At 44.3% G+C, this 69,748-nt stretch overlaps 3 protein-coding genes across 13 annotated transcripts; 2 read left to right on the top strand and 1 right to left on the bottom strand.

Moving 5' to 3' along the window:
* The first annotated feature begins 19,673 nt into the window (after nt 1-19,673).
* On the top strand, nt 19,674-40,610 carry tp53bp1 (tumor protein p53 binding protein, 1). Of its 8 annotated transcripts, XM_031755951.2 has the most exons (29): nt 19,674-19,753; nt 21,728-21,944; nt 22,599-22,677; nt 22,763-22,847; nt 22,928-22,995; nt 23,093-23,197; nt 24,385-24,439; nt 24,523-24,710; nt 25,796-25,922; nt 26,015-26,109; nt 26,192-26,379; nt 27,720-28,815; nt 29,020-29,136; nt 29,216-29,407; nt 29,483-29,549; nt 30,064-30,156; nt 31,071-31,329; nt 31,430-31,498; nt 31,592-31,744; nt 32,196-32,416; nt 32,709-32,879; nt 34,113-34,510; nt 34,693-34,884; nt 36,202-36,381; nt 37,121-37,309; nt 38,561-38,655; nt 38,823-39,019; nt 40,056-40,192; nt 40,286-40,610. In XM_031755951.2, the coding sequence occupies exons 2-29, from the start codon at nt 21,765-21,767 to the stop codon at nt 40,474-40,476; spliced, it is 5,187 nt and encodes a 1,728-aa protein (XP_031611811.1). In that variant the 5' UTR covers nt 19,674-19,753; nt 21,728-21,764; the 3' UTR covers nt 40,477-40,610. The 8 variants fall into 8 exon arrangements, 7 of the variants coding, with proteins under 7 accessions (XP_031611811.1, XP_031611814.1, XP_031611812.1 ...); XM_031755954.1 differs by lacking the exon at nt 19,674-19,753 and having other exon boundaries at nt 21,434-21,944; nt 24,388-24,439; nt 24,541-24,710; XM_031755952.1 differs by lacking the exon at nt 19,674-19,753 and having other exon boundaries at nt 21,434-21,944; nt 24,388-24,439.
* tubgcp4 (tubulin, gamma complex associated protein 4) lies at nt 40,600-52,029 on the bottom strand. Of its 2 annotated transcripts, XM_031755956.2 has the most exons (18): nt 51,893-52,029; nt 47,129-47,257; nt 46,911-47,033; nt 46,778-46,831; nt 46,642-46,698; nt 46,274-46,353; nt 45,062-45,263; nt 44,807-44,972; nt 44,590-44,714; nt 44,438-44,488; nt 44,249-44,354; nt 43,826-43,933; nt 42,779-42,923; nt 42,508-42,685; nt 42,067-42,201; nt 41,861-41,977; nt 41,638-41,777; nt 40,600-41,521 (listed from the first exon to the last, which is right to left on the bottom strand). In XM_031755956.2, the coding sequence occupies exons 1-18, from the start codon at nt 51,968-51,970 to the stop codon at nt 41,515-41,517; spliced, it is 2,001 nt and encodes a 666-aa protein (XP_031611816.1). In that variant the 5' UTR covers nt 51,971-52,029; the 3' UTR covers nt 40,600-41,514. The 2 variants fall into 2 exon arrangements, with proteins under 2 accessions (XP_031611816.1, XP_039473205.1); XM_039617271.1 differs by lacking the exon at nt 51,893-52,029 and having other exon boundaries at nt 46,911-47,054; nt 47,129-47,260.
* Nucleotides 51,936-56,581, top strand: LOC116332879 (CDKN2A interacting protein). 3 transcript variants are annotated; one of them, XR_004200415.2, is made up of 5 exons: nt 51,936-52,128; nt 52,770-53,019; nt 53,106-53,230; nt 54,296-54,983; nt 55,747-56,581. XR_004200415.2 is itself a non-coding variant. In XM_031755958.2 (4 exons), exons 1-4 carry the CDS (start codon nt 51,969-51,971, stop codon nt 54,883-54,885), a joined length of 1,125 nt encoding a protein of 374 aa, XP_031611818.1. In that variant the 5' UTR covers nt 51,936-51,968; the 3' UTR covers nt 54,886-56,581. The 3 variants fall into 3 exon arrangements, 2 of the variants coding, with proteins under 2 accessions (XP_031611818.1, XP_031611820.1); XM_031755958.2 differs by having other exon boundaries at nt 54,296-56,581; XM_031755960.2 differs by lacking the exon at nt 51,936-52,128 and adding an exon at nt 52,139-52,357 and having other exon boundaries at nt 54,296-56,581.
* The last annotated feature ends 13,167 nt before the right edge of the window (nt 56,582-69,748 follow it).

The following is a 69,748-nucleotide window of genomic DNA, read 5'->3' as shown; positions in this document are numbered from 1 at the left end:
CTGCTCCGCTTCAACACCTACACCGTGCTCACCGCCGCGCTGCTGCGTTCAGGAGCCCGTCGTACACAAGCGATTCAAGATGAGTGACCCAGCATGGATTGATAATGTAAATGTCATTATACAGCTGGCCTGGATCGATTAGGAGAAATAGCACGAACTGTGATACCTGTGCATCCCCACTGTGGGGTTCTTCCCACACCTTTATAATAAAGTATGCTCCGGCTTCTTCATTGGCACCGAGCGCTCAGGGTAAAAATACAAACGTGTCACCAACACGACCCATCATCCAAGTCTAATCTGTAAAACAATGCAACATGTTTGTGTTGTAGTAGTTGTTTAGTGTTGAGCATCTACAGAGACCGCTTCCTGTTAAAAGCACGTTTTTCCTTCCCGCTGTTGCCAAGTGCTTGCTCATAGGGCGTGGTCTGACAGTTTTACCTTACTCTATAAAATGCCTGGAGCAGACTGTTAATGTGACAAAATAAATCTGAATTGAACTGAACTGAATGGAAAATGTTACTTTGATTGCTAAACATCACTAAGCTTTGACTCGACAGAACAACAACAACAATATTCTCCAATTATCTCGAGACTCTAAATAACAGCACAAATTCCAAAGCATGTAAAACACAAGAGCTATGTCGAATGTACAGTTTCACTTGATTTATATGTTGTTTATTTATACCTCGAGCACCTCTTTCTTTTTTTAATCGTTTATATTGTTTGTTTATTTTCTCAAAAACAGTATGCCTTTTATTGTTTTCCTGCCTGTATTTGTTTACATCACTTGTAAAAGATACTGCAAGCTGTGAAATTTTTCATACCCTTTCTACAACTGTCTTTTAATGTATATTTGTTGTTCAATTGTTCAAAACAACAACAACAACAACAACAAAATAATCAGATTAGTAGCAATAATGAGTCATTATATGTCACTACTCAGTCTTAGCTTGAGACAAGACCCAGACCCCAGCATCCCGAACACTGAATTTCACTGCTCTACATTCCCAAATGCCAAGTTTGGTGAGGAGGTGGCTGATCTATATATGTCGTTTAGTAGAATAAATATAGTCCTCAATAAACATTATCATTTAATGCAGAGCAAGTGGATTGTCTGTTCTGGGAAGGGGATCTTTCAAACAGCTGTGACTCAAACAGCAGCCGGTGGGAAGGACAGAGACAAACTAAAATAGACTGTGAGCTGTGCCAGCTCGAGCCACAGTAAACCATGATTCACAACACTTTACTAAGACTGATGCTAATTCAGGGGTGTGCTTCAGTGACCCTTAGAACAGTGTAGACATTTCACTGTCCCTTTGTTTAAAAGAACAAACAAACCAAAAACCGACTGCAGCTTTTTTTTTTAGATCAAACATTAAATGATTTTCTTTGATAAAAAAAAAACTGATGAGGAAAAACTAGATGACACTTGAACAGGATGACACTGTTGTTCATCGTCTTTGGACTGCTATGACTAAAGAAGTACTCGACCCTGCAGGTGCTACAATGAGTATTTGAAGCACTTTGTCAGAGAACGTACTGCCATAAGATTTAGTGCAACTCAAATGTAAATAAAAGCCACATGAACAAAGTAGTTTAGAGTTTCCACAAAGAAAGAAGAGCTTTCTGTGGACCTTGTGCAGCCATGGCACCTACATGGCCTAACCTATATGAGCCCCAAACATGGGTAACTCATTCATACGATCAATCAAGTGTTTTTGCTTAACAGACGACCTGCTCTACATCCCGCTGCCAAACCAAAGCAAAGAACTGAACAAAGGGAGGTTTGGGGTGGAGGCGGGTCTTAGCTTGACTTTGAACTTTGCTTATGCTCCATTAGTTACAGATTGATGAGCTCATAATAGTGTTATAGGTTACACTGAAAAAGCTGCATCCATTCTCTAAGCTGAATGTGTTTAGTGCTGAAATTTTTAATGATATAGCAACAGTAACTAAGAAGTGGGCTTAATGAATTCATTTGTGACATTTTTCAATATATAATGGCGCCCTGTGAATGTAAACAGCCACTTATTATTTCACAATGTTTAAAATGTTGATTGCCACACCTTGAAAAGAGCAACGTCTTCATATGTTTATGTAGGTCGGGCCTGCTGGTCTCTGCTTACTCTGAGTGCTCTTCTAAGAAGGTGTTGCCTAAGCTCGCATTTGTGTTTCTAATGTCTGCGCAAAAAGCCTGTTAGAGCAACTCAAGTGCATCGCAGCCACTCTGTTGAAGCAGCACTGATGCAGCATCATCTCAGATGACCGGCAGTCTCCTTTAAATGTCAGACAGCTGTTAGCCGCACGGCTCGGATACCCGGCCTGCCGCGCCCTTCTCTCCAGACGAGCCGCCTTTCTCTGCCCTGAAATGTCTTAGCTATTCCAGCTCACTTCTCCCTCCCTCCCTCCCTCTGACATCATCTCAGTTCTCTCACAAATGGAAGGACACACACACACACACACACACACACACACACACACACACACACACACACACACACACACACACACAGGGCAGCTGGCCAAGGTTACATGGGTTTTCAGTGTGGAGGTCTATGTGTTTCTGAGAAAGTTGAGTATTGCAGCCATGGCTGCTTTTACCTCTATTCTGGGTGAAAGAGTTTATTTAATATTCTGAGTGAGAACACAGTTACTAAACCTGAGCTTTCTAACATGTGTGCATGAGCATGTGGAAGTGTCACAGCCCAGGATAAGACGAAACATGTCAAATTGAGCTGTAATAACCTGGTGATAGCCAATGTCTGTATAGTTAATGTAGCAGCACCAAAGCCCACCTATGGTGCTGCTGAATAGCTGTGATCTCTCAGCCTTTTTTCCTTTAAAGGAAACCTGTTACGCTGTTCATGACTTCTCTGTCAGATATACACTGCTGCAGTGGCGCATGCCCACAGGAAAGACAGCCAAAGTTTCAACTAACGACGTCGGCACATATACAAGTGAAGGTAATAAGGAGAGGTACAAGGTAAGGATTATTTTGAACTGTGAAACAGGCAAAACTACTCTAGTGGGATCTAAGAATAAAAATAAAACAAGCACAAGGCTTTCTTTAAATGTGCCGTGCTAAGTTTTTACATAATAAATTATTTTTAGAGCGTCCTGGAGAACGAAGAAGCATGCTGATAGTGTTAAACACCAAACAGATTTCAGTTCAATTCAATTTTATTTATGTCACGCCAAATCACAACAAAAGTCGCCTCCAGGTGAGACCATGCTTTGTTTGTATTTACATGTTTTTTCTTCCTTGATTCTGATTAATCGTCCAAAATATAACTACCTGTAATGTTGTTCTATTGTGTCAATAGAAAAACAATTCAATAAAATGTAACAAACAACCTACGTGTATGGTTAACAGCTGAAAATTGCAGTATTTGGTTTAAATCAAATCTGCTGTGAAACTTTGACACCGACAGCATCACCCAGTTATACACTGTTGCAGTCCAAGCAGGATAACGCAGATCGCCCCTGACCCCAAAACCATCCAAGAGAAGCTTGAGGAACACACCACGGAACCCAGTATTTTTACCTGGCCTCCAAACAATCCAGATCCCCGTCCAACCAAGTACCTGCGGACGCCTGGGAACAGTGTCCTGGTGCCACACACCAACGGACACAGCCAGCGGAGCTGTGGTTAACAGACAGAAATGTTTTGATGAATGGTTTTGGATCAAATTTCAGTGGCTCGCTCGTCATTTTGAAATAATCTGACAAATTATAGTAACTGAAAATACTAGAATTTCTGGCAACAAACCGCTGACTCAGGGCCTATTAACACAAGTGACAATGCTATTGTTGCCTTAAACGCTACTGTTTAAAATAAGATGTCATCCCTCTGTTGATGCCATGTTGGATTTATTGTCAAGCTAAAGATCCTTCATGCTGTCATTTCCAACTACAGCATTATGAAAGTCTCTCAGACGTCTTTACATGGTAAAATGGGCTACACTGATGTACAGAGATGCTTTGTTATCTAGTTAAAATCTACTAGACTAAATGTTATTATTCACTCTTGACATTAAAAATTAGGACCACAGTAATATTATTCCAGTACTAAGAAGATGAAGGCTTGACAGATTTATTATTTCCTGTGCTGACTATGCTCCTGTCTGACAGCAGAATTACACAAAAACTAGGACGCTGAAATCCATGAAACCTGGTGGAACACGAGGAAAGGAAGAAGCCATTAAACTTTGGTTCTGTTCCAGATAACTTTGGTTAAAATGATGAGCCAGGGCACTGGCCATGGTCCAGAGCTGCACTCTCTAAGTGCCCTCCTCTGTATCCCTGCTGCATATAAAAGAAAAGATTTTCCTCAAAACAAACAACATTAAAAGCTTCTGAAAGTCTGATTGCACACAGCGGGGCGGCTGGACTGGATTCCAGTACACTACATGGAGTGTTTGCACCTTATTAACTTGTAGCCCAGAGTATATTCATCCTCCACCCCAACAACATTACCAGAATATCAATAGACTCTCTTCTTTCATCGTGCAGCTCACATCAACAGTCATTTAATAAAAGACAAACCTTCATAGTTGCCTAATTTCTAATATTCCTAAAACATAAAGCTGTTTGCAAAAGCTTTTCAGGAAAAACAGCTTAACTGACATCCTCCAAGCTTGTGTGTCAGTATGTGGGTGTGTGCTGTCAGGTCCAGATGAATGGACCGGGGCAGGAGGCCCTCTGTCCTGCCTTCAGAGAAGCAGAGGAACAGATCAATAACGGTGGCTGAATTATTAATCTGATTGCATTCTCCTAGACCGCCCCTGCGAGCAGGCCTGTCTATCGTGCAGAGAGATTTTTAAGTTGGGTCATAAAAATGTTAAAGTGATGCAGTTTAAACATCACAGAATCAGCTTCCTGCTCATTGGTGGAGCCTACACGCACTGCTTTTCAAAGCACGTCTGTCTGTGATTTGTTGTGTAGAAGCTATAGCATAAGTATGAATCCATGGTTGTAAAACACAGTGTGTGTGTTGATGTTTGTGTGTATAGGCCCATAGATTAAGTTCACTAAATGTTACTGCATTTCCCCTGAGAGTCACCGCCAACAGTCAGAAGCACAGCTTCACCCAATCTTTATTAATTGCACCATGTGGGCGACAGCTGCATTCATGAACACCATTACTGGCACTTCCTTCATCATCTTCCTCCTCTCTTGAGATGAAATGCGATCGTTCACGTTGCCAGACTGTCCGTGTGCCTCACGGGTCAATCAGTAATCACCACGGTGTGAGCAGGGCAGATGCTGGGGAACGAGACAGTAATGCATACACACTGATGGATGTTCTGCGTCATATCCATTACATCATGATGGAAGAGCCTCAGCAGTGTGGCAATACTGCAGAGGCAACTGGGAATCTTCAGAATCCACAAGGATTTTAAACTTGACAAAAAAGAAGGGGTCGATTTTTAGGTAACGCTCTTCTGTAAAGAGGAGAGTTAATTACCTCTGTCAGCATGTTTAAATTCAATTTGATGTTATTTTGACACTATTAGACGATAGAATGGTTTAAGTAACAGCCATTCATACATTAGATAGTTTGTAGTAGTTCTCACTGTTAATAGTTTGCAGAGGGATGTTACTCCGGAATAACAGCTGTTACATTTACACAGTGTTAGAGCAACCTACCTAAATGCCTGTAAACACATCAGTCCAGATGTTACCACACTGACACTTGAAAGACCTGAGACAATAGTACTGCTCTCTGCTAAGACTACAGATCACACTACTGATTTAAATTCATTTATTTTACAATACCATGGTGCCGCTTCAAAATTTGTCTTTATTTGTCACATGTAATGTTACACATATATGTTACCTGCAGTGAAAATATGAGTAATTTAATTTATATATGAATATATGTCAAATATATATGAGAGAGAGCGCTACTCCTTATACTTTGTAAATTTGTAATTAATTGTACTATTTAATTTAGTTCAGTGTGTTACTGTTATTATTGTCTTTGCAACTGTAACCACATAATTTCCTTAGGGATTAATAATTCTGATGAACAGCTAATGATCATAAATAAATCTCTGATTTTTGAATGCATTTACTCTTTTCTCTTTTTTGAATTGTACTTTTAAAAAAGATTTAATTTTTTCTTAAAATTTGGAATTCAAAAGTGTTTTTTTGAAATTAGGTTTTTATTGAGAGTTTAGTATTTTTTTGTAAAATCCATTTGAAGGATTTACTAATGGATTAATAATTCATTCTGAAATATCGATTAAAACTATACACTATAAATAGTGTTTTTAATTTAAGCTAAGTTATGAAATTGCTTTAGTCATATTTCAATAAATAAAATAATGTAAAACATCTGTAAATAAATGTATAAATGCATATTTTATTGCACATTTCATTATTTAAGCACAGAATGCTTTATTTGGATGCACGTGACTCTTCTTCTCCATACTACAGTGCCAGAGGAGGAACTTTAAGACTAACACTGGCTGTCCTTTAGCACCTATCAGGTAGGTCAGTGCCATTTTAAATGGCTGAGCTTTCCCACACTGAGGCACCTTGGGTCTTGGCTTGAGGGACGGCTAACATGGAATGGGCTCATTTCCCTGGAGCATGCATTTTTAATCTACTGGGTTACTCCTTACTGAGCTCATCTGAGCAGTCTAATATTAGAAAAAATGCTGGTTTCAAAGATTTTTCAGTCAAATTTCAACACAGTGGCAAAGATGTCAGAGAATCATAGACCTCATCTTGTTAGAACTATCTGTATGAAGTTTGTGGTGATCCATCAAAAAACTGATTGATGAGACATTTAGGTCTGGATCAAAGTTTTGGTGATGCTAAATTGGCTGTATGTGTGAATGTGAGCATGAATGGTTGTCTGCCTCTCTGTGTTAGCTGACCTGTCCAGGTCCTCTCACCCAGTGACCCTGAACTGGATAAGTGCTTAAGAAAATGGATGGATGGACAAAGCTGTAGACGACAGGTTAATAATGCCATGAAGCCATGCTGCTATACAACTAAATATGAATCCAAGAAATGATAGACATGAACCTCTGAAATCATGTCTCAAAACATTCATATAAACTAATAAATCAGAGCAGTCCAGCCTCTTTCTCTTATAGATTTTCCTTTGTGTTCTCAGTGTGTGAGCCTATCAGCCATGATGACTGTGCACTCCTCCTCCACCAGCTGCACATTAGTATTCAAGGCACAGATGAGGAGGAGCTGGAGTATGATGGGTTGGAAAGCCAATCCTGCAAACACCTTGTGGGTGGTGTGAGCGATTTTCCTGAAAGGTAAATACAAATCAGAGAGATAATCAGGGAATTTGGGGAAAAGCCACTGGAGGACAGCTCGGAAAGACAGACCTTCGATTTCTAGCCTCGACCTTTTGAAAACACACACTTTTTTTCTCGGGTCTGATCGATTTCCCAATGTGACCTTTGCATACCAGCAAGCAGCCCAGTTCAGCCTCAAGCAGCTGAACCGTGAACTGAGCTTTCCCAGAGGTTTGTCAAGATGAAGCATCCGATGAGTACACGCCACAGAAACAAAAACATAAAACAACACAGCATTTCCTCTCAGAGCTGGAGGGGAAAAGGAACAACAAGCATCTGTTTAATGGCCACCATAACCACACAGTATCTCACAGTGCAACACAGTTTGCTCTCCACATCCAGTGTACCTTCTCCCTCCTCTCGATGCAAAGATTGATTAGTGCCTCGGCTGACTTATTTTGAAGTAAACAGCTGATGTCAGTGTACCCAGTGTAGCTGAACAAATCAAAAAAGCACCTTTTCCTTAAATGTCAAATTTTGAAAAATATAAAAAATAAATAAAAAACATACATTAGCTATAAATACTAATTAGAGTGTAACATGTGTATCAACAAATCAATTCCCAATCCATCAGAGTAACCTCCATAACAGATCCGAGCTGTCTTAAGAAGCTATATATTACTCTTTCAGACAATCCTAACCTGAGGGGTTATTTCATGTCCCTGGCTTGTGAATTTGAATCTGCTGATTGGTTGGTTGGTTTGTTCTCTCTGTGTCTCTGTGGATTTTCTGTGGGTGCTAAGATGTGCAGGTAAGCGTACAGGCTGGTTCTAAAAATGCCCACAGGTGAGAGTCTTTCTCTGGATATCTGTCAACGCCAAATCCATTCCAGGTAAAATCTGTAAAGGTTTCCAGTCAGCTCGAGAACGTGTATATTATACCTGAAATTATATAGAAATCTATTTGGATTTACTAATAAATATCAACACTAAATAATACCAAGGAGTGTGTCCTAATATGTTGCTAATGCTCTCAGTGGTTCAGTGAATGCTGCTATACAGGCTAAACGTCTCTCTAGCTCACATAAAGGTCTTTTTTCTCATTTTGTTTTCCCGCGTGTCTCTTTCATGTCCTCACATTGGCCCAATAACAAAAAGCTCTGGATTTAAAAATCTCTCTGTGTTCTTGAGAAAACACAAGATGACCGACATCTCTTAAACTGAAGCATGTTCCCATCATTTGAGCTGCAGCTCAGTGTCGGGTACAGAGGGTAAGCCTACCCACAGAACGCACAAGCAGAAGTGGAATAATCAGAACACCACCTGTGATACAATAACTGAAAGTGGAAGCGAGTGGATTCTGTAATGTGCTTTAATGCAGTTTTGTGAAGGACTACAATGCATGGATAAGCTGTTAGACCATATTCAGTTACCTTATGGGCAACATCTGACAGGCACATATTCTTTTACAGGCTGTAGACAAATTCAGCAAATTACTGAAACACAATCCTGTGTGTGTGTGTGTGTGTGTGTGTGTGTACGTAGGGACATAAAAAATGCCTAAAAAATTATTAGTGCGTCTTTCCTTCTTCGTTACACTTCCTCTTTATTAGCTGTTTAGCTCTCTGTGTTATCCTAATGTGCCCTCTGACCCTGGTGTTATAAATACTGTGCTGATGTTTTCCTTATTGTCCTCTTTGCCTGTGTAAAAGGATATGAACAGTTTCCTTCTGAGGACATATTTGAAGAGGTAACACATACTTTATACTTTATACCAGGTAACAAGTCAAATACACATATTGCTGTTGGCTAAATGCTAACATGCTAACATGGCCATGATTCTGATGCTAATGTTTAGCAGGTTTACCAAGTTTATGCTTTTCTCCATTTTAATGTGTTGGCATTTGCACAATACGCAGCGTGCAGCTGAGCGGGGTGGGAATGTGATTCGGTTTGCAGAAAAATGAACCAGAATCTGCTTCTCACTGTGGCACGAGAGGAAGAATCAAAAGATCATCAAAGTCAGAACCATGAATGTCTGAAATTTTAGGTCAGCCTGACAACTAAACTGAGCTGAGTTCTTTTATCTGCTTGAGGTTACCTGACATGTTGGTTGTTGCTGCATGACAAGTGATGGCGTCATCAAAGACGTTCAGATTCCTCCTGTGGGAGGCATGAGTGAAAGTGACATGGCAGTCTAGCTCAAATTGTTGACTTTTCAGGCTAAAATAACAGAAATAAAGCTCAAAGATGTGTAGAAAATGTGGCACTTTAGTAGATACAGATTTAATAATTTAATATAGCTGAAATTAAACTGCTCCCAGGAGTGGCAAGGTTATCGCTCCTCGCCAGCAGCAGAAAAATTCTCCTCCTCAGGTCAGATGGCAGACAAAGCTCTGCTGCAGCTCTGAGCTGCGATCTTTCTAGGCTTCAGTAAAATATGTCCGTACAAGAAAATGCATGAAAACAAGCAAAGAGACAAAGCAGTGTGTCGACTAACAGAGAGGAGAACAGGTTTAGAAAAAGGAAATCAAAGAAAGTTTGTAAATCTGGAAAAGTATATATGTGTATATATATATATATAATATTCTGCTCACGTTCTGTAACTCCTGTCGGTGCTGTGCTTTTGGAAGCCGAATTTCCCAGAGGAACCCACCCGAGGGATTAATAAAGTTTTATCTTATCATATCTTATCTTATCTTAAGTATCACAGCCACACTCTTCCTTCCTGTTGGTGTGTGTCCCAGCCTTCCAACACAGAAAAATCCTGGTTGGGAATTTATGCATCCTGAGTGACTTATAACAGTGACACAGTGAAATAATGTGAAGTCATGCAGACCTGGGTTAATAGTGAAAAGCATTAAGTAACTTGCAACCTGCTGGGAGGCACAGCATTTGGAAGACATGTCCATTTACCAGTGAAATGTGTCATAGAGCGCGGGCCATACTACTAAAATTCAGCCAAATTTGTGGCTGTGCTGTAGTAAATGTGCATATTTCCACTCTTCACATAACACTACCATCCAGTACACTGTGTGGGAGGATCCATGTATAAAATCCACGCTGAACACCGAGTTCCATTTATTTAGCCAACACACCTTCTCCTCTGAGCTCATCTGACCCTGCTAGGCTTGAGTGAAAGCTGAGTGTGGGTAGGATACATTTCTTTGTGAATGCAAAGCAGCCAATCAGAAAGCAGATACTTTCCTAGTAAGAGTCACATTCATCACCTATGGCACGTCCTGATCTTCGATCACGCAGGGGGTGAAACCTCTCGGATTCAGCCTTTATTGATTCCAACTCTGACATGCAGTCTGCACATGAGACCATCATCAATAAGAGCTATGTTGTCATCAGCTCCTAGGATATATTCCAATGGATCAGTAAAGAAATCGAGAGCATGCTCTTAGCATTGCATCACAAACTTATGTGGAATTTGTAATGTAGCCATAAAAGATGCTGAGCTGAAAAGACTTTTAGGTTCCACAGATTTCATTTCTAACTTACGAACACGTCGTCTATAAATCTTAATCTGTAAACTTGAATTTAATGCAGTTTACCCTTGTGCAATATGGGTTTATTCATGGGCCAAAAGAGCAGATGATATCATGGTCGACAACATTGTTATTTAGAAAAAAAATCATTCGGGTGTCTGAAGAGTCCTGTTCTCACTTTTGTCTGATAACACACGAACAGCCAACACAGAGATCATTCAAAACAACCAAAGTCTGTGAGTCATTCATCATAACCACCCAGCAAAACCACAGAAGTTCTCTGACGGTGAGGACGACTCAGAGTACAGACAGTGGACTCTGGACTTTGTAGACTGGTGCCAGCAGAACCACCTGCTGATCAACGCCGGGAAAACCAAGGAGTTGGTGGTGGACTTCTGGAGACGCAGACCCACCACACCGACACCGGTGAACATCCAGGGAGTGGACATTGAGATAGTGGACTCTTATAGGTACCTGGGTGTTCACCTGAATAATAAACTGGACTGGAGCCACAACACTGATGCTCTTTACAGGAAGGGTCAGAGCAGACTCTACCTGCTGAGGCGGCTGAGGTCATTTGGAGTACAGGGAGCGCTTCTAAAGACCTTCTATGACTCTGTGGTGGCATCTGTCATTTTTACAGTGTGGTATGTTGGAGCAGTAGTTTATCGGCAGCTGAGAGGAAGAGGTTGGATAAACTCATCAGGAAGGCCAGCTCTGTTCTGGGATGCACCCTGGACCCAGTGCAGGTGGTGGGAGACAGAAGGACTCTGGCCAAAATAACATCTCTGATGGACAGAGTCTCCCACCCCATGCATGTAAATGCTGCTGAACTGCAGAGCTCCTTCAGTGACAGACTGCTGCATCCTCGATGCATGAAGGAGCGTTCCAGGTCCTTCCTCCCTGCAGCTGTCAGACTGTACAATCAGAACTGCTCCCAACAATCATAGATGTTTACATCAGCGCTGTAACTGCAATAAGTTAATCAACTGATTCGCACTACAACCTGGTTTGCCTCTTATCTGTAGATATTTTTATTTAATTTAATAACTGTACAGTACTGTTTATAGTAACCATTGTCCTTAATGTAAATATGTAAGAAAAATTGTGTATGTTTCTGTTCTGTGTCCTGTGTACTGTTTGTTTGTATATGTGTCTTTCTGGCTGCTGTTACAACCAAATTTCCCCTTGTGGGACGATTAAAGGATTATTCTATTCTATTCTATTCTATTCTATTCTATTCTATTCTATTCTAAAAACTAGCTTTAATGGTTCTGTATCACCGAGACAGGTTTCAGGCTTCCAGTCAACAGAAGCATGCAAACTGATAACCTGATGAACTCTCTTAGAGCTCAGCTGGAGACAAAACTCATTTTTATAATATCTTGGTTTTAAATATGTTGGCTGATATCCTTTATGTATAGAAAATATAGTTGCAAATACTTTAGAGATATAATAACGGGGAAAATGATGGACTGATTGTTTACTTACCAGCAACAAACTAGTTAGTTAGGTACTGTAAACAGACTGGTTCTTATTATAGTGTTTTTCTACACGAGTGCTCAGTTTTCACCCTTCACTCACACACTCATGTTGGTCCCTTCTATCTAACATTCACACTCCATTCAACACATCGGAGAAACTCGAGGGTGAGCGTCATGCCCGGGGACACTTTTGCATGCAAACAGGAGCAGCCAGGGATTGAACCGCCAACCTTCCAATTAGCAGATGACCTGCTCTACCTGAAATTAAACTGTTCAGAAAGTTCAGCTGAAGCCTGGGCACATCCACATCCCACACAGCAGCAAGTATAGAAAGCATGCCACACTCTGTCTGTGTCACACTTTCACCTTTAAAGTCCAAAAAATCCACCATGTCAACTTTATTGAAGATAACGATGAACACACTGACCTTTGACCTGCGAGGAAAACTGTGCAGTGTGCCTGGCTTCAAACAGCTGCAGCTCTTTATCCAGGTCAAAAACAGCCAGATCAACGTTCCAGGAGCGTAAACCTGTTTTTGGAACACACAGCAGGAATAATACTCAGAATCAAGAGTCCAGGATGCCCTCACAACATTTTACTACATTTCTCTGACAGTGAGAAAAGTTTTGTTTGTTTGTTTGTTTTTCTAAATTTATGGAGGACCAAAACTGCCATAAACAAACAATTAAAAACAAACAAAGAAAGCTATTCATTGTTCTTATGAGCAGAAGAACAAGTAGCAGTATTAATGAAAGAATAAGTAAAAAATTAAGAAAATTAATTACTGCACACATTTCCCTTTAATATTATATTTGGTACATTTTATTTATTGCTGCATTAACATTTGAACACGATAAAACTACAACATTAACATGCTGCTTATGTGCACTGTTCACTAATAAAATAGCTGGATTAATAAAAAAGTGAAAGATGCCAATCTGTACATTTGTTACAAATAATATTTTGGCAATAATTGGATTTGTAGTTATTGAAGTTTTATCTAAGTTTGCACTGCAGTGTTTTTAGATTGAGGGGAATTATTAAAAGTTAATGCACTCTTCTGCAGCTAATTAAAAATTGAAGTTCTTTCTGGGACTGCGTCTGGATTTTTAACAAATAAATATCTGACTTTTTGTTTTTATGAGTTCAATAAAGAGATCCAAACTAAGTGGGAACACATACTATGTAAACACCAAGCCGTTTCATCGCCCCGCTCCGCTGTCACCAACCACTTGAGTTTGCCTTACCCTGTGTGATCTGTCTCCTGGCTGCTTCAAGGTGATGGCTGCAGGAAATCTCACCAATCACGATCAATATGCGATAGTTTCTATGCTGGAACGCAGCTCCAGGGTGATGCTGTCCACGGTGCTGAACAGACTCCTCTGGTTCTGTTTGCTCCACTGAGGCAGCGGCTGAGATAGAGATTTCCATGGTAACAGTGCCACTAATGGACGCTGAGCCCTTTTCCATCTCCATGACAACTGCATCCAGAGCGATCACCATGACAGTGCAGGATGGGGTGGGAGGAGTGACAGGCGTGGCTCAGAAGAAGCTAAACACTTGATTGGATCCCAGGTGATGTGGCTATTTGATGTTGCAGCATGCCATTGGACAGAAAGAAGAGAGGGATATGAGAATTTATGTTGATCATATTTCCTATATGAGGCAGCTGAAGCTTAAAAAAGATTTTACAGTATGAAATTGTCAGTTGCTTTTCCACAGAGTTCCTGAAAAGAGTCATTTATCATCTTCAAATGGTGAAAATGTTCATAAAACTGTTGATGTTTGATTAAACAAAATAATTGTTTTCAAACGAAAGATTTTGGTGGGTATTGAGTCCAATCAATGCCATTTACAATAGCCCTCATAGTGCTTTTGTATTAACTTTTTAGTCCCACACAAAGGTGGGACTAATAAGTTTGTGGCACACAAAGCGTCTATTTATATCTGTGTCACTGTGAGTACCAGGCAGTGTGCCTCTGATTACTGAACTGACGTGTCTTTGTTCAGATTGTGAATAGAACAATGCTTCATCTGTGCACAGAGTAACACTCACAACAAAGGCTCACAGTCACCACAGAAAAACTGTTATTTTAGGCTTCATTTGAATGATGAAGCAGTACTAAAGTTGCAAGTTGTCCTTATATGTTACATGACAACGAATCTGAAACTCTCCAGAAAATTATTAGCATTGCTGAGGCATGTATTTGCTCCTATTCTACAACTAGTTATAGTTAACAAATCATCGAAGAGACACAATAAATAGCAGTAAAGTGAGATTTTCATCAATACCAAAAGGTTGATTCTGTTCATCTGGACGTTTTCAGTGGTGTTACGTCCCCCCACCATGGTGGAGGCAAAGGCAGGAAGGAGACAGCAACACCGGACAACCACAATCAATGAAGGAGGAGGACCTCTCTTGGCATGTAACAAGTGGGAGAAACATTTCGTCATCATCCAGGTGACCTCTTCAGTCTCAGCTGACTGAAGGTTTCCATCCTTATAAACAGCACATTTGCATAATGACTGAAACTGGCACCACTGAGGGATCAATGGGCTGGGAGGTCAGTTCCTAGATCATTAATATGCAAATTGTCTCTCTGTGACTACCATTCACAGAGTTGGGGAATGGCTGCAATCACAGCATTGTCAGATGGTGACAGATGGACCCTTAGGCCCCCTCCTCCATTCAGAGATGGTCTTTCCCTTTTCGCGTGAAGTGAGTGATGAAACGTTTCTCCCAGTGAAGACGTCCAGATGAACAGAATCAACTTTTTGGGATTTCCTTACCTGGATGATTGAGCATGCATCAAGACATTTTTATCTATAGTGTGGTACTTTACAATTCCTCTATAATATAATATATATGAACTCCACTGTTGTCAGTCCAACTTTTATGTCCGTTTACAGAAAATGATTATATTGTCCACTAAGAGTAAACTCTTGGCAACTGTGGGGAGGAAGAACTTTCTTCAAACAGGAAGAGACTTCTGGCAGAACCAGGCTAGTGAATACGTTTTTGAGGTCTGCTGGAAAACCCTCAAATATGGCTGAATTAAAACAAATGTCCAAAATTCCTCCATAGCAATGTGAAAGACTGCCAAGTTGTTGCCAAGAGTGGCACAACCAGGTATTAAATTTAGGAGGCAGTTGCTTTTGAACACACAGGCCCCTGTGGTTTAGATGCCTGTTTCCCTGGATAAATGAAATCATCATTTAAAAACTGCTTTTGTATTTATTGAATTTGTTTGATGATCTGAAACATGTAAGGGTGACAAATGTGCAAAAAAACTAAGAAATCAGAAAAGGAGGTTTTTATTTGTTTGTTTCTTGTAAGCTTACTTTCACACTCCATATCAGGTTAACTGATGTGATGATTGCATGTGGGTGTACCCAATAGATGGATGGATGGATAACAGAATTATTAAATGTCAATAACATAGTTTTGTATGTAAAATTATGAAGTTTAGGAGAAACATTGGGAGTAAATGCAAGCGGTCAAACAGGTGGAAAAGCCAACATCCAATGAAAACAAGATTAGATATACACAGGATGTGACCGGGTGGGAACAACTGAGCTGAGACAGAAAATACGGAGAGGAGGGAAAAGAAGTAAAAAAAAAAACAAGCATGTTAGAAAACAACTAATAAAGGAAATCACCAAGATACAGACCATCAATGGCAAGAAAGAAGACTGGAGAAAAGTAACCTTAACCCTAAACACAACAGAATACAACAAATATATCGAAGGCTTCAACATAAAGACACAGAATGAGTCCTCTGGACCCCCCTCAGCTTTTCTCCTGCTGCCTTTTGTTGCATATATACCAACAACTATTGACACATGAATGGATGTGAAAATGATGTGAGCCTATTTCAGATAACGCCTAAAGGGAAGGCTGCAGGATGAATGATTTGTGCCCTTCACTGCAGATATGAGTACACTGTGGGCAGACATCCTGACCTACAGACAGGAGTGGAGACACCTGGAGGAAAGAAAACAGTTTTTATGTCTTAACACCTGCGAGTGTACAAGAACCTGTATTTTTTCATTTCTGTTAGACAATGTGATTGAAGAACTCTTTGCTTCACAAACAAGTTTTAATGAAAGGTAACATTGGCATACACACAGGGGATGAATGCACACAGCTCAGATTAAAACAAAGTCATCTAATGTCTAGCTAATCACAGCCAGGCTGCCCCAAGAATGCACAGATCCTTCAGTCCACTGTCTTCTATTTTTCCCTTCCTTTTTACTCTTATTGCTGATGTTTTTGGTATTTGGAGGTGTTTTGTAACATCAATTCTGATATTTTGGGGAAATCAGTCTTTCTTATATTGCAATATAAAGCAAAACTAAATCAATGCAAACACTCAGTAGCAGCCACATTTCTCTTGTGACTTTAATTCTTATACATACACATCTTTTTAAGTTTTGCATTCCTGACAGAATATCCAGAGTAACAGATGTTCTCATCTGTTTGTCTCTTTAAAGCTTTTATAATTGTGGGTTTTAATGGACCCTTAATCCTTTATAAAGCTTTTTATTTTTAAATTGAAGCACATGACTGTGACTGCAGGCTCTTACTTCTCCTGCTCCAGTGATTGCTCATTGTTGGCTTTAATTTGACTCCTCACAGAGTAAATTACTCTTAGGGAAGATGTGTGTTACCAGGAGTGAGTCAGCAGTGCAGGTCAAACACTCCAGTGTATCTGCTGGCCTCTGCTGGGAGAAAAAAGAGCTACAAGAGCAGTTTTTTGCCCCCCAGTACACTTCCTGTTTGCAGACTAATAACAAAAATTATTTCACTGAAAAAACAAAATACCACTGAATGGAGCCTTCAGCTTCCAGGACCTGCCTCTGTGGAAGCAGCTTCCAGTCTGGATTCAGGATTAGGCTTAATAATGATAAAGCTTAGAGTTAGGGCTGGATCAGGTGTTAGTTATGCAGAAATAGGCCCAGGCTGCTGGGGGCTTCCCATGATGATGCTGCTATGTGTTTTTACACCACTATGCGTTTAATCATTCGTTATTATGAATCTCTGGGTCTCCTCCACAGTGTGTCTTTTGTCCTGTCTCCCTCCCCTGAACACCAACAGCAGGGGGCTTTACCGTACAAGAAATGCCTTGAGGTAAATGTTTTGGTGATTTGGAGCTGTATAAATAAAATGGAACATAATTTAACTGATTTGAATTGAATTATGTGTTTCTTTATTTTCTGTGATACATTTATTGTTTGAATGAGGTTAGTGTTTGTAAAAGTTCATCCCTGTGAACGAAAGTTGAGTTTCATTGGTTAGTCCTCTGATTCAGAGTGCTTTTCGACTCTGTGAAGGGGAAATGAATGGCTCAGTGATGGTAGTGTGTGGGCAGCTACAGACTGCCTGTCTACCTGCAGAGAGGATCTGTTAACAGATGGTGGCAGTGTCAAAAATATGTGATACAACCGCTCTGTGGTCTGCTCTTGCTTGTGCTGTTGTTGGTCATCGGCCAGCCACCACGAAGAGCAGAGCCAGGAGCTGAAGAGAAACTGAGAGCTTTTCACACTGGATTATTTCATGTCCTTCTCTTATTTCCAGTGAACACTGACCAGTCTGCTCCAGCCACTCAGCATTCGCCCACAGCTTCATCCACATCATTGTGTTTGCATGTGTTACACTGCCTGAGAATCAGTCTGTGTACGCAAATCTGTACACAAACCTATACAATATAGTGCAGTCATAGCTCTGGCTGAACGCAGGAGCACGCCTCTGGCCGTGAACATGACAGCCACACCCACCTCATGTTCAAATCTTCTGGATGCAAAGAGCTCAAATAACTTCTTTCAGACAGAAGATAAAATGAAGAGCTGCACCAAGACCCAGAATAAGATAAATAGGGATTGTTTAATATAACAAAACCATTTAAGTTGGAAAAGTAAGTGAAGGAAGAAAATGATAAATACAAAAAAACTAAGAATAGAAAAGTGAACATGTGAAAATCTAATGACTACATACAGTATAACACATTTTTGTCCAAAATGTAGGTGCTGAAGAAAAATCAATCTGACAAAAACACAGCTGTAGACTTCAGGATGGAGGGACGGAGGAGATGTCTCAGCTGCACGGCCGCTCCTCCTCTCTTCTGCTTTATTGCAGACAGAAGGTCCAACACCAGTTTTTGAAATCAAGAAAGTAACAAGAGACTTTTTTAAGCAGTGTTGTTGTGAGTTTGCTAACTAATCTTAACAGTAATGTAGCCTGTGCTTCCTGTGTCACTGATGTACCTCAGATGATTCCTAACCTCCCAAATCACAGAAACATGTCACACGCTGTTGAATGTGCAGAAAACTGCAGGCGATGTATCTGAGCTGTGAGGAGCTGTCGACTTCCAAACTTTGACCAATCACTTTATGAAAAAGGGGATGCATTTAACACATGTGAGAAAGTTACTTTCACAGACGACAGGATGCTCAGACAGGCTGTGAAACTGATTACACTCATCACAGTCCGGAAACACGCAGGAGGGCAGGAGAGACTAAATCTGTTTGGGATCATATTAAGCGAGGAAAGCTGAGAATCATATGATGAACGGATGATTGTTGTGCCCTACTTTAGACTTTTCCATCTCTCAAACAGACACTTACATCAGTGAGTAATGTGGAAGGCTGCCGTGTGGGGATAAGAGTAGTTTCCGGTTACGATGTAAGTTAGGAAGTAGATTTCCCGTCTAAACCAAGCTTCATCTGTTCAACATGAATGTAAGGCAGTGACTTTCTTTCTGTGTCACTTCCAACATATTCCCAGACTTTAGGAGCATCATTTATCATGGATTATTTACATGTTTCCCATTCAATATGTTCAGCGCGCGCACACACACACACACACACACAGCGTGCTCTCAGAATGTAAGAGTTGGCATTTCTTTGTTTTCTGATCCTTTTAAACGCCATCATATTACACGTGTCTGTTTACTTTAATAGATCAGATGTTTGTCGTCACGACCTGTGACTGCAGGCTACACACAGAAGCTCAAACCTGACAAAAACTGTATTATTAGTATTATTGTTATTCTTTGGGTCTGTTTGTTTGTTAGATGCATAATGTCACACTTCTAAAGTTTGTTGGTGAACAGTATGAATACACAGAGAAACATAAAAAATACGTATCTGTCACATGTTCAGTACAACACTGAGAGAACAAATGACTTTAGAAATAAGTCGATCATAAATTTGAGAGACATTAAATTCTGGGCTTATTTTTGGTTTATGAGGGTAAAAAAATACTTTTATCTTTCTAGATTAGTCTAATCGATACGGCGGTGCCGCGTTTGACTCCAGCGAAGCCGAGCATGATATCCACATTAAAAAATGCCCTTGCATCTTTACGTGCCATGCGTGTATATCCCACACCCCGACTCTCAGCAAAACAGAGGTAAGGAGGAACTGAGCGATGCTGGACGCGTTATTATTGCAAGCAACGGGACGGTGAGAGAAACTGGGAAGCCCAGGAGCAGACATATTGATCTCGAAAGGTAAAGCTCTTTTTTTGTTTCTCTTAGCACTGCGGTAAAGAAGCGGGCGCAGATAGTGATGGGGCTGACAGGGCGAAGCGTTATATGCGTCCACGGCGTGTCTGTGCGCGTGTGTCTGTCGGGCTCCAGCAGAGGTGGCTCACATTAGACATTTTGGGCAGTGCCTGCGCATTTCTTAATGTGGGTGTCAGGCCGACCTGCAGAAATGACGACGTGACGCTGAACTTTGCGGTGCCAGTCGTAAGGTTGGCTGCAGGAAGCTGATGCCCAGCAGCATCCATCCAGCTAGGGGTGAAGATCACACCTCCTCATCTTTTGTTACCGCGAATAGAAGCACCGCGAGCTATCTGGCACAATCTGGGCTTCATTATTGCATTGTTGCAGGCCACATGTCTCCATATTGAAATGCCGGTCAGTATCCATGCTGCTGCTGTTTCCCTGTATAAGAGGACCAGGGCCCTTCTCTTCTGTCTGGCATCACACACACACAGCTTAAGCTGAGCAGAATAGATCAAGGCGAGTAGAGGGTGAGATCAAACGCAAACAGGCTGCACAAAGATAAGAACGATATAAACCAGTCTGTAGAGACGATTCCAGTCTGCTGGAGTAAAAATGAATGAACTTGGAGCGTGCAATGGCTTAAAGTGACCTCATCCTGCTACGTTAGTCTCGTGCTGTCATCACTATCGCTATAAAATCACTCACAGGATCATCTGATATCCAAAGCACCCTTCTAATGTCTAACTGTTGGCCTTTCATGGTGAGCATTTCATGGTTGTGATGACTGCTGTGGAGGGTCTTCTTGACTCTTGAACATGGTGTGGATATTATCTAGTTTGGTTTTAAAGGTCTGCCGTGCACCCCACCTTCATAGGAGCCTCTTACAGCGCATTATTGGTCCTTTGTACTTCCTCTGCCAAACTGTGATCTACATTAGCATAGACTGCGGTGTTACTGGTAATGTGGTATCTCCATGGAAACTGGAACTGTCAAATGACAAAGTCACTTAATATTAATCTTCAAACCTGCAAGCACGCAGCACAAGATTAAAAGCTCATTACAAAGCGTGTCTAATAAACCTGGGCTTCATTGCAGTTTTAATCACTCAAAATCACCATGTGATCACAGGGCCTCGTTTCTTTTACGATTACGGCCTGCAGTGCCCGAGATGCACGTGTAGGCTATTGAACCATGCCCCCAGGTTTGGTTTCAGGGTTCCCCTTTTCTGAAAATCCTTGTTTGCCAAAATACAGAAAACACTGACCATACAGTATTCAGGATGTCAGGTAACATATAACCTGTGCACACAAACTCTTGAGGGGAATTACAGTAAAAAAAAGTGAACCCATATCTCTTCCTGAAAACCCCCACAAGGACCCATGAAGGTCTCTGAGATCCCAGCGCGACCTGGTGTCCTATATTTCTGTCTTTGATACGATTTATCACCACAGGCTGTGAAACTCCACAGTGTAGAAAGAGTCCTTAAAATCCAATACATACAGTATATATGGAAACTCTAATTATAGCTATATTAACGTAAATACAAGGATACAGTGAATGTATACCATTCATGCTATCCATTATATCCACCCTGCTACCATCAAACTAGTCGTGTGACGTCGTCATCACAGCTGAACCAATGAAATCACTTCTAGCAAGTTTTACCGCGAGGAAGCGAAATATGGGCGTGTCCATGTTCGTCCTTCCAAAGAAAATGAAAAGAAGCTGCTAAATACACACACGACCCCAAACGTAATGGCCTTGCTGGCTTACAGGTAAATGTACCTGTGTCCCTGGGGGCATGGTTAAGGTTCTCTCGGGCAGACTTGCTGTTGCGTTGGAAGCGGCACCCTTTTGTTTTTGGGCGGAGCGTTAGCTGCTAGCCTTTTATTTAGTTAGCAGCGACTACCTCAGATAGCCGGTTGTAGGGACTCACATGGCGACACCTCTGTTGTTTCACAACGGCTCGGCTAGCTAACAGCAGCCCGTCTCCTGCCCTTGGCCTGACCCCATGGATCCCGGTGGAAGTGAACTGGACTCCAGCCTGCCTCAGCCAGACAACCCGTGTTTGATAGTGGAGGACTCCCAGCCGGACAGTGTCGCTTTAGAAGACGATCCCGAGAGCAGCTACCGAGCTCTGCTGGCCCGTCGCCTGTCCAGTCTACAGCCCACCGCTCGCAGCCCGGTACTGGTAAGGAGCAGATCTCACCCAGTAGCTCTTCTGTCTGTAATGCAGTTACTGATTACTTGACCAGATAAAGAACAATAAGCACAGATTTTTACTTGAGTAAAATGGTAAGACAAGTGGCTTTTTCACGGACGTTGCACTCAACTCGACCACAGACGGTCCAGTTCATTTCCTCAGCTATCCATCCGCCCATTAATCAGCCAGGCTCACTTTGAAAAACTGGGTGAAATGCAGGCTACACTTTGGACATACTGGCAGAGCCATTATTTCTGACCGGCTGGTAATCTGTTACAAGCAAACTGACTCAGACTCACATCTCGAGCTATCGGGATCTTGGAGGACACTGCAGCTCAGCTGTAACGACTAAACTCGTCACACAGAGGCCTGTGCTGGCTTTCTGTTCAGACCTGCTGTCAGGGCATCTCTCCTCCACTCTCCAAAGCACTAAACTTCCAGGGAAACACTGAAGCACAGTTCATGTGACTGAGATACAACACTCAGGCATCTGTAACAGTAAACCACTGTCGGTTATTAGTTATTGTACAGCTTTGAATTAGTTTAAACCCAAAAGAAATGTTGCACGTTAAAAGTTGAAAATGTATAAAAAAAAAAGCAACACAACTTCTGTCATTTACATTACAACCTTCTCTCTTCTAGGAATTAATATCTTCACCAATAGGAAGCAGGTGCTCTCAGACCTGCAGCCAATCAGAGAGCAACAGCCAGGCTGAGCCTGGTAAGTGTTTTCCAGTGTAGTGGAAGATAATTAAGTGTTTCTTGTCCTGAATGAAGATAAAACAGCGGTTTTCCTTCTTTCTTAGACGGCCTTGCTGCAGCCAACCCCAGTTCGGCGTTCCAGGAGGACAGTCAAGTTTTAAACATCTGCGCTCCTCCAAACAACAAAAAGTATGTTTGATTCGTCCACTTTTGCAGTTTGATTATGGTCAGGGTCAGATGGCAATGAAGGGTTTAACTTTATTTTTCAGGTGTGTACCAGAGGACACGGACATGGATTCTGGTGCTGATTCTACTACACACTGTATTCAGTCTGAAGGTACGTATTTTTCCAACACATTAACTTCCAAAAGCTTCTGCCGGTCTGTTCGATGTCGTGCTTGGAAGTAACTGCTACGGTTTGTGTTGTGTTTCAGGGGAAGCTTCTCAGTTTGGTTTTCTTGAGCTTTCTCAGACTCAGGATCTGTGTGGTGAAGCCGTGAACAGTCAGGAGGAAGATGGAGACAAATGCAACAAATTGGGTATAAGGACTTTTATCCACGTGTCGGTATTACACTGTCATTATCCACATTAATACAGGGCTGCATTCAGCTGCGTCGAGGCAGTGACGCTCTGGTTTACCTCGTATTCGTGGTGTGCCTCTGTTAAAAACTAACAGCCAAAACATGGAGGCAGAGCTGCTATGCATTTCAAACAGCTGCAACTAACATCTGTCTGCTGGGCTGCTAATGCGACCAGCGTAACTAAGGTTCATGATTGTGTTTGTGCTGTTGTTGTTTGTTTGCTGTTTTTTGCACTTTTAATGAAATGATCTGACAAAATAATGATTGGTTGTGTCTCCGAGGAGTCTATGCTTTAGTTTCTGAGTGAAATACTATTTTATTAGCACTTCATAGCACTCATTAGCAGGCATCTATTTCGCTGTGATTCATACACAGCCAGGTGATTTGCTAGCTAAGCTGGCTACCTTATGTGCTAGCTTACAACTTTAGATCTCGCCGTTTCTGGTTGGCGCTGGGCCTTTGTTTAAATTTCCAGTGAAAACAAGATAATGGGTCCTTTTTTCACTTTTTGTTACTAAATGCTTGTTTTTGTATTGTGGTAAATCAAGCACAGCCATTTACACGTGTTAAACATAAATACACACATGATCTAGTTCAGCAGTATCTACGATGACACAGAGTCGTTAGTCAAGAAGACTTGTACTGAAAAAGTTGTGGAAGATTTCACTGATTACACCTGTAGAAAGATCATTAGTGGCCCAACTGGTCTGGTTTCAGTGACACGTCACTTTGCTGTTGATCAGCTGTTTGCTGTTTATTGCTCTCTCGGTCCCTGCTGTGCGTGTCCTTACCCCACCTGCCACCATCGTGCATCCCACAGTGAAGGCTTTGGGCCAGCAGGAACTGATGGTTGCCCTTGCTAAAAGGGCTTTACAGTCAACACCATCAACTCCAGATGACTCTTACATTCCTCACACTCCTCCTGCTAATGTTGAGGCTTGGACTCAGGATTCACAAACATGGTGATTGATGTTGCCTTGTGTACTGCCATCCTTGCAGTCTATGGTTGCAACAGAAATGCGTTCCTGATCTCTGGATGCAGAATGAGGGGTGCTGGGTATAATTATGTTTTTGTGTCCGACCCGAGCATTCCCAGTGACTCCATGAAGTTAAACAAAATGAATCAATGTTCTCTTCATTCCCAGCAGAGCAGAACATCAGTTCCAGGACTTCAGAAAGTCAGGACAACAAAGCGTTGAGGTGCAGCTCCGTGTGACCTTTCAAAGTCTGCATCTATTAGATATTTGTGTTTTTGGCTTTGCACTGAAATTTCTTTTCTCCAGGTCTGAGGTGAGCTCCAGGTCTGAGGTGAGCTCCAGCAGCTCATCAGAGTCTTTGGGTCAGTCAGGCAGGCAGCTGAGTGTCCAGGTTCTGCTGCACTCGCAGAACCTGCAGGACTCTGCTGAGCAGGACCAGCAGGACTGTGAGATCCTGTCCTCACAGGATGATCTGTTTGATGCTGACAAGACAGGTACATCCACGTAGCACTCGAAGGATTACGCATGTTGTCTTTTTAAGGCCATCACCTTCATATTGTTTCAGACCACATTGACAAAATGTCACATCAGAAAGGTTAGCCTTAAGTGTGGGTTGTGGCTTTTTTTGGAAGGTTGCCGTCTGGGAGTCAGTGCGCTATTTGGACAGACCTTTCAAATCTCACTTCTTTAACTAGTGGGCTGTGGTTAACGGAAAAAGACATTTTGGCAGAGGTGTACTGTGTCAGCCTTGTAATTTAAATTATTTAACAGTGCAGGTCTTTTTTAATTTTATTTAATATTTTTTAATCATTAACTATAAAAATCCTAGTTCCTGTCTTATTTTGCTCATTTATTCATTCTCATCTCACTCCACGCCTTCCACTGATCATCCACACCCAAACGTTGGACTGTATGCTCTTTGACTGCCTCACACAGAGTAACCTGGGATTGTTGGAGGGACGGGTGTTTTAAAGTTCCTCACTGTGAGGAAGAGACCGAATAACTCAAAGTTATTTACCTAAATGATTTGTCCTAGTTACATGTTGCTGTTAAGTTAGTGACGAGCTAACCAACAGATGTTGAATGTAGCGTAAAAATGAGTTGACAGGAAAATCAGCATGGACAAGGTTTCACCTGACGTGGTTGTTTGTTTGTTTTTTGTTAAATCACAAATAATCACAAACACATGGAACGTGTTGGCGCAGTGAGTATGCCCCTGAATGGCAAAGCCTCCTTTGTTCTAGTCGTCTTCAGTGGCCTCTAAGTCCTTACAGGTACGCTGGTGTGCTCGTAACACAGGGTGAGGCTTAGTAGACGGGTCCATATAAACCCGCGTGTGTTTAAATCAGAATAACTGTGAAAAACCAACCCTTTAGGGAAAAAATGACTCGATGTATGAGAAGTTGTTCAAAGTAGAGGTGTTGAGCACATGTTTCACAAGACAGCACAGTTTGTGCTTCCTTCACTGTAAGTAAGTAACAGTCCTGGTTTGTTTCTCTCGTACAAACAGGTTAGTCATGCAAACGGAAAATGATCTGCAATTATACAAACTGTTTCTTTGTCTCTGCGCTGCTTTCAGCTGCTGCAGTGGACAGTACAGTGTCTGAGCCGGAGCAGCAGGGTCACCCCACCTCCACACCCGCCCACACCCTACAGCTGCTGCATCTATCCGGACAGGGAACACTGGTGCAGGAGAGTCTGTCCCAGTAAGCTGCATGCTGCTCTTGCATCTTCATGTCATTCACACACAATAAATCCCTGAAAAATGAGCTGATGTCCTTTTTTCTCTCCCCTCTAGGAGCTCTGTTGATTATGTCGCCCCCACCCCAGACAACTTTAGCCATACCCCTTTAATAGTTCCCAGCTCACCAACCGAACTAGAGGATGAAAACGGTAAATCTGCTTTATTATCTCAGATTGCGTTCAGAGATGGACTCAGCTGGTGGATAAAGCTAACGTCCCTTTGCATTGTCAGGTGCTGATTCACAAATGGATACATCACTGCCTCTGGATGACAGGGGAGCAGGAGAAAAGGACGAGCCAATGGAAACCGAGGCCGCCTCCAAGCCACAACCATCTGCATCGACTCCCATATCCCAAAGTTCCCCTGGTTTTGCTTTAGAGCGAACTCTCTCTGTACCGTCGCAGCCCGAGTTCTCTCATGTATGTCCTTCATCCTTTACTTTCAGCAGCCTATTTAAAATGTTCTCCAGTAGAAAATATGGATTATATATGTGATGCATGAAGTTGTCAGATGATAGAGAAACCTGCCCACATCACAAAGGCCCAGTGACAAAGACTGTTTGACCTGTCTAATCAATAAAAAATGTGAAGATCAGAATATCAGCAGATGATGTTGTGTGGTCGGCTGTATGTCAGCTGACCAGCTGGTTGAAGAATTCGTTGATTTCAGCACCAACTTTGTTTGTGCCCTTTATAAAGAAAACCACGTTGACTGTGTAGTTCTTCCTCTGTGGAGGAGAACCGGCACTTTCAGTTTAGGACTGCTGCTTGTTGTTACACTGGGTCTTTGTGCTGCTCCTCCTTCCACTCTCAGAAATGAAGGGAGACGTAGTAAACAGCTTTCGTCTGATTGGCTGCCCCTCGTAAACAGAGTTTGAGCAGCAGGTAGAGTTTGCTTCTGTGCAGCGTCCAGTTTAAAGGCTGAGTCTCTGGTTTATAACTGTGCAAAAGTCTTGAGTCATCTGGGTTTTGTATGTCTTGTTCTTTCAAGCAGACAGCTTCTTGTAGCTTTGGACAGTTCTCCAGACGTTCTAAAGGTCCAAAGGTTTCTTTGGACATTGCTGGTTTTTCCCCTTCACTCATTTTACGTCATAACATTAACCTATGAATAATTCAAGCATAAAAAGGCTCCTAACTTAAGCGATGAACCAGTGTTGTCTACTGTGTCTTTTGGCACTTGGTTATTAGAAGTCTGTCACAGAAACACATAATGTGTTCCCATCATTTCCTTTTGTTGAGCCTATGAAGAATACCAATGATAACAATCTGTTTCTCACCAATAAGGTGAGAGCCATTAGCTGAAAGCTTCATGTCCCAGTGTGATGTGCACCAAAAATAATCTGAGGAAACTGGACAAAAGAGACAGCAGGTCTGAGACTATCGACAGCAGATAAACATCTGTCCAAAAAGACCTGGAGAACTAGTGCTGAAGACTGCTTAGAAAAAACAGGAATGCCTAAGAGAGTTCAGGCTGTGTTGGTAAAATAAAGAAAACTCCTCTATTCTTCCCTCACATGTGCTGCGTTTGCATGCGCGTCGATAAACGTCTTCCCAGTTTTCCTGGTAAAATATGAAGAAATAAAGGGTGACTCAAAACTTTTGCACAGTAATGCAGACTAACTTTGAAACTTTGGTGAATGCATTGGTGCATGTGTAGAAATGAATAATTAAATAGACTTTGCTTAATGCAGTGTGTGAATAACTGGTAACAAATGCGTTGTTTAGCTGCAGCTCTGATGGTTTTGTGTGTTGTTCCTCAGGATGTATTTGTTCCAACGCAGAGCCAGGATGCACAGACGCATGAAAAGCCAGCGTCGTTGCCTTGTGAGACAGAGTCCCAGCATCTTGAGTCGGCTCCCTTCACCTTGCCTTTGCAGCTCTCTGTGAACACAGAGAACAGCAGCTGTCATCAGCTCACCTCTGAGGGGGTTGAGGAGGACAGCCAAGCCACTCAGATAGAGGAACTGGAGGAGCCGCTTGGCGTCGACACCAGCGACTCTGTGATTTCGTCTCACGATCAGAGAAACGAGAGTAAAGCCGTCCCGTCGGAGTCACAAGCCGCCGCCGGCTCCAAAGTGTTGTCCTCTGCCGAATCACCGAAGCGCCACGTTGAATGTGCTGAGACTGAAGCGACCGATCTGGCCCGGAAATCAGCAGTTTCTCTGAATGTACAAAATGTGAATGTAAACGATGTGAAGGCTGACAGCAAAGATGCTGGCTGTGCTGACATGGTGTCTTGCTCGCAGCCAAAGTTTGATTCTGCTGACCTGACAGGTAAAAGCTGTGTGCAGGAGACTCCCTCAGACGCTACGCCCTGCAGCCTGCCTTCACAGTCTATGATCTCTCAAACATCTGCTGTGGATGCAGTGAAGAGCTCTGCAGATGTGTCAGGAGGAGCTGTGAAAAGTCCCTTTGTGGAATCGTTGTCGCCGCAACCTGAGGTGGGGTGCAACAGCCAGGCAGACAAAAACACAATGCAAGAATGTGAACGAGGTGAAGAGGAGGAGGATCAGGAGGTGGCGATGGAGGTGGAGAATGCCGAGGGTACCTCGGGAATGGGTCTGGTTCTCTCCCAGAGCCAGCTGTTGTCTCCCGAACCCATGGACGAGGAGAGTGGGGACAAGGCAGAGGACAGCGTCATCTGCGTAACAGACAGTGAGAAAGAGGTGGCCTCACAATCAAAGACTCACAGTTCTCAACCAATCACAGGCCAAGTGTCAGTCTCTACCAATGGCCACGAACCCCAGACTCAGGAGAAAGAGGCGCACTCGGCTCCCGATAGGCTGTCCCAGACGGAGAGGGCGGGCTGTGAACCAGAGGCCCTCAAAGAAAAGAGCTTGAGCGACAGCTCGGGAGGTGAGCGTTATGAAGATCTGTTTTCTGCAGAGTAAGCGGAGAGTCGTGTCCACATAATGTCCAAAGTGTAAAACACCAAAACCGAGTATCTCTGTTAGAAAGAACTTAAAGGCCCTGACGCCTGTTTTAAAGGTTGAATTACTTTATCTGTGTTTGGGTCACAAAGATCTTTAACCTGATTCCACTCGTGTGTTTCTGCTACAGACATTTCATTCCACTTCACCCTTCCTAAAGAAGGAGACTTGATTGGACCTGTTGTCGGCGCCACGCCACCGCTGATCAGCCAGCTGAAGCAGACGCTGAGACACAGCACTCCCATCGGTGGGTGTCACCACACCGGTTCACCAAAAGCCAAAGAACATAACACGGTCTTAGTAATATTATTTTTTCCCTCCTCCAGAGATCAGCTCTTTTTCTGAAAAGTCGGATGCAGTGGTTGACGTCTCCGCAGACGTGGTGATGGCCAGCAGCGATATCGTTTTGGGTGGAAGTGGCGGTGACGCAGCTGACAAAGGTGACGGGAAGCTGAGCTTGAGGATGAAGCTGGTGACGCCTGTTGAGGAGGGCAGCTCAGAGCGTTTCAGCCTGCAGAGTAAGAACTCCTTCCACGCTGTTTGTGAAAAAGTGTGTCGCTGCCGCACGCTCAGCGATGCATTTCTTTCCCCAGAGCCGACGCCACCAGAAGAGGATGGATCTGTCACCAAGGTTACGACTGTTTCCCAGGCTGTAACCAGGTAAGCTGGCGCTCTCTCTGCACGTTAATTAAATTCTTTAATTTGTCTCCTTCTCATTTCAGTCTATTCCACTTGTGCATGCTGTGTCTCTATGTCATCTCCCAGTGTAGTCTGAGGTTTGATTGAACTCTAAATAACATTTTTAACTTAGTACTTTGTTAAAAGTATGCACCAAAACTTTAGTTATTCACAAAATAAGGGACACTTGAACATTGGCTCACTTAAAGCTGGGATGCAAAAGTAACATTTATCTTATTTTATGTTGGCTAAAGTCTGTCAGAGTAATATGCAAGGGTAGATTTTGGTGTCTTACTGCATGTACTGTACACACTCATTTGCTAGACTGTAAGCATGCATGCAGTGTGCAGTGCAGTGACTGGATATCAGGTGGTACAAAAGCAACCAATTCATTTTTAATTTGCACAGGCATGTTGGTTTGCTTACTATGTTAAAGAAATCGCTTTCTTTGAGCTACGGCGCGTGACGATTTGTTGTTCCATTGTTGACGTTCCAGCAGCCCGTCGGTGTTCACTCGGGTCAGGCAGGTGCACCGACAGCAGCAGGCGGAGGAGGACAGCCAGCCTGGAGGAAACACTACACTCGTCAGGTAAGCTCACATCATAGTCTCACAGAGGCAGATAAATGCATAAAGATTCACACTGTTCAAGCCTTTCACTGTGCTGGTCAATAAGGAATGCCATTAGAGGTTCATATGTCTGGATAAATGTTGTGACTGTGCTTTGCACTGCAGGCATGAAGGTCCACAGAGGAAAGCCTGCCACACACTCACAGCAGTGTTGTCCTACTTCTGTTAGCATTTTGAGCCTATGATTTAAAAACTGTGTCTCCTGCCTCCCCAGTGTTAATGTTAGCACATGCATATCACAGTATTCACCACACTGTCCTGTGTCACCCTTACACTATCTGGATGTTCCCACTTTATAAATCATCTAGTCCTTCACACGTCTGTCTGACCCTGGGATTTGAATCCCTGTCCCTGATTTAGTGTGTGTTAGGACAGAAATAGGCCTCGTGCTGTGAGCCTGCGTGTGCATGTGACATTGAGACCTACTTTATGTTTCCAGAGGAGATTGGGTGGTTATTTTATCTACTTGGTGTGTATCCTCTCAGGACATGGAGAGTGGTAAGGTGTGACAAAGTTGGGTCGTTGTGCTGAACGCCACACTGCTGTGATCCTTTGTGGAAACATTAGTGCTGCTCTGACTCGTTATCAGTCGACTACTTAAGAAAAGGCACACGTCCATGCCATGTGTTTACCTTTGGAAAGTAAAGGTGACGATTTGGTGTGTGACACTGCTTTTGGAGCCTTTGGTATAAACAGGTTTTCAGTAAATATGTGAAAAGCAGTGAACAGAAGTATTCTGTGGTTGTTGCTGGACTAACCAACCACTAGAAGAGCTAAACATGAATCTTTGAAAGCAGAAAGGTTCTTGTTTGGATTCCTGACCTGTAATTTGATCACTGGAAAGATGCTCCATGGTTATGTACCGTCCTTTCCAGGGGGGAACTGTTCGCCTCACCACAGAGGAGCTCTCAGGCGTCCGTATCGGAATGCAACAGTCTACCGAACAGCCAGGATGTATCGACAGCGCCGCAGCAGGACCTGCGGGATGCGCTCGCCCCCGCTGAGCTGCCTGAGGACAGCAGAGGACTGCCTGACGCTCAAGAGCCGACCTCCCCAAGCAGCACAACAGTCAGGCAGAAAGTGGTTTCCCAGCAGGCCTCTGAGAACACCATCACCTCCACACCGCCCAGCAAGGTATGCGACTCAGGATCAGTCATGCACAGTTGGATAAACATGTGATTTCCATCATATTTGATGTTATTGTGATATTAATCAGTCTGTCCTGTGTGCTCAGACATGCCAGCGGGCAGTCTCCCAGCAGACCGGCTTCGATGCAGCGGGGTTTCGCTCCCCAGCTGGCCGGGTACGCACAGTGAGCCTCTTTGGACGAAGAGATTAATCACGTGTTTCTATCGTTCATTTGTCATTCTTTCATTTTTTTCTTTTGTATTGAAAGGGTGAACCCGAGTCTCCGTCCTTTAGAAGAACCGTCGTCCCCTCTCACCGCAGACACGTGCGCACCATCCAGGAAGTGCGGACCACCATCACTCGGATCATTACAGACGTTTATTATGAGGACGGCAAAGAGGTGGATCGCAAAGTCACCGAGGTACCTGTGTCTGTTTGGGTCTGATTGCTGGAGCCTGTGTTTTTGTATTTTCTGTCTGTCAGAACATGTCAGGGCTGCAAATTCATGCAATCCTCCTCTGCACAGTTCAGAGAGCAGCACTGCTGTGCAAGTTATGTGCATGATTTTATCGAGAAACATCACCATGATTAAAATGTGCATCGTTTGTCCAAACACCCTCAGCGTTCGTTTAATTTCTGCTGAATATTCATTTCTCAAAAAATCACATTGAGTCACATTCATGGGAAACTGAGTGTGCATGAGCACGAGCTGCAGCCTCCAGAACGAGAAGGAAATGGAGTTTGACCTCCAAGCAATCCTGTGCAGACATCCATGGTTCTTTCACTATCAGGCCTCTTTGTTTTTAAAGGAAAATGTATTTATAGATTTTGGCTGTTTAACGTGTTCTCGTGTCACTGCCCGACGTGTCCAGGAGAGCGAGGAGCCCGTGGTGGACTGTCAGGTCTTGGACAGCGACATCTCTCCGTGCCGCACAGGCAGCAGTTCTGTGACCTCTGGTGATCTGGGGGACATCAGCTCGCTTTCGTCCAAAGCGTCCAGCCTGCAGCACAGCTCCGGGGGAACCAGCAGCAGTACCGGCCTCACCAGACCAGACTTCATCATTCCAGCGAGCAGAGGGTTCAAATCCATGAGGTAACTCCTCGTCCTCCACCGTCCCAAAGTTCTTACCGTTTCTCCTCAACCTTCCTGCTCTCTCTCTCCACTAGTTGCATGCTGTGTCACTTCTTCACCTGCTGTGACTCTAACATCCTGATTTCTCAGTGATTCACTGATCCCTGCCTGCGACAGGTCCGTGTTGTCACAGGTGTAGATCTGGGGTCGCTGCACAGCTCTCACTTGTCAGTGAGGTGACTTTTAAAAGTGTCCCCAGATCGGTGCCTGTGCAACCTGACCGGCTCCATTCGTCCCCTCTGTGTGTCTGCAGTCCGAGGAGGGGAGGTGGGCATCAACAGAGGGGTCACAGGGGTCACAGGGCAGGGTCAGTGGTCACACTGAACAGAGGCTACAGCACGCTGGGGTCCCGGGCCTTCGTCCCGCTGACCCCCAGAGGAAGGGCTAGAAGGGGCCGACCCCCGTCCCGCTCCTCCCTGTCCAGGTGAGTCCTCCCTGAGGCTCGCTCTGCACTTACAGAAACCATGGACAGGAAACACTCTGAGCCCTCGCCAGCTGCACGAACTTAATAACACCTTTTCCTTTTCTTACTCATTTTCTTCTCACTAATCTTCTCACTCGGAGCTGAAACCAGGTTCACGGTTTGCACATCTAAAAAAACAAAACAAGAATATCTGTGAAAATTTCCCAGAAATAAGTTATTACTGTGCTAACAATAATTCCAGATCTTTTACTGGGGTTTATCTAGTAGTTACTCGATGTTCAAATGTCTTAAATGTCTCGTGTACAGGTGAATCATGTGACTCAGGGGCCACTTAATGCTTAATGCAGGGTTTTGCCCCACCTGCTGCCCTCAGGTTCAGTTCTTTCCAGCAGCCTCTTATGGCATGCAGGGGAAAAAACCCAGTAGCAGTGATGTTTGCGCTCGTGGCACAGTAACGACAACATGCAGATCTGAAATCTCAGGTTTACAAGGCAGACATGTTTGTAGTCAAACAGCCCTGCTGTAGCTAAATTCTCCACCCTGCCTGGCAGATTAATCCAGAGCTGCGGGCTCGATCTCATGAAGCCCACACAGTCCACAGGAAGCTCTCCCAGGAGCGTTTGCTTTTCTAGAGGACACGTTGATCGTTCTTGTGCTGACTGTCACCGCTCGGTTTCAGACAGAAACACAGCTGTAAAACTCGAGCTTACTGTAGTTTTTGTTGGATCTTCTTTTTCAGGGCTCATTCAGTTGTGCTGCTCTCGGCAGATTTAGCTGGTTGTGTTTCTGAATTAAGACCTTTTTAATAAGTCACCTGCAGAAACTTGTGCAGATTTACCCTGTGTAGTTAATCTGGGGCTAGATGGGGTGCTGGGTGTTATCACCTTTGCAGAGTTTGTAGTTTATGCTCATGAAGTGCTCCCATACCACACAGACAGCAGCACCGCGTCACTGCAGATTAGACTCTAAGCTTTCGTTGAGGTACGGGACAGAGAGCTAGTTTGTCTGCTAACCTCCAGCTGGATAAAAGCTGCTTTAAAGATACTTGTGGTTCATTTCAACAAATAAAATAAAACCAAAAGGATTATTTTGACATAGGCAGGTCCAAAAATGAGCTAAAGCTAAAGGATATTTACTGATTCCATTAAAATTCTGTGCATCTGTGGAATGTCTTCCGTCTCTGCTTGGATTGGGACAACACAGGCCTTTTACACGAGACTGTTCTCTCTAAAGGGGAGGAGGCGGTGGCTCGCTGCAGAGACTGAGAGCTCAGGGTCAGCCACAGTCCTCCTCAGAAGATGAGCCGTACAGCCGCGTGCTCCCCCCACGCTTCCCTGTCAGCCCCACGGACCCCGAGCTGCCCAGCCACTCAGACTCCCTCAGGTCTTCGCCAGAGGCGGCGAGCTCAGCCGGGAGCAGCTTCATCGGCCTGCGGGTGGTGGCTAAGTGGTCATCCAATGGCTACTTCTACTCTGGTCGCATCATCAAAGACGCCGGCGAGGGGAGATTCCGCTTGCGGTTCGACGATGGCTACGAGTGTGAGGTTGCCGGGAAGGATATCCTGCTGTGCGATCCCATCCCGCTGGAGACGGAGGTCACTGCTCTGCTGGAAGACGAGTACTTCAGTATAGGTGAGGAAGTGATAACCGCGCGTAGTTTAGTAAGATCGCTGTGGTGAGTTTGGTTTTTTGTCCTTTTACTCCACCTGGTTTGGACGGAGGAGATTTAACAGTGATATCAGCTCTGACTGTTTCTGTGGTTGTTACATGAAAGACTAAAACATGCAGGACTGATGGTTCTTGTGTTTGTGCAGGTGTTGTTAAGGGCCATAAAACAGAAGGCCCGGAGCTGTTCTACAGCGTGGAGAAGGAGGGTCAGAGGCAGTGGTACAACAGGACATCGGTCATCCTGTCGCTGGAGCAGGGAAACAAGCTGAGGGAGCAGCACAGCCTCGGGCCCTACGAGCCCACCACTCCTCTGGCCAAGGCCTCCGACATCAGTCTGGGTAAGACGCCGCAGAGCTGAGGATGGACCCACACGGCGGTGGTACCGCCTCTGCCCGTGACTCTCACTGTGCTTAACTCTTTTAAACCTCGACAGTCCTTAAACAGGGCGAACTCTTTAAAATAGACCAATAGAAAGTTCAGCCTGAGTGTAACCGGGTTCCTTCTGATCCACTTCTCGACTGATGCGTCTGTTTCTCTGATCGCAGCTCTCACTGTTTTTAGAGTTTTTCAAAGCCAATCATTCTCATCCATGATGGAGACAAAAGGAACCAATAACTTGGACGTTATAGTGTGTGTTTGTTACAGTACACAGTGTGGTGTGGAACCAGTGTTAGCACCTTCTTCTGTCTTCTGGCCCGTGCGTTCCTCTGTAATGACAGTCGGGTCAGCACAGGGTCATTATAAAAGCACAAGCCCCCCTTAATAGTTGTTCTGCAGTGCAGTCTTAGAGGTTCCTCACTTATTTTAATGCTTAGAGGCAGTAAATACAGGAAGTCTGTGTGTTTGTCCCAGCAGGCAAATGCAGTAGCATGTGATCCGTAAACGGCGGGCTCAGAGAGCTGGGAAGAAGTCCTGCATACATGTAGCACTTTGTGTAAAGAATACACGAGGAAGAGTTTGGTTTGCTTCGGTGGGCTGTGAGCCTGTTTGTGTTCACACATCATCCTGAGTTCAGTTTAAAGGCACCTTTGAGAGCCCTGGTTTAATGTGACAAAGCACGGGGAATGGTAGAACTTACAGGACACCATCAGAGAGGAGTGCTTGATGGTGCCTTTCATTCGTGCCTGACTGTGATACAGCTGCACTGAAAAATGAGAGCAGAGCGGCGTTTCCTTGGCAGCTGTATTTCAAGCCACCGTCCTCTGATCAGACACGTGTAAAGTGTTTGCTTTTCGCTCCGCCCACTGTCATTTAAGGGCTGGGTTCACCATTCAAACCATGATGATTAAGATCATGCTGGCTGTGTAAGTTATGATGAGATCGGCGTTAATTGTTCAGGACACAGATGACATACAAACATTTGCTCTGGAAGCAGGCGTGCTCGTCTAATACTGAAGCTCTGTTCCTGCGCCAAACTCCTCCTGTGTTATCGCTCCAGAGAAGTAAAGACTATCTGTGTCATCTTATAGCTCATATTAGTGCCCAAAGCATCATCGGCAGACAGACGTCGTCCAGCTCTTCAGATGCACTGAGACCTATAGTGAGACCAGTGGTTAAACCTAATATACTCAGTGTGCATACTGGACTACTGTCTCGAGCTCTTGCTCCCAGTTGTATGTTCCCTTCAGTTTGCTGATATTTATTATCATCCTCAGATAACTTGGTTGAGGGGAAGAGGAGACGCAGAGGAACCCCTGGAGGTCAGAACACTCCCAACCGCAGCTCCTCCAGCAGCCCTCGCACCCCGGGAACCTCCAGCAAGAGGAAGCTGATGGCCTCAGAGGACAACCAGGGGCCGGCCAAGAGGGGGCGCAGGGGGGCGGGGGCCAGAGCTGGTACGAAGACCGCCTCGCCGTGACCATGGCTGTGTGTGTGTGTGTGTGTGTGTGTGTTGTTGGGGTTAATGCCATATATTTATGGTATTGCAGTTAGCTTTGAATTTTAAAATTGTGATTTTAAACGCGATGCAAACTGGTTTTAATGGACTGTGAATGATTAGCAGCTGATTTTTAACAGTTTTAAGATGACTTTTAATGATTGTGTGTTATAGACTGTTTTATTCATCCTGATGCAGACTTGATTCAGGTTGTTGTTCATGTGAAATCAGTAATATGCCATTTTTGTACTGAGCATGATGAAGACACCTTCATGCGGCCTGTGTGCGTCCTCTGCTGCTGAGACTGACTCGGTAATGAATAACCCACCCGCAGTTTTAGCATGGTGTTGTTCACGGGTGGAGGGGAAGGGAAGTGGATTTCACGGGTGCATTATGTGAGCACAGCTGTTCTGTTTGATGTTGGGAAGACCAGTTCAGCCAAATCACAGAAACAGTCTCTCTGAGCTCTGCGCCCAACATGGGTGTGTTGTTTTTCCCGCGTGTCAGGAATGATGCTGCTGTTACACTCCTGCTTATTCTCTGGGCAGGAACTCCTCACACATCACAACAATACATCAAAAACTATCTCCATGGTTAAAATGAGTGAGAAACTGTTTTATTGTGGCTTTGGGTGAACTCGTCGTTTAAAGAAGTCCCTGTCTTTAACCTCTAAGTCCTGCGTGTGTTTGTGTCCTCAGCTCAGCGGGTCGGTGTGTGCAATACCTCGGGCAGTGGCACCGATGTCCCGGGTCAGTCTGGGGACGTGGAAGACTCTCACGGTCCGCTGCCCCAGAACACGTCCCTCTTTATGGGCTTCGCGTTCATGTTGACCGCCTCGTCTGAGACCGACCGCCTGACCAACAAGCTCACGAGCGAGGATGAGGAGGGTGAGACAGATTGTGCTTCAGCACCTCCAGATTTGAGCCTTCAGTCATGTCAGATAAACACTAATGTTGCATAAAGATTTGTCTGGAAGCCCAAACGTAGCTGTCGACAGGGTTTTCTGCTGAAGGCAGCAGTGTTGCTCGCTTGTTGATGAAGCAGTGATATCATCACATACATGAGCTTGGACAGATGAACATGAACACTCACTCTTACTGCTTTTCCCCCAGTGGTCATGCATTTAATAACACTATATGTTTCCACATGTTTGAGAAGCATTTGGTGCATAAACTTGCTTATTGGGCTCATTCCCACTGTGGGAAAATCACGATTTCAACTATAGTGAGTAAAACTTCTTCCAGTAGCATCACTGGGTCCAGTTTAGCCCATCATTTTGTGGTGCTCATTTCTGGGCCGTAATTACCTCTTTCCCACTATGTGGTGCTGGTGCCCCTCACCCCCAACTGGTCATGGTGCTGGCGGAGGGTTCTTCCTGTCAAAGGGAGTTCTTCCTTCCCACTATCGCCAAGTGTCTGATAGTTTGGGTTTTCTCTCTAGTTTTGTGGGGTCTTTATCCTACAATTTAAAGAAAATTGAGGCGACTGTTGTCGTCATTTGGTGCAATATAAATACTGTTGAACTGAACAGGAGTCCACATTATCAGAAAAAAGTGTGATGACCTGCACACACTGTTTTCTCCACGGTTTGCAGAAATGCTCATAGTAGCTAACACACCAAACATGGACTCAAAGTAAAGTGCTGGGCTTTTTGTGTATTTCCAAAAAGTATTGGAACCTCAAAATAACCACGAATAAGCTACAATTAACTAACAATGACAAAATGCATATAATGTGCAGCCAGGTGCATCTCGGGATGTTAAAGGGGGCTGATTGTGGTTTACATGGTTCACAGCTGAAAGTAATCCTCGTCCTATGCTGACCTCGGTGCAGCTCCTCAGTTCATCCTCAGTCTGTTTCAGCTGCAGCTCCAGGCAGCTTTCTGCTGCTTAGCTGCCTGACAGACAGATGAGGGGAACATAATTATCCACTGTGAGAAAAACACTCTGAAACTCGGTGTTCAGAGCATCCCGAGCGTTTTGCACAGACTCATCTCATTATGTGAAACTGACTATGTTTAATATGAACATCCACCACTGGAAACATGAGAGTATGTGCAGCTGGCTAACTACACACTGGACCCAGCCCTAATCACAATTGTTGAAGCCTTCCTGCCTCCTTTGATGCTTTTCTCTTCAGATTATGTGCAGACGGGTCCGTATAACAAGTCATACACAGAATCGCAGCTGCAGGCGGGCGGAGGCTTCATCCTGCCAAACTTCAATGAAGAACAGGTAAGTAATGAAAACCCTAGCATGTGCCTGTGATCGCACAGATATGTTTACGTTACACATATCTGTGCCAGCTCACCAAAGCAATATTAGTCTTCTCCGTGGTAACAAACATCACCTAAAGTCTGAAGCAGTGCAGTAAATGAGTGTGTGTTCGACTCCCTTTTCAGTGTAAGGCAGCTTACCAGAGCCTGCTCATCGCAGACCAGCACTGCCGTACCAGGAAGTACCTGCTGTGTTTAGCCAGCGGCGTGCCGTGTGTGTCGCACATATGGGTGAGAGACTGCTGCAAAGAGAACAAACTGCTCAACTACAGGAACTACCTGCTGCCTGCCGGCGTGGGGCTGGACGATGCCATAGTGGAGTGGTGAGAGGACGCTTTATGTTTGGGATTTATTTATAATAATAAAGGTTCCATTTGAAATGCAGCACATCTCCTGCAAATCACATCAAAAGATTCGTTTTTATTGGGGGAACATGAAAGTCAACAAACAACCAAATGGTGAATGGACTGGTTCTTATATAGCGCTTTTTCTACTCTTCTGAGCACTCAAAGCGCTTTACACAACTTGGGCATTCACCCAAGCACATTTCCTAAGTGCTTTCCAACTAACATTCACACACATTCACACTCCGATGGATGCATCACAGAGCAATTTGGAGTTAGTATCTTGCCCATGCAGACTTGGGGAAGCCAGGAATCGAACCACCAACCTTCCGATCAGTAGATGACCTGCTCTACCGCCTGAGCTACAGCCACCCCAAAGAACACGAGTGTGGGCACAAAATGCTGTGTGTAGTAAGTTTACTGATGAAGCCAGCAGTGCAGTTTCCATTCACACTTGGTACAAATTAACACCAGTGTAGAAGTCAAACGACCATCTTCTTTTGAAAAATCTTTATTGGAATTGACACTCAAAGGCATAATCAAGCTCCACCCACTCATCATTTGACCTGTTTGTATAATAAATAGAACAGATCACATGACTGATCCCTGCTCTTCCTTGTGAGCAGTAAAGTGGCAGGTTTCAGCACATTAGTCTGTCCTGCTGTGGGGAAAAGTCTCGTCTGCTACAATGTAACAGGTGGATGTTACTTCAGACTGGAAACCAGTAGTCAGTGTAAAAACGTGCTGATAAAATCCTGGTTTCTCCTGACTATCCTTGGTCCTCACGAGGTCAGAGGTGTAAGAATCGCAGCTGATTCAGTGATGTCACTCTTAAGTGATGTCATCAGCTATGACATTGTTTTATGATGGTACTTTATGAAATTTCCCCTTGTGGGACTAATAAAGGTATCTTATCTTATCTTTAAGATATTTCCATGTGGAATAAACCAAAGTGTTCTTGTTTACAAGTCACAGAGCCTTTGTTGCTTCTGATCTTTTCTGTTTGTCCTCTCAGGCATCCCCGCTGCAGCCCCTTCAAAGGCCTGCGGGCCCTTCTGGTGTTTGAGAAGCCGGTGGAACTGTGGGCCCAGCTGATTACCATGGGTGGAGGCTCCTCCGTCCGGCAGTTCCAAGCAGACAAGGACAACTCTGGTACAGGATCCACACAGTGATGTCCAAACAATGCACCCTGTCTCGCTGCTGTGCTGAAACTTTAATCTGTTCACTTTCCCGCTCCATCCTTAGACATTCCTGCTGGCAAGTATGACCTCGTGGTGACAGACCATGCTTGTCCGCCGCTGCTCGAGAAAAGCGCAACATCACAGGAAATCCCGCTGGTGTCTCCGGAGTGGCTCATCCAGAGTCTCATCTGCGGGGAGCGCCTGGCTTTCGACAGCAAGCCTCAATTTTGCCACGACTATTCCTCATCCTCATAATCTGACCCCATGTGCAAAATGCCTTTGACCAAGCTAAATGTTGAGCTTTAGTTCTGTTGCATGCTACTGCTGTATATAACTTGATCCTGTCCGTTTTTATGAGATAATAAATTGTGACCCTTGTTTCATTTTAATGCATTGATGTTTATTTTCTCCACACAAAACAGTACACGCAACAAGCCGTTAATATTTACAGTTTATACAAGAGTCAAAGGGAGGGTTCGCCCACATTACATCCCAGCAGTGCTCCTGTGATCTCCGCCTCCATTTCCATACACTGAGTGATGATGGTGTAACGAGCACAGCGCCTAAACTGAATACATTGTAAAAACATCCAGCGTAGTTCGATGACAGGCTGCACATTGAATCCATGTCTGCTGTGGATTAGGCCAAGCTAAACATAAAGATTAGCAACTGCCAGTGTAGGATGCTAATCTGTCAATTAGAATAGATGCATAGCAAAGTGTCGCCATGGCTACATGCATTTACAGAGATCTGATGGTTTAAAAAGCTGTGCATGTGTTTTTTTTATTTTTGACAACTGGCTATCGTCTTACCCGTCTGTTCAGACCCACCTACTGCTTCCACAAATATGACCTTGCTTGCTCAGATATATGATACATATGATATGTAGTCATTTCAAATGGAAGTCCAGAAACCAAGGTGATGTCACGATCTCATCTTTTACATCAACTCTACAGTTTTATCAAACAAAGATCAGACTGTTCTCCATGATCTCATCGACAAAGGGAACAAACGGCCTTTTCCTTTGGTTGTTTGGGCCACACTGAACTATTTCCCACTCAAGACTTTCTTTTTTGATGTAGTGAGCTCTACAAAAACAGTGACGTTTGTTTGCTTCTCATGTTAACTTCAGAGCAGTTTGATCATCTCTGCATGTAAAACAAACCCAAACTATCTGCTCAGTTCAGTATTACTACAGTGAAAGTGATCATTGTAATATGGTTGTTCAAAGGTTGGGTGAAGCCGGTGATGGGAGTCTCTTCTGCAGGTTAAATAACTTCCTGTGGGCTCTTCTTAAACACTGAAAAAAACAGGAAGTATATATTTTAGATTAACCGTGGTACATTCTGATGACCGTCTGTGTTGAATTTTCTGCACCTGAACATGAGCTATAGATGATGATCACACTGGTCCTACCTGCCCAGTGTGCCTCCAGCTTGGGTGTAGTATTTGTTGTAGTCCAGTCGCAGCAACAGCTGAGCCAGATCAGAGTTTATCTGATGGTTCCTAACGCTCGACAGAATTTTGAACAGGAGGGATGACTGGCGTCTGAAGCCCTGAAATTTGACAGAGTTGGCATTACAAAAAAAAGTCTCTTTACAGTTTCCAACAGAGGAAAAAAAAGGTGTGTATTCTCTACCTTGACTAGCAGATCGAGCTGAGCGGTTCCCCTGTCATCCAGTGAAACCACAGTCTGACTGACCAGAGAGCAGAAGCTATGGCACAGCTCGAGGATCTCATTGAGGCAGTGAAACACCTGAAGGTGAGAGTTTGTGAGCAGAGCGGCCTCAGGTAAGGAGGGTGAAATGTAGCAGCTGAGCATCATTTTTGTTTGGTGTCTCATACCGGCTTCAGGAGGATGAAGGACTGGGCCAGCAGGTTGCTGAGGAAATGATCGTGGGCCAGTCGGATGCTCTCGAAGTCTCTGGTGGAGTTGATCTGCTGAAGCAGCTGAGAGAACTGAGACTCCAGCACATCCACCTGCAGTTTAAAAACTACATCATTCAAACAGCACGTGATTCTTTTTTCCTTGAATTATTACTCCTGTGATGGTTTTTAACATCTGCATCCACAGACGAGCCGTCATGAGGCACTGATGCCCGAACGGGCTTTGAAATGTGATTTAATTTAGCCACCAGTCAATTTTTAAGTAGGATATGGGAGAACTGGTTAAATCTCTCAGACTCTGAGCAGGAAAGTCTTTGATGACAGCTAAAACCTCATGCAAAGGTCATTAAATGATAATCTTGTGCGCTGGTAGTTTAAAATGCCCGGCTGCATTGTTACCTGCAAATAATACTGCAAGTTGTCAATCAAGAAGGCCATGTGGTTGCGTAGCCTCCACTTCACAGCGTCCGTCTGGCTGGACTTCAGGTGTTTCCTCTGCATCTGCAGGGCCCAGCAGTGCTGCAGCTGTGACTGCACCCGCCGCACGCTCAGCAGGTACCTGAACACAACATTGTACCTGACCACACACACACACGAGGAGGAGAGGACGGTGACTGGATGCACTGGGACTAAACGCATCAAAGGTGCAGTAAGGGGTGCAAACACGCACTTCTCCAGCACAGCAGGAGTGAAGAGGATGTGCAGTGGCCACTGGACCTTGTAGGTGAGACCGAGGGCTGCCCAGCCTGTGGGAGGAACCTCGCGAGGGGAAGTGTCTTGTGGAGGAGTGGCTCCGTCTCTGGGGCCTGACGCCTCTGAGAAAGCAGGCATAGTAACCAACCATCAGCTCGAGATAACATGTATAAGTACACCAGGTGAATACTGTCGGTAACAGTGGGTGTGGGGGAGGATTTAAAACCTGAAGTCTGCAGTTTATGGTGTGGCGTTTGATCTAAGTGCTTCATAAATAAATAAATACCTTTCAGACTTGTTTTCATGTAGATTCGTCTGCTAACAGTCTGTTAACACTGACTCTGATATTTGAAATAAAATAAATGACTGTAATTGTTCCTTTATTAGCCCTCTCTCTCTCAGCCTATACGAACTTACATTTAGGGATGACTCTGATTAACCACAATAATCGTGAAATGATAAATATGACATGTTGACGGTTCCAGTTTGAATGCAGGTATCTAAAAAGAGCCTCTCCTATTTTAATCAAAGCTCTCCAAACTTCCTCTTTTCACACCGGCCTCAATCACAACAATAAGAATGTTGTATCTGAAATGCATCTGCAGGGGCAGGATGCTGGTCTTCCAGTTGTTCGAGTGTTTTAGCCCCAACAGCTGGAATATCTAACCTTTAGTGAAACGAGAACTTTGTACTTCTGTGTTTCATTCACTCTGTGATCCACGTTTCTCTTTAATCTCCTATGACTTCAAAAATAGGCCAAAATATACACGTTGTCCTGTACACCATAAGGGTATCTGACATCTGATCAGTAAACTCAGCAGTAGCTGTGTAACAGTATAAATTCTTTCTATTAACTGTAATAAAACACCGGACATACGGCTTTAACCTGATGACAAAGCATGAAGGCTTCATTTGGAAAAAACAGTTTAGGCCAGCAGAGGGCGCCACCCGCCACAGACTGAGTTTTACGACATCAGGAGTGGGGCTCCTAAACAAAGGTTGCACTGTGACCCAGTGAGCCCACCTTTGCCGTCTTTGCCCTGGTAGTCCACGGTGAGGTGCAGCAGAGGCAGGAGGTTGTCATCGTCCAGCAGCACCTTATGAGCTGCCTGCTGGAAGGCTACGTTTACATCTGTGGAAAAGAAATCACATGATATGATGCTGCAAGAGCTTTGACCTTGAGTGTGCTTTTACTTTGCTGCTGCTTTACGAGCAGAGACACAGAACCTGCACACATTTCAAGTCTCTACATGTGTCTGTTTCTTGCAGATGTTTTGTTTTATTATTATGATTTTTCTTCTTCTTCTTTTTTTGGCATGTAGCACGGCACGAATGCACGTGAACACATAATGACAAACAGCTGCATATTGTGTTTAACTGTGTAACTTACCTATGAACAAATAAACAGAGAGGGGAAGCTGTTTGAGACCCGCACATCAATATTTACCGTGCTCGGTGACAGCCGTCGGAGGAGTCTTCAGCATGTGCTGCGCGAGGTCAATAAAAACCTGGTAGAGCTCTCCGCGACCCAGCAGGTAGAAGTCCTTAATGATCTGGGAACAAACAAAACACAAACATCAGCACGGTTCATTTCACGCTGATTTATGATGCAGAACCAAGGACAATGAGGACAAACCTTGAGCTGCTCAAGCAGATCTGCCTCTTCCACCATTAGCGTCCAGAGGTGCTGCAAATCAGCAAGACAGCATGAGGGCTTTACTTTGTGAAAGCAGCTCGCTAGTTTTCCTTTTTTAATGCTAAAAATGATGCTGTCCCTGATGAGCTCACCTCAGCCACTGTGCTCCTTATGCGATCGATCAAATTCTCAAAATCCACCAGGCTGAAAAGAGGCTGCTGTTTGAGTCGATGCAGCTCAGCAGCAAACATGTCCTCCTGGTGTTTCAGTATAGAGCCTGAAAAATACGAAGGAAACAGGTTGGGTTGTTTTAGACACACAAAAAGAAGAGGTCCCACTCCAGTAGGTTACAACAGAAGCTCCCAGTACCAGCTCTGGATGGGCTGTGGTTGTGGTTTTCAAACATTTGGACAGATTCTCCCACAAAGAGGATTTTCTCAGCCACTCGGATGGGGATGTAAGAAGGCAGCATCTCTGTGCGCAGGGAGAACTGCTGCAGAGATGGAGCCAGCATGTTCTCCTCCTCGATGAGCCTCTGCACAACAGCACAGACCGACATTAAAAGACTTGAGAAAAACACACTCGGAGTTCAGCGCTGGATGCACGTCCGTGCGTGCCACTCACCAGGTCCTGTAATTCACGGAGCTGCTTCCCGCTCAAGCCTCCGAGTCCCAGGTCTTCTTCTTCCTCCTCTTGGTTGGCAGCAGCTCCTCCAGCACTGGGACCCTGCTTCACAAAAAACTCCTCGCTTTGGTCCAGCAGCAGCCCGTGCAGCATCCAAGCTGCCAGCTGCTTGTACATCACACCGTGGCACACGGCCAGAATCCTGCAGATTCAAAGAAACAAAAGGATAGCTGATATCAGTGTTCAATGATAAGAAAGTATAAACATCCTACTGATTCTATGGCACGTGCTGTAATGCAAGACAATGCACAACATATGTGAAGCACATCCACAAAAAGTTATTTTAGAAACAGCAGCAATCGACAACTACACCACGTCCAGTTCTATCCACACACTGTGTGCACGACATTTTCAGTTACTGTTCATCCCCAGGTGACACTGTGTCTTTGGTCCCTGAGCCTGGTTCTGCCGGAGGTTTCTTCCTCTTAAAAGGGAGTTTTTTCTTCCCACTGTCGCCAAGGTGCTTGCTCATGTTGGATTTTCTCTGTATTATTGTAGCATCTCTACCTTACAGTATAAAGCACACTGTTGCTGTTGTGACTTGGTGCTGTATAAATAAAACTAAATATGACTGAGAAAGAGAGGAATGTGCAGACAGCAGCCACGCCTTAAAGTGTAACATGTTTAGTGTACGTGAGGACATGATTCACAGAATCCTGCTAAAACAAACCTGAAGCTGGTGATTGAGACCATAAAGTAATCATTGAGGTGTTTATGAAGGTGATTAGGTGAATCTGTCTTTAGCATTAGCTCTACTGTTGCACACATGAAGTGAACCTTTAAAATGAACAATTATCAGAGGAAGTACTGAACTCACTGTGGAAAACCCTTTAAAGCTTGGCACCATAATACAATCAACACCACAATGAAAACTAGGCATTAAAAACAGTCCACAGGTTAATGAAGTTCAGGTGCTGTTGTCCTTTGTAGCTGGTGGAGTGGTGACAGTCACAACACAGGTCGAGGTCACAGGAAAGAGAATAAATGAATTTTAATAGCTCGCTGGGATTTGTTATGTTTAGCACACATGAAGTGTCAAATCCACATCAGTGAAGGAAGGAAACACCCACACAGGGTTACTTATAGTCTCTGTGGCAGGATAATGTATGTATTATTACGCCAGTGCTAAAACCGTGATAAACATAGACTTACTTTTCCAAGGCCATGCGTACTGGGGGTAGTCCCCCACAGCTGTGCTTGTACACCGTCTCCAGGATCTGGCAGCCGTGGATCTAATTCAGCAGATACACGAGGTATTTACAACACGCCAGGCCCTCCTGATGCATTACAGAGCATCTCACTGTACAGTGACCAAGTGCTCATCCAAAGGTCCATTTTCATGACTATAACAACACGTTTATCAATTCTATTATGGACCATACCACAGGAAACAGGCTGGTAAGCTACATTACTAAACAGTGAAAGAAGAGTATTCATTTCATTGACTTTCAGCGAACAACAGACGCTGGACAAGTGCTGCTGTCTCTCCTTTATTCAGTAATGATGTATCTCTCCTTTACCTTCTGTGACTTTATCGTCTCGACCACCACCATCACAGATGGAAACAGCAACTGGAACTAAACAAACACAAACCAAGTCAGCATTATATTTTAGTTAAGAAGAAAATCTTAATGTGTTTTTTAGGCAAGTCTTTACCTGGTCAAGCTTGTAGTTAACATGAGATATCGTCAGATGTGGATCTCCGAGGAACTGAAACAAACGAGAGAGTGAAATGAGCGTCGTCTCACACGCTGTGCTGTTCTTGGCTGTCGCCCTTTCCTGACTTTACCTCCTGTTCGAGGTCCAGCAGGGCCTGCCTGTAAGGCTGCAGCATGGAGTCCAGCCCCGTGCAGAAAGCCCGCAGGTAAATCCCATGAAGCCCGGTCTGGCTGGGCTGGCTGCTGTGATGCTCCTGCACAGCAGGGACGTATTACTGAACAATGAGACCGTGTCGAAGATGCAGTCAAAAAGAAAAAAATCATCACGTATAAATGTTTTAGGACTCACCTGTGGATGAACATGTCCCGTGTGTTGTTCTATAAACTCTGTAAAGCGTATATAATCTGAGCCCAGTTTACAGAGTCTGTTGAGGACACTGGTCTCACTGGGGTGAAGGAACGGCAGGTCCTGGGACACCTGAAGGTGACGTAAAAACAAGTTAAGTGTGCCGAAAAAACACATAAGTTAGAATGACGCACTACACCGACGCTCCTCCTTTCTTCTGACCGCACTTTAGTCATTATTAATATTGTAAAATGAAACTGTTGCATCCAGACGAGGCTAAATCAGTAAATCACTTCTCCTTTGTCCTTTAAATGACTTTATAAGTAACATATGTTTGGCAGAAGTTCATGTTTGGACAGACAACACGCCGCGGTCTCTGTAAATAAAGTTGAATCAGAATCAGAGAAACTTTTGAGACATTGAGATAGTGGACTCTTATAGGTACCTGGGTGTTCACCTGAATAATAAACTGGACTGGAGCCACAACACTGATGCTCTTTACAGGAAGGGTCAGAGCAGACTCTACCTGCTGAGGCGGCTGAGGTCATTTGGAGTACAGGGAGCGCTTTTAAAGACCTTCTATGACTCTGTGGTGGCATCTGTCATTTTTTACAGTGTGGTATGTTGGAGCAGCAGTTTATCGGCAGCTGAGAGGAAGAGGTTGGATAAACTCATCAGGAAGGCCAGCTCTGTTCTGGGATGCACCCTGGACCCAATGCAGGTGGTGGGAGACAGAAGGACTCTGGCCAAAATAACATCTCTGATGGACAGAGTCTCCCACCCCATGCATGGAAATGTTGCTGAACTGCAGAGCTCCTTCAGTGACAGACTGCTGCATCCTAGATGCATGAAGGAGCGTTTCTGCAGGTCCTTCCTCCCTGCAGCTGTCACACTGTACAATCAGAACTGCTCCCAACAATCATAGATGTTTACATCTGCGCTGTAACTGCAATAAGTTAATCAACCGATTCGCACTACAACCTGGTTTGCCTCTTATCTGTAGTTATTTATATTTAATTTAATAACTGTACAGTACTCTGTTTATAGTAACCATTGTCCTTAATGTAAATATGTAAGAAAAATTGTGTATGTTTCTGTTCTGTGTCCTGTGTACTGTTTGTTTGTATATGTGTCTTTCTGGCTGCTGTTACAACCAAATTTCCCCTTGTGGGACGATTAAAGGATTATTCTTTATTTATTGCAGGGAGTTGTCATAGTAACAGACAAAAAATAAAGTGTTGATAAAGAGATAAATATATAAACATTTAACATAAAATATAACACCGATACTTCATGTTATGTATGTCTCTTGCTAGTTCTGACGTGTGATGATTTTCATGGTGTGTTTTACTGTTACCATCATTCCTGCTGTTCTGAGGCCTTAGCTTGGAGTTCCCATGTATTGCCTGTACATACATTATACATTCTCTGACTATATTTCATATAAGTGTGCACTACCCCAACATTACATATGAACAATGAGAAATAAGCAAAATCAATGTACTTCTTTTTAACAGAACTGAGCCATGACATCATTACTTGCACTATTTTAACCATTTCACATGTCTGCAGTGAAAACGTTCAGTTGTTGTGACTCAGCACACTGTATGTGCACCAGTCTTACACGTGCAGTGAAGATGACATCATGACATAATCTGCAACTGCTGCGTTGTTCCAGTCTGAAGTGGCTGAAAGTGTTCACTACAGAGTTGCTAGTATTTGATTATTTACTGGATGCTGTGTGGTTGGAATGAGGGCAGCAGAATGCTGCACAGCCTGGCACCCTCACATCAGACCTGTGTGCAGTTTGCATGATGTTTGCATGCATTCCCAATACAGTCAGGCACAAATGCAACCTGGCTGAACACTGTGACTGGGAGCAGTTGTTACCCCTAATGATTATCTTTGAAACTTGCCTAATAAATGAATTATACACTGAATATTTCAGCCACAACTCACTACCATATGATTCTCCAAAAGCTGATTCTGTTCATCTGGACGTTTTCAGTGGGAGAAACGTTTCATCACTCATCCAGGTGACGTCTTCAGTCTCAGCTGACTGCAGGTTTCCCCAAACCTTATAAACAGTACATTTGCATAATGACTGAAACCAGCCCTCTGAAGGAACAATGGGCTGTGAGGTCACCTTCATCATGATTATGCAAATTCTCATGACCATTGATCAACAACCACTGATCAATTGCCATGAGTACCATTCACCGCTACGTCCAGATGAACAGAATCAACTTTTGGAGATTTACTTACCTAGATGACTGAGCATGTATTAGGACATCTATATATGAAGCTGTAAAACAAAGACTGCTAACATTTTTTCTGATACTTCTATTTAAATATAGTCAAGACATTTGTCTGTATTACACTTTTATAACTGCTTACACCATAAAAGAAAGACAGAGTTATGTCAGCTTAGCTCTGACACACAACAGGCACACTCTCCATCTCACACTTTTATTAGAACACATCTTTTTTCTAAACACACAGAATGAGATGTGTACAAGATGTTCCTTCTTTGCCTTTCATAAAAGACATCAAATCAAATCAAATGGCGCTCCCACACACTGTCCTGCTTACAGCTGGAATATTCATTTGAATAGACCTTTTGAAAAAATACCACACCCATTCACCCACTTGTAAATTTTAACTGCAAAAAGCACCAAACACATGGATACAAAACAGACGAGTTTACATGTAAATAACAGCAATGAAAGACAATGTTGCAGCAAAAGGAAGAAGGGAAGTAAGTAATGTTGGTAATTATTTCAATGAGAGCAGAGCTTAAAAACACAAAAAGCCTTTCTCTGGTTTCTAACATAAAATCAGTATAACACAGATCTCCTTTGGGGATCGTGTTAAGCACCAGGAGGGTTGCCAGGATTTATACATCAGGGAAACCAAACAACCTCTGGCGAAGAGGATGGCAGATCATCAGGCCAGGACTATTTACGCCCACAGGCCAGTGATGAGGATGTACACATCCTGGACAGGGAGGAACGCTGGTTTGAGCGCAGAGTCAACAAGGCCATTTACATGAAAAGGGAAAGACCATCTCTGAATCGAGGAGGGGTCCGTGTGTGTGGGCTTCCAGTAAACTTCGATGTTGAGGTTGCCATTCTCTTCAATGTGCACAGCACAGTCCAGGAATGGCAAACAGTTATCCTTTGTGTCTTCCCTGGTGAACTTTATGTTTTTATCCACAGCGTTGATGTGAGCAGTGAAGGATTCCACTTCTCGGGTTTTGATTTTGACCCAGGTGTTGTCCACATATCTGTACCAGTGGCTGGGTGCTCTCCTTTTAAAAGAGCCAAGAGCCTCTTCTTCCACTTCCATGTTCCATGTGACCGTGCCGTGCGCACTGAAGGGAATGGAAACCTCATCATTGAAGTTTACCAGAAGCCCACACACACAGACCAGTACCTCCTCTTTGACTCCCATCACCCTCTGGAACACAAACTTGGAGTAATCAGGACCCTACACCACCGGGCAGAAAATGTTCCCTCTAAGCCTGAAGGGAAAAAGAAGGAACACACAGATGTAAAGGAAGCACTCAAAGCATGTGGTTATCCTAACTGGGCGTTTATCAAGTCAGCAAAGAGTCACAGAAAAGAAGATCAGACACCAGCGAGGGAGGATAAGAAAGACAGACGCAACAACATTGTCATCCCCTATGTAGCCGGTGTATCAGAGAAACTCAGGAGAGTTTTCTCCAAGCACGACATCCCAGTGTACTTCAGACCCAGCAACACACTCAGACACAAACTGGTTCACCCGAAAGACAAAACTCCAAAACACAGACTGAACAACGTGGTGTATGCTGTACAGTGCAGCGAGGAATGCCCAGACCTCTACATTGGAGAGACCAAACAGCCACTTCACAAGCGCATGGCACAACATAGAAGAGCCACCTCCACAGGACAAGACTCAGCAGTCCATCTGCATCTAAAGGTCAAAGGTCACTCTTTCGAGGCGCCAATGTTCACATTTTGGACAGAGAGGACAGATGATTTATGTCCACTGTGAGCGACCATCTTTGAACAGAGGCGGTGGTTTACGACACCAACTGTCTGCCATCTATAATCCAGTTTTGAGATCCTTCCCAGACGCCTTAACGCCCACTCACATCCTGGGCCATCTGACCTCAGGAAATCACATGATAGGGTGGGGCCAGGTTTCACAATGAGCTCACCCGAAACCCTGGCTGATTGTGACCCACCTTGGCTCATGTGATTAGGTAGAGGATCATCAGGGGGTCCTTTTGTCCCTCTTTGGAGGGGTTACTCCCACAGAGCTTAAATCTGGGACTCTCCACCATTTGACCCTAGAACTGAAGAAGCTTCTCTACTGAGAGGTGAAACGTCTTCAAGCAACTTAAAGTTTAAGTCCAGACGCTTTTCTTATCCAAGATCCTTAGACTACGATGACCTGAATGACTGAGAACCTTCACAGACATGCCTAAATGCAGAGATTTGCAGTAATGTGATTGGCTGATACTTGCGTAAACGAACAGGGGTACCTAATAAAAAGGCAGGTGAGTGACGTTTCATCTTGCAGTATTCAAACCTGCCAATTGTCAGTAAGCTATCCTAGCAAAAATGCATATCTTTAATATAGTGCTACCAAAGCTAATAATTTAGCTTATGCATAATTGAATTGTAATAAATTGTCAAGCTTTGACTTGTAACCACATGCATATTAGCTAACATCTGAGTGAAGTTATCGTATCAGAGAACTGCAGTGTTTCCGTGTTACCTGTAAACCTGTTCGTTTGTTCCATGTAAAAATCGTCCCCGGGTATCCGCTCAGCGCCAGTAAGAGCTCGTGAATCATGTCAATGAAACTTAAAGTGTCTGAAATTCAAATTGTAGCGGAGAGATTCCCATTCAGCCACCAAAACAAACCGCCGCCCGAGCCGTCGCAGATTTGTTACGTGAGCGCGAAAAGCATCACGGGAAGAGTGCTGCAGGAGCCGGAGACATCGCTCCACGGTAGTGGAAGAGTCAGGCTTGCGATGTTATTTGTTTTTAAAATCGACAAGAGCCTTTAGCAACTCCACGCGTGCTTCGTTTGGGTTTCAATTAGCGCTGCGAGATGCGTAAACACAAGCCAGCTCATGGGAATTGTAGTTTTTTCCTGTGCACTAAGATATCGTCGCGAGTCTGGCGTCATTATTCGGTCATGTAACTAGCTGAAGCACATCGCAACGGAGAGCGCTTGGTATGTCGTAGTTACTGTATAAAATACTAACTTTATATTTCCCGTGCAAGCGACGGCAATCCCGTTACTCTCGTTTATGTCTGTGTTTTTGCTGTTAGCGTGTCTTCTGCTGTAGCTAATGTTATTCCACTAGCCGTTTGTCCTAACGTTAGTTCGTGGAGTCGGTTTGTTGGGTCCACTCTGGTATATTTACTAGTTGACACAACAAACGTTAGGCTGCTCTCAGGCAAGTCAGCAGGAAAACACCAGCGGTTTGAAACTAGTAGGGCCACCGCCATTTTACGTCGTCTAACGCAGACCTGTTGAGTTTAAGTGGCATGATTCACGCTAGCACTGCTAACCGCTAACAAATAAATAAGCTGCTGCTAGTTTTCTGTTGTTCTTCTAACCGTAAAACCGTGTCTGAGTGCAGGGATGGCGGGGGAGAGTGGCGGAGAGGACGTGGTTGCAGAGTACCTGGGCCAGAATCCGCAGCTGGCCCAATGGGTGGAAACATTCAGAAGCTACTGTGAGAGCAACAAGCAGTGGGTCGCTCGGAGAGAGTTCATCCTTAGGAACATGGAGGCTTTCCCGACAGTGAAGCCAGGAGTCTCCAGCAGCAGCCTGGACAGGCTGCTCTCTTTGTCCATGGTCTGGGCTAATCACGTTTTCCTGGGCTGCAGGTAGGACACGCTGATGGAGCAGAATGACAAGCTGTGGATGCTCTCCGCTATAATAAGAGTTCATTGTTACCTTTTAAATCCCTCAGCTATCCACAGGCTGTAATGGACAAGATCAAAGAGATGGGAGAAGGGATAAAAGTCCAAGATCCTCCTGTTCACAAAACAACAAAAGATGAATTCACAGCCAGAGGAAAGAGGAGCGCATCAGCTGGTAAGCAGTGCACATGTTTAACATTTCATCTTCACAGGTTACGTTTGGGAAAACTACCTGTTATTTAATGGGTCCAGGTTTTTCTGCTGCTGCTTGATAACGACAGAAAATCATAATAATTGATTTTTGAGTGTTTGGCCTGTAGTCTCATACTTCTACCTTCTCTGGAATATTCAGGGTGATATATACATAGGAAACCAATGGTGACAGGTGACATTAACACACCTGTACTGATGATATCATCAAAAACAGCCCGCAAAGATAATATAATACAGCCATGTTGATTTTCCTATAAATTTCATTTAAGGACCGTTTAAGTGCCGGCTGTAGTTGAAATCATTTCCATTGTGTATATTATTTAAAAAGCCCAGTTAACAATGCTTAAAATGCTATTGTGCATTGTGATTGCATTGGATTCAAATACTATTAGTGACTTCCCACTCTGAATTTTCCACTGGAACATCGCCTCAGGTCAGATTTCCAACTCAGAAAGTCGGAGCAGCCCGACCAAGCCTGACTCAACAATCCATGATAGCGGCTGTGAATGCAAACAGCAGTAAATCTGTAATACTTTAAATCTGGGCTGTGACTGTTGTGTGTTTGTGACTAAGCCACACACAGAGCAGGATCTGTCACGAACGGGCTGCAGCGTTTTTAAGTGCAAAAAACAAACACTGCTTGCTAATAATGCACAAACCTCGTCAAGCTTGCTAAGAAGCAAAAGAGATCCTGTCACTCCGACGTGTCAACACGGACATATATGAACACACACAGTAATATTTGCATTAGTTTCATCCTCCATGATAACAGGTTAAGGTTACCTTGGATGGCTTTTACAAGTGATGTGACTTCAATCTAAGAATAGATTTGACAGTTTTCTGTAGCTCGTTACTGACCAACAAATCCATTTCACTGCTGTTCTCTGTTGCTGTGAGGTTTCAGTGTAATTACCTACGCACAGGGTTTTTTCCCTTTCACACACCCACACCTGAGGCTCTGTTTCCTCATTAAATACAGATTCCCGTGCAGTCAACGTTTTCCTGCCTGCTGTGTCATCTTTTGCAGAGCTTGAGGATGACAGCTGCGTGAAAAGAGCCAAGGCTGGGCCTAATGAGCTCGACAGCAGACCTGCGCTCAGGACGGCGGCGCGGCCTGCGAGTCAGAAGCTGGGACCACCTCCACAGGCTCCAGCAGAGCACCAGCCCTTCTTCAACCGCCTGTACAAGGCTGTGGCGTGGAAACTGGTGTCAGCCGGGGGCTTTGGGCCCAACTTGGACCATTTTGAAATCCTTCGCAGCTGCGTGGAGTCGTGCAAGCAAACCCTGACGTGCGTGTTTGTGCCGCTGAAGGACATCACGGGCCTCCCCGCGGGCCGCACACAGAAGGAAGGCCACGTGTGTGAAATTCGCTGTCAGACTGTTTTCATGGGCACAGGATACGGGCGCGACGAGGCCGCTGCCAGAGCCATGGCTTCCAAAGAAGCCCTTAAAGTATTTCAGGGGCGGAAAGTCACTGTAAAGATCTGTCGGCGGAGGTACAAAGGGAAAGACGTGGATGATCTGATGCTGTTGGACGAACAGCCCCGCAGTCAGGGCTTTCCTCCTGCTCTCAGCTACCCTTTTCAGGACGAGCAGCTGGAAGACAGTTCATCGTAGAAGCTTTGACTGGGTGGAGCTACTGAAGGCGTTCACGCCTGTGTCGGGACCAGACTGTTATGCAGCTGACCATCGTAGCTAAGCCCAGAGAATATTAGGTAACTTGGAGCATTAACTGTCATGGTGCATTTCACACAATACCTTCATTTCTTAATAATCTTACGCGTGCACGATCACCAGAACAATAAAACTAGTCCCAAGTCTGCAAAAAACCAAACCCACTCCACTGCTCCTGATATTTTCAGCCATTATCTGAGTTGTAAAGACAGCAAACAGCGAACCAAAGTGTGTGGAGTGAGCGCCTGTGGCACTGGTTAAAAGTCCAGCAGCCACCAATGAGCAAAACTGCAATATTACACTGTTTGTGACTGTTTATGACAAAAGCAGTTTGGCCAGTAGTTCGTTCCCCCTTCATTTCATTCCTGTGTCACAGCTTTTTATCTGCTGATTTCATGAGGGTAACACAGGAGTACATGAGGTTTTATTTGATTGGTAGGAGTTGGGTTTTGGTTTTTTAGGTTCCAACTCACAACTTACAAGCAAAGTGAGTCACACGGACTCAACAATTACAGCTTCAATAACCTGGCAGGGTAACAATTCTTTTCTAAACATGATGTACTGTTCCTTACTGAGAATATTAAAAAAAACATCAGACTGGGGCGCACCACTCTGCATTTAGTTTAGTTGTTTCTTGTTTCAGTGATAAATGTCAGCCTTTTCCTTTAATCGTACTCGTGAAGGGTTGCAATGACATTGCTATTCTGTCGTGAGCTGCACTTAAAGAGGGGGGGCCTCTTATGCTCATTCCCATCTCCGTATTTAGATTCTGTAACATAATTCAGTCATTCTTATTTGTTTCAGCCCCTCCCCCTGTCTGAAACCAGCTGATTCAGCTCCTTTCCCTCTCAGCCAGCTGTATTCTAATTGGCTGCCCTTCATGAACAGCAGGATGATCAGTGTGCTGTGTGTCTGACAGAGCCACGCCTGCTCTCGCTGATGTCACACAGAGCCAAGAGGAGAAAAACGGGCAGCTTTTGGCTCACACGGTGTTACTTGCACATTCCCTGGTTTTTCTAAACACTGGTTTTATTGTTAATATGAGTGTCGCCCACTGTAACAGTATATGTGATATCATATTAGGAGAGCAGGGCTGCACCTTATTGAATTGATCACATTATTCTTAATTTTTCGATTAGCTTGGAGAAACAGTGCGTTGATTATGTCTTAGTTCAGACAAACTAAATCTGAAATCCTGGTTACAGTCATGGTTACTGGTTTCCAGTTCTTCATGGAACTGGCATCCCAGTGATTCAAAAACATGTCCACACGGACTTAACTGAAGATTGTTTTTTTTATTATTCAGACAAACTGAGGGAGACTCTGCCAACTACAGTACCTGTTTGACTGTAAATGCTACTGCTTTTCTTTGATATTATTATAAATAAGTTGATGTTAAAAATGAGAAAGTTTGAAGTATTTGGTTGTTAATATGAAGAACGTTTGTTTGGACGCGTCGTGTGTGTTTCTGATGTGTTTGAGGGTAAAGTGCTGCCGTAACGTGTTTGTTTCTTTCTTGCAGTCTTGGTTGAAATTGAACAGGGTTGCGTTAAAGTGTGAGTATCTATACTGTTCCATTGTACGTTTACGCCAGTGCTCCTGTTTCTATATATTTTTAAATAAACCAAATTGAAACTAAGCTAAGTGTGTTTTGTGTGAGCACCAGAGCTCGAGGGGTGTTAGTTACGGTCTCTTAAACCTAATGATCTCATTTCACTTTGAGGATTTCTGAACAGTACAGAAATCTGGACTCCATGAGCTGACATGGGTCACGTATTTCCTCTCGTTACCGTTAATTAGCACAAGTTCATCCACAGCTGCACTTCCTGACTCAGTGGCTCATTAGAAATCGTAAAACGATCACGGCTGAGGAGCCGTCAGCGATTTGAGTGACATTCATGCTCGACCTCCTCCCACAGCTGAAATTAACTTATTGTTTATATAAGCAGGCTTCGGGCCTCTTCGACACAGCTGAGTGGACTGCATTCACATGACTGGGCTCTTATTTATTTTCCACTGGACACAGGCCACGATCCGCTCGGGTTTATGGTCGAAACAGGAAAATGATCAGTGGCAAATGGGCACGTCACATTTGCATGGCCTATTCAAAAAGGTCTACCTTAATAGAATAAATATTTGTTTTTGTATAAACATAAAAAAACAAATACAAAAGTGCACATTACTGGATTCAAAGTGCATCAATGAATCTTCTGTACAACTTTAATTTGGTTCATTTTACAGTCAGTGCCAGGATTCACCACTAGAGGGCAGCAGTGTTTGAACTATTTCTGACTCCACGTGTGTCGTTCATGCATCGAGACACGTTTACATTGCTGTCAGTTTAAGAATAGTGTCCAAGAGAAAGGGTAATTAAACTTGTTAAAAATATTTAACCTCCTAAGACCCGAAATCTCTCATGGCATTCTTAATTTCTCTTTGCTATTTGGGCTGATTGGGACCTGATGAATGTAAAAACAAAGAATTACCAGATTTTTTTTTTTTTTTTTTTTTTTTTTTTTTAACCTGATTTTTGTGAGATCCACATATGAGGACATTTATTTTAAATTTAGATTGAACAGTGTCAGTATGACTTCCTCGGAAGTGGATATCAGGCCCTTGAAGAGCAAAATTTTGTATTTTGGTCTAGACAGCCCAAAATGTGATGTCCAGGATAAATGTAAGAGCTGTAGCGGTAGACTACTGTTCCCATAAGGCTGTGTGGGGGGGAACTTCCAGGTTACGAAGTAAAGTTGGTAAACATCACCCGAATGCGCTGCGTCCAGTGTCAGCATTTATACGGGGTGTCAGAAGTGCGAACGGCGGTCTCCACAGTATTTTTGAGTACAGTACAGTGCAGTTAACTTGCGAGAGAAGTTTTCTCACGGGTGACCCGAAAAAGGCCGGCATGCAGGTGAAGTGTGGCCGAGGCTGTTACCAGCACTAGCAACAAGACGCATGTGCTCGGTCGAGCACGAGCATCACATGTCGGAGGGAGGAGACGGGGTCGGCGCACCGGAAAGCTTGGACTCTGAACGCGAAGAAGCCAGGGATCCACACGCCACGATGGCGACCACGGTACAAATAACACCCCCAGAAACATTTGACTTTTCTCATCCTGCCGAATGGCCAAAGTGGATCAGAAGGTTCGAAAGATTTCGCATTGCAACCGCTCTTGATAACAAATCAGACGCACTCCTCTACGCTATGGGAGATGCTGATGACGTTTTGGCAGTTTTACCACTGAGCGATGCAGATAAAAAGAAATATGCATCTGTCAAAGAGGCATTTGACAAACATTACGTAGGAAAACAATGTAATTTTTGAAAGAGCACAGTTTAACTCCAGACGGCAACGGGAGGGTGAAAGTACAGAGTCGTTCGTCACTGCTGTGCACAAACGTGCAGAAAATTGTGCATTTGGAGCACTCAAAGACGAACTCATAAGGGACAGAATTGTGGTTGGCATTAAAGACTGTCCAAGCAGCTGCAAATGGACTCAGAGTTGACTCTTGCTAAAGCCATTGAGAAAGATAGGCAGAGCGAAATGGTAAAGAAACAACAATCAATACTTCACAGCAGCACGGCAGTGGAGAAAACACTGAACATGGACACAATACGGACAAATACAAAACGCGGGAAAACGCAGACGTGGCAGAAGAAAGAACAAAAGCCAATCAAGCAAAGTGAAAAGGAATGTGGCCGCTGTGGTCGCAAGAACAAACACTCATTGAAAGAATGTCCAGCCAAAGAGGTACAGTGTCGAAAATGTCAGAAGAAAGGACACTTTGCTGTGGTCTGTCGGAGTAGTGAAGCTGTAGCGCTACACGAAGTGACAGAAAATCAAACAGATACAGACAGCGAGAATTGTGTGTTCTTGGGAGAAGTAGGGACTTAGAGGTCACAGCCCTGGGTGCAAAAGGTCAAGTTAAATGGGGAAAATGTATATTTTAAACTCGACACAGGGCCGGATGTTAAGTTTATTCCAGAGGGTTTGTACAGTCCAGACAGAGATGGTAAGCTGCAGAGACCCAGAAACCCACTCAATGTTAAAGGCTGCTTCAAGGCACAGCTAGCAGTGAAAGGGCGCAGTGTTTCTCAAGACGTCTACCTTGTGTCAGGTCTAGTACAGCCACTATTAAGAAGGCCAGCGTGTGAGGCTCTAGGTCGTGTACAGAGTAAGCACAGTAACGGAATCGGTGACAGATTTCAGGGCAGCATACCCAGATGTTTTTAAAGGTTTAGGCATGCTGAAGGAGCCTTACCACATTGAGCTAGAGCAAGGAGCTGTACCAATAGCCCTATCTGCCTCAAGACGCGTTCCTCTTCCCCTCAGAGATGCAGTGAGAAATGAGCTGCACAGAATGGAAGAAATGGGAGTACCAGTTCACACATGAAACCAGCAGCCCCGGGTACCCCCAAGCCAACTGGGAGGCAGAACGTGCTGTTCGTACCATTAAAGACTTGTGGAAAAAGGACTGACTACAACAGAGCACTGCTAGTGTACAGGGCCACCCCACAGGAACATGGGCTCTTACCGGCGCAGTTCCTTATGGGGAGACACCTGCGTACCTCACTGCCACAAACTGCGGCAAAGCTGGTGCCAAAGTGGCCCGACTTACAGGCTTTTCGCAATAAAGATGAGGAGGGGAGGTGTTGTGAAGGAAGGAAGGCTCAGGGTTTAAATAATCAGCATCATGGGCTCATCCGATCAGAATGAGAATAAGCAGTCATCTAATCATTCACAGGGTTCTCCTTTTATTCTCAAATCAATAAAGCAAAGAAGGAAAGACACACATGGACTGCCAATGCTGAAAGAAAACAGATTTAAGTTACTCATTACCTTAAACAACACATAAAATCAAAAACCCAAACAGAACCTCACCTCTGCTGCCGCCCCGTGTGGGAGTGAAGAAAGAGGGAGCCAAAAGTGAATGCAGTCCTTATATAACGTGTGACAGGTGAGTGCAATTAAGGACAAGCACCACACCCAATCAAAGGTGAGAGAACTAAACAAGGTGCATCTGGTGAAGTGAGTGGGTGTGCTGGGATGTGCTAAAAGGTGGGTCTTTACAACAGCCGCCCCCATATTTCTAGTGAGAAATATGTTGATATGATCAGAATCAGTCTTCGTCAGGAAGCGGGGGCAGGGGGATCAGACAGGAGACAGGGTGGATATAGGTTTTATCCTGTGCTAAGACTTCCACAGTTCTGATGCGGTCATCTGGACTTTTCAGGAGGCGTGTCACTCTTCCTACAAGCCAGAGGGCACGTGGAAGGCGTGAATCCATGATCATTACGACAGAGTTCAGTGTGAGATCCGGGTTCTCCTTCTGCCATTTGTGTCTTCTTTGGAGGGATGGTAGATAGTCTTTTATGAAGTGCCGCCAGAAGTGATCTGCCAATATTTGTGCATGTCGCCATCGTCGTCGACCTAGGAGGTCAGAATCAGAATAGGATACCAATGGAAGTGACGAATCATGTCGGCCCATAATGAGAAGGTTTGGGGTTATGGGATCAATATCCGCAATGTCTGAGGATACATAGCCCAGGGGTTTTGAGTTAAGAATGCCTTCAGTCTCAATTAGGACTGTTCTTAAGACCTCTTCAGTGGCCATTTGTGCACCAATGGTTCTCTTCAGAGCATTCTTCACAGAACGTATCTCCCTCTCCCAGGCTCCACCGAAATGGGGTGCATGCGGGGGATTGAATTTGAAATGGATTCTTTTAGTCATCAGGACCGACTGTAGAGTCGGAGCAAGGTTGTCAAAAGCGGCCTGTAGTTCCTTATCTCCTCCTTTAAAGTTAGTTCCTTGATCACATAATTTCCAGGGGTGTTCCTCGTCGAGAAATGAATCGTTGGAGGGCCATGAGGAAGGAGTCGGTATCCATGCTTTTTAGTAGGTCAAGATGTATACACCGAATCATGAGACATTTGAATATTATTCCCCACCTTTTCTCCGATCTACGGCTGGTCTTGACCACGTATGGTCCAAAGCAGTCTATTCCTGTGGAGTAGAAAGGTGGTTTGAATAACCTAAGACGAGCAGCAGGCTGACATTTTTGGAATGATGGGCTGTGCTCTCCATTTCTGACATGCAGCGCAGCTATACTGATGCCTGCGTACTGCTTCCCTTCCTCTGAGAATCCAAATTTTCCGACATAGTTCAGCAAAAAGTCTTTCTGAACCAGCATGATGCAGTTTGTCATCATAATCTTGTATGATCAGTTTGGTCACTGGATGAGCAGGATCAAGTACTATTGGGTGAATGACATTCAATTCCAAGTCTGGGCTTTGCCGTAGTCGGCCTCCTACATGGATAAGTCCAGAATTCCTGCACAACACTGGTGACAAACATAATAGACGGCTGTCGGATGAGAGGGGCTTGTCTGACTGTAAACGGGCTAAATCTTCACCGAAACTGTCCAGTTGTGCCTGACGAAGGATTTCTTGTTCTGCTGTTAGATAATCAGCTGCAGAACGAATGTTACCCTTTTGGTTGGGGAGTGAACGAGCCGTGAAATCCAATAGCTCTTGATAGGTTCTGAAGCAGGGTGAGTATGTATGGGAGGGGGTATTGACAATACCACAAAAGTAGGATTTCTTTAACTCAGTCTGATCATGATCAGGATGGAGATCTGTAACTGTGGGCCAGTTATTTGGAGGTTCATGCAGAAATGAGGGACCCTCGGTCCACCTGTTTGGGCTAAGGAACTCTTTCAGGGATTTACCTTTCGTAACATCATCAGCAGGATTTGTGGCTGAATTGATGTATCTCCAGTCTTGACTGTTTGTGAGGTTTTGAATTTCTGAGACTCTGGCTCCTACGAATACCTTGAAACGGCAGGAATCTGACTGAAGCCAGTGAAGTACAGTTGTCGAGTCAGTCCAAAGGGTGGTGGTCCTGATTGGTAAGGTGAGTTCTGTTTGTATAAGCTCACAGAGGCGTGCACCTAGGAGGGCTCCACATAGCTCCAGTCTGGGTATTGTTAGATTCCGTTTAGGAGCAACACGTGAGCGAGCTAACAAGAAACTTAGTTCCACGTGACCTTCAAGATCATCTGATCTCAAATATGCGACAGCACCATATGCTCGCTCCGAAGCATCACAGAAGATATGAATGTCTCGAACTGTGGTAAAACATCCATTTCCTTAGAAGTATAGCAACGTAGGATGGCAATTTGAGGAAGATAACAAAGTAAGTAGCCTAATGGGTCATACAGACGAGCAAGTACTGCATAGATATGACGCATTGTGGTGGGGTGTGAGGCTAGAGTTCTGTATTTATAGACGAACAAGTCAGTCTCACAATTCCACAATAATCCTAATGTGCGTTCATGTGGGCCAGATGGCTTGTCTTCGGTCAGGCAAAGTTCATTACTTGCTGTTCTTACCTCAGATGGTAGATGGCTAATCACAACAGGATTATTGCTGACCCACTGGCGAAGGTCGAAGCCTCCTTCTGATAGATGGTTTCTTAATTTGTCTAGGAGTGTTCGAGCTGACTCTGCTGATGGAAAACTCTGCAAGCAGTTATCAACATAGAAACACTGCATTACTGAAGACTGCACATCTTTGTCAGATTGATATTCCTTCACATGTTTCTGCAGTGCATAGATTGCACAACAAGGGCTGCAGGCCGTACCGAAGGGGAGTACCTGCCACTCATACACTGAAGGGGGAGCTGCTTTGTTCATGTCACGCCACAGGAATTGGAGGAGTGGTTTATCAGGAGGCAGGAGACGGACTTGGTGAAACATGCCTTTGATGTCGCCACTTATTGCCACTGAATGTTGCCTAAAACGCAACAAAACACCGAGAAGTGTTGGCCCAAGGATTGGTCCTGGCAACAGGTACTTATTGAGACACTGACCTTGAAATGTGAAAGAGCAGTCAAAGACTATGCGATCTTTATTGTTGTGACTTGTCATATGAGGAATATACCAGGCTTCTTTGCTATTGTGCATCTCCTCTGGGCTAAGTTTAACTACATAGCTTGCTTGCTCCAATTTCAAAATCTGATCCTTGTAAGACATGGCTTTGTCAGGATCTTTAGCTAACCGAGCCTCAGTGTTGCGGAGTCCAGACATGACTACAGTTGGAGGGACATTCAAAGGAGGAAAGTTTGCCATCCGAAGAAGAGGAGTGGCGTAGTGATTAACACCATTGATCTCAACCCTTTTTGTGGCCTGTTCAAGGAGTTCCAGTGCCAGTTGATCTTGCTTTGATCGGATCACAGATTTCTCACTGTATTCAGGTAAAGTGTCTAGTTGCCATAGCTTCTCAACATGATAACGCAGTACATCTGCAGATGAACTGAGAGATGTGAACAAACACTGCACATGCTCTGTACTGCTCTGGGGCTGAAAATCTGTGATCGGACCTTGAAGTGTCCATCCTAATTGGGTTTTAACTGCTGCAGGAGACCCATATGGTCCCTGTCTCAATGGAGCTGTAGGCGTGATGAGGTGAGTATGATCTGAGCCTATGAGCAGGAGTGGCGCTGGTTTATTAATAATGGGTAGTGGGATACCTTGAAGATGCTTGTATCTCCGTTGGAGAGATGATACAGGGTAGGTGTGGTCTGAAAGTGCTAGGTGACTTGCAGTGAAGGCATTATTAATTGTGTAGGTTTTCCCTGGGTGTGCAATGGGTGAGATTTTGAAACTTACGGAAGAACCTTGAATAGTTTCAACTTCTTGACGGACAGTTCTAAGTGATAATCTCTCTGCTTCCCCAGTTAGGTTGAGATGCTGCGCAGCTGATGTTAGAAGAATGGTACGCTGGGAGCCATCGTCAAGTACTGCATACGTTTCAAGGGTTCTTTTGCCATTTTGCAAGAGCACTTTCACAACCTTTAATAGTATACTAGGACAATCACTAGGTCTATCAAAATACAGTGTCCTCACTACAGGATTAGTTTCAGTTTTAGATCTCTTATTTACCTCACACAGGATCTGTAGATGTCGTCCCATGCAGGTGGCACATGCTTTCCTCAGGTCACACTTTGCGGCCTGATGAGTCCTAGCACAACGCCAACACCGTTTGTTTGCTTTTATCCAGTTTATTTTCTCATCCTTTGTCTTCTGAATGAACTCAGGACACTTACTAATGTGGTGTTCAGGTGAGCAGCAGTATGCACATGTTGCCTTAGTTGTTATGATCGGTTGTGCTGCTTGTACAGGATCATCAGATGTATTTGCCCCATGTAATATTGTTGTGAGTGGAGAGGTGTACTTACAATATTACCTTATTGTTAGGGCTGTTTTTGTTGTGCATCTGCACTTTATTGTTGTCAATGTCTACGCATGGGACAGTGTGAAACGTAATTTCAATTCCTTTGTATGGCAAGTGGAGGAGGCCCCGGGGCAGACCCAGGACACGCTGGAGAGATTATATCTCTCGGCTGGCCTGGGAACGCCTTGGTGTTCCCCCGGATAAGCTGGAGGAGGTGGCTGGGGAGAGGGAGGTCTGGGCTTCTCTGCTTAGGCTGCTGCCCCCGCGACCCGGCCTCGGATAAAGCGGATGAAGATGGATGGATGGATGGATGTATGGCAAGTACATTTGAAGAAATTTACAAATAAAGTTTTCTTTTCTATTCTATTCTATTACGGGCGGGTCGTGGCTGGTTGAAGGATGAGACAGGACTGTCCTTTCTTGGTTGACACTTGCATTTCATTTGCAACCAGGATGAGAACAAAGGCAAGGTATACGTCATTTCTCCCTGTTCCCTGTAAACGTGCCGTTTAAAGCGACTGAAATGCTCTGCAGGCAACTTATCAAGCGGGCGATCAACATGGGAGCCACAATCTAGTTCTGCACGTCCTTGATCTCCCATAGTGCTAAGCAAACCAACTAAGGCCTGTACACGAAGAGCAAAGTTATCAAGACTCTGACCATCACCTGCTCTGATAGGAGGCAGTTTCAGTATATTCTTTAGCTCTTTCAGTGCCAGCTGTCTTGGTTGCCCATAACGCTCATCAAGGGCTTTGATGGCTTGAGTGTATGGGTCAGGAGCGTAGGAAAAGGCAAGAGCTAATCGTTTAGCTTGGTCTACTTTGAGGTGATCAAGAAGGACATGATATTTGAAGTGCCTGTCTCATGAGGGTCAAGAAGGTTGGTAAGAGCCATTCGTAACATCCTTTACTGGATTTCGTCTTCTCTACTAAGGTCTGGAAACGAAGGACCTTCAAGCTTATACATGTGTTCTTGTGCTACAGGAGTGACCCGAGCTAGCAGTAACAGGTACCAAAGGTTTCTGTTCATGTAAGGCATTGGATGTAGCTGGTTGCTGCTCTAGAGAAGGGTGATGCTTGTGGTCAGATATGCAAATGAGAGGTTGAATGGGGTCTTCAGCTAAAGGAACAGCAGGTTGAACACATGAGATCTGGTGGGGATCCTGCAGTGATAAGGCCAGGAAATCAAAAGGAGTCTCATCTTGTGTAGCAAGGACTGGTCTAGGCAAACCACTTGAAGGGACTGCAGCATCTAATATTGATAAATTTGGTGAAGAAGGGCTGGCAGCAGGAACTGTACCAGAATGATGGCTAACCTGTGGGGGCTGAGAGGGTGATTGACAGATTGCTGGATCAATCAATGTTTGAGGACTGGCTCGTAAACTGCATACAGAGGATTTGATTCCATTAGATGAGACAGTGCGAATTGAAGATCTGGAGGAGCTGCGAGAATGGGAAGGAGATGATTGAAACATAAATTGCCTAATCTCCCTCATCGTCGTCAGGAGTTCCCTCATAACCTCATCTTGGTTGGTGGGTAAAGGAGCAGGACGTGTCTCTGGTTGACTTTCTGACTCTCCGACAGGATCCTGCAGCCCATGTGTGTCTTTGTCACTGTGCTGGCATTCGGTTTGACTCTGTCTCACATGTAGCTCTTCTACTCCCAGGATACTGAACGTCATACTGCTGCAGGTGGGCAGGAGGTCGACTATCACGACTGGAACGTCTCAAACCTTCAGTCAATGGCTGCTGTGAATCCATGATGCTAACACTGCTCCGGCTCGGAGGACCATGTTGTGAAGGAAGGAAGGCTCAGGGTTTAAATAATCAGCATCATGGGCTCATCCAATCAGAATGAGAATAAGCAGTCATCTAATCATTCACAGGGTTCTCCTTTTATTCTCAAATCAATAAAGCAAAGAAGGAAAGACACACATGGACTGCCAATGCTGAAAGAAAACAGATTTAAGTTACTCATTACCTTAAACAACACATAAAATCAAAAACCCAAACAGAACCTCACCTCTGCTGCCGCCCCGTGTGGGAGTGAAGAAAGAGGGAGCCAAAAGTGAATGCAGTCCTTATATAACGTGTGACAGGTGAGTGCAATTAAGGACAAGCACCACACCCAATCAAAGGTGAGAGAACTAAACAAGGTGCATCTGGGGAAGTGAGTGGGTGTGCTGGGATGTGCTAAAAGGTGGGTCTTTACAACAGGAGGCGTGAGCAGGCAAAACACTATAGCCGCAGACATAGAGTCAGACCGCTTCCGGAACTATCGTCAGGACAGAAAGTGTGGCTTACCACTGAAGGAACTACTGGAGCAGTAGTTGGACCTGCCAATGCTCCCAGATCTTATGTGGTAGAGACAGACAGGGGTTTTCTGAGGAGAAATAGGAGCCACCTCAGACCAACAGGGACTATTACCAGATCTGGTCGAGTGGTGAGACCTCTGAAAGATTGGATGTGTAATTCTCCGAAGTTATCCATTCATGCCCTATTCAAAGCTGGGTTAGGCTGTTAGAGATGTTTACAATAATGTGTTTCGTTTAAATGTAAGTGAACAACTGAGGGATGTGTATAATTTTCACGTTTGATGATGCTCTGCATTTCTGTTCTTGTGAGCTGTTTGAGTTGTTATGAAGTATGTCTTTAGCTAAAAGGAGGAGCTGTAGCGGTAGACTACTGTTCCCATAAGGCTGTGTGGGGGGGAACTTCGGGTTACAAAGTAAAGTTGGTAAACATCACCCGAACGCGCTGCGTCCAGTGTCGTCATTTATACGAGAGCCATAAAAGCTGACCTCCAGTGGACTTCTCGTGTGCATGTTTCTGACCAAACTGTAAGACAGACTCCATGAGCGTGGCACATACCAGTTCTGGCATTCTGTGGAAAATACCCACTGAGCTGCAATGCATTGAAAGTGTACAACCTGATACAACCTCAAATATATTTCTATCAGCATACAAAAACACAGTGCAAGTGCTGCCAAACCAGCAAGTGGAGCTACCACTAGCCCAGTCGCAGTGCTGGCCACTCAGACACCACAAGCCCAAAACTCTGCTTTCCTTTTCTACACACATTAACACGGGACAAACTGTTACTGAATATCTTAACTCCAAGTAACTGTTTTCATTTAACCAAAACAAACAATTCAAGTCAACGCACGCAGCAAGCTATTTTCAGCTGCTCATTTATTCACACAGGGTCACCACAGCGGGCAGCTCTGCATGTTTGCTTTGGCAGATTTTTCACGCCGGATGCTCCAGCTCAGGTAGACTGTGCCCAAAGGGACGGCAACAACAGGACACTCAGACTTAGTAGAACACGTCAGGGGTTAATGTGGTACGCTGGCCGGAGTGAACTTCAGCATCCTCTGTGCATCCTCTGTGGTTAACAGCAGTGGAGAACAGTGCAATGAGCCCAGGATAAAGATCACTCTGTTTGCACTCTGTATATGTTTTTCCATCATTCTCAGTTGTGTATTTTTTGAAACAACAGCAGCTCTGACACAAAGAAAGTATTTTACTCCCTGACAATGAGAACATGCTGGTGGATACAGGAGAAAGAAAGCACAGATCTACAATGAGCAGCAGCAGCAGGCGGGACTGCACAGAGAGAACACTCCAGCGATGGGTCCTGCAGGAGCCTGGAACAAAGCACACCTCTGCAAAACTTGGAAAACAGTGTTGCATTACCTTCTTTGAATGAAACTCTTTGGGAACGGAGAATAACTGCTGCTGTTCTGACAGCAACATGTTTCCCTGTTGTTGCTGTTGGAGTTAGCTAGTGTGACTTCTCATTGTAAAGACAGAGTTATTGTGGTCCACAGTGGCCAGCATCCATGAGTGGAGTGAGGTAAGCTTTTGAGTGTGTTGGGAGAGAGAGGGGAGCAATTTGATAGCAACTAGTCATTAAGTTAAGGTTGAGAAGTTGCCAAGGAAGTCAAAGTAAAATAAAAGAACATTTAGGGATATAGACATGACCAAGATGACCTGCTGAAGTTCAAACTGAGCATGCATACGATGACCGAGTGGAGGTTCTCTGGATGAAAATGCTGTGTGTGGCTCTAGTCAGGAGGTTGATACTGAATCCCGAGTCATTCTCCAGTCCATCCATCAGAGTGTGAATGTTAGATAGAAAGCCCTTAGGTTTAGAAAAAAAAAAAAGGGCTTAAATGAATGTAACTGGGTATGTAAAGAGCTGTGAGTTCTCCAGTAGAGTAGAACAGCACTATATAAGAAACAGTTATTTACCATTTACCCTGAGCTGATATGAAGGCAACAATAGCTCAAATAACCACTCGTTACAACCAAGGTGTGCAGAGGACCATCTCTGAATGCACAACATCAAAAAAACTCAGATCATCTCAAACTGGCTTCTTGAACATGATCACTCCAACGGCCTCCACAGTCAGCAGATCACAGAGCAGCTTTGGGATGTGGTGGAACGGGACATTCATATTACACACGTGCAGCTAACAAATCTTTCAGCAGCTGTGCATTGCTGTCATGTCAGTGTGGACCAAAATGTTTCCAGCACCCTTTTGGGGCTCATGTATATGTATGACTGTCACAAAGTTGGATGCTCATATTAAACATCACCAGAGTTACCATAATTAGCTCAGTTTACGTGAAGGTAATCCCTGTGATCCATAACCTTAGCCTCCAGTCTCTCTAAAACACTGTGTTTCAGACTTTGTTTCTAATTTTGGCTCTCTGTGATGTCAGAGAGAGTGTATGTCTCTAATATGATCATTTTAAGATCGCTTCCCTTGTCTGCGAGCACAGAAACTCCACCCATGTGCTGTTTGCCAATCAGAAGAAGGCTTAATAAGAAACACTAAGATGAGGTGTGAGTGGTACCAGGTAATATAAATGTCAGGCTCTAAAACAATTAAAGCACCTGCAGCCTGTGATAACAATCAGAACCATGACACGAGGTTTATACTGACACACAACCACGACAGGGCAAAACTGAGTAAAGCTGTGTGTGTGTGTGTGTGTGTGTGTGTGTGTGTGTGTTCACATACAATAAATCAGCTCCACAGCCTAAAGTGTTGTCTGCTGTTGATGTATAGAGCGTTTTGCAGCCGATGAAGTCATTCTCAGAGAGCGATCTCTCCCTCAGACTGTATCGTTTGTCGGCCGCCCCGTCTCTCCATCAATCACACACTCAAGCACCCTCTGCCGCCTCCTCTCTCTTTCATTGTCTCCCTGCTTCCATCAACATCTCTATCTGTCATTCTGTCGAATTATCACACGAAAACAAACACCGCTCCTGACAGGCAATTGCTGCAGTTTGGACCTGTCAATGTGTGAGGTAAAAAAAGAAAAACGAGCCCTTATCCACACATGCAATCTCTATTGGAATTGGAGGTAATTCCCCAAGGAATCGATAACAAATCCTCGCTGTCTGGAGAAAGTATTGCTGTTTGGGAAATAAGATAAACTGTCTGATATTCCCGTACGTGACCACCGTGGGCGTCCCTGACTGTCCGGGCTCTCTCATCTACAGTGGCTTGCAAAAGTATTCGGCCCCCTTGAACTTTTCCACATTTTGTCACATTACAGCC

Source organism: Oreochromis aureus, linkage group 1, assembly GCF_013358895.1.
Source record: "Oreochromis aureus strain Israel breed Guangdong linkage group 1, ZZ_aureus, whole genome shotgun sequence".
In the NCBI taxonomy this organism is placed as follows: domain Eukaryota; kingdom Metazoa; phylum Chordata; class Actinopteri; order Cichliformes; family Cichlidae; genus Oreochromis; species Oreochromis aureus.
The sequence above is the reverse complement of the archived record's forward strand: the minus strand, read 5'-3'. Positions and strand labels throughout refer to the sequence as shown.

Coding starts and splice junctions, on each gene's coding strand:
- tp53bp1 (XM_031755951.2), top strand. CDS start 21,765: ATGGATCCCGGTGGAAGTGAACTGGACTCCAGCCTGCCTCAGCCAGAC. Junction 24,440..24,522: donor CAGGACAACAAAGCGTTGAG/GTGCAGCTCCGT, acceptor TCTTTTCTCCAG/GTCTGAGGTGAGCTCCAGGT. Junction 34,885..36,201: donor GGCCTCCGACATCAGTCTGG/GTAAGACGCCGC, acceptor TATCATCCTCAG/ATAACTTGGTTGAGGGGAAG.
- LOC116332879 (XM_031755958.2), top strand. CDS start 51,969: ATGTCAATGAAACTTAAAGTGTCTGAAATTCAAATTGTAGCGGAGAGA. Junction 53,020..53,105: donor CACGTTTTCCTGGGCTGCAG/GTAGGACACGCT, acceptor TAAATCCCTCAG/CTATCCACAGGCTGTAATGG. Junction 53,231..54,295: donor AAAGAGGAGCGCATCAGCTG/GTAAGCAGTGCA, acceptor CATCTTTTGCAG/AGCTTGAGGATGACAGCTGC.
- tubgcp4 (XM_031755956.2), bottom strand. CDS start 51,970: ATGATTCACGAGCTCTTACTGGCGCTGAGCGGATACCCGGGGACGATT. Junction 46,699..46,777: donor TTAACTACAAGCTTGACCAG/GTAAAGACTTGC, acceptor GTGTTTGTTTAG/TTCCAGTTGCTGTTTCCATC. Junction 43,934..44,248: donor GACGGCTGTCACCGAGCACG/GTAAATATTGAT, acceptor TCTTTTCCACAG/ATGTAAACGTAGCCTTCCAG.